Source organism: Carettochelys insculpta, chromosome 24, assembly GCF_033958435.1.
Source record: "Carettochelys insculpta isolate YL-2023 chromosome 24, ASM3395843v1, whole genome shotgun sequence".
NCBI classification, from domain to species: domain Eukaryota; kingdom Metazoa; phylum Chordata; order Testudines; family Carettochelyidae; genus Carettochelys; species Carettochelys insculpta.
The window spans coordinates 17233368-17304790 of NC_134160.1; the positions used below are offsets into that span (position 1 = coordinate 17233368).

At 50.2% G+C, this 71423-nt stretch overlaps 1 protein-coding gene across 1 annotated transcript; it reads left to right on the forward strand.

Annotated features, from left to right (window-relative positions):
* Window positions 1-22429: 22429 nt before the first annotated feature.
* EDN2 (endothelin 2) lies at window positions 22430-29158 on the forward strand. Its single transcript, XM_074976220.1, has 5 exons — window positions 22430-22776; window positions 23664-23808; window positions 25156-25275; window positions 26143-26247; window positions 27075-29158. The coding sequence occupies exons 1-4, from the start codon at window positions 22713-22715 to the stop codon at window positions 26183-26185; spliced, it is 372 nt and encodes a 123-aa protein (XP_074832321.1). The 5' UTR covers window positions 22430-22712; the 3' UTR covers window positions 26186-26247; window positions 27075-29158.
* The last annotated feature ends 42265 nt before the right edge of the window (window positions 29159-71423 follow it).

Sequence of the window (71423 nt, forward strand, 5' to 3'; positions counted from 1 at the left end):
TTTAACACCAGATTTTATTAAGTCAGTGGTAAATGTCTACACATATTTATCTCAAAGAACTTGAAGGGACCTCAAAAGGCCTTTGAGTCCTATCACCTGCACTCATAGTAGGACCTATCACCATCCGTGGCAGATTTTTTTTTTAAATCTACTTGCCTTAAACCCTTAAACGACCCCCCTCAAGGACTGAGTTCACAGCCCAGGATTTGGCAGGTTAATGCTCTACCCGCTGAGTTGCTTGCTCACGAAGTTGGTGCAGTGTCCCAATTAAATAAGCTAACTTTGACTGTGTCAGCAGTGCATTATGGGTACCTAGCCCACATTTCCTGCAGTCTGGTTGCATTCTGGGTTTCTGTGCCAGTGTTCTATGGGGAAAAATGCACTGCAAGTGGTTGTGGGTGGCTGATGTTATCATCCCAGGGTGCATTGCCTTCACTCCCCCTTCATGCTGAAAACAAACAGCCAAAGGAATTTTCACTTCACTTTTACACTGCCACATGGCATTATAAGTATAACTTGGATCCAGAGATGCTTCAAGCTGTTGTGGAGTGTTTTATGATCACTTCCCACATTGCACTGCTGTATATTCTGAACCCAAAGAGCCTGGAGGATGATTTCCATGAGGTGGGGGGCAGTTCCACATATCAAGAGTGGGAGAGGAGGAACACAAAGTTGCTCACAGCAATGGATACATTATACACCATGGAGCACAGGTTCTGGAGCCGCAAAACTAGCTCAGAGTGGTAGAACCCCATCATTTTGCAGGCATAGGACAATCAGCAGTGGCTGAAAAACTTCTGCATGCAAAAGGCCACTTTTCTGGAACTTTGTGAAGTGCTATCATCTGCCCTGAAGCACTGCAACACCAGAATGAGACCTGCTTTGATTGTTTTTAAATGTTTGGTAATTGCTCTGTGGATCTTTGCAATACCAGACAGCTACTGGTCAGTGGGAAATCAATTTGGAGTGGGGACTCTTGTCATCCAGTTAGCCTAGCAGTGGTTCCCAAACTTTTCAGCATCATACTCCCCACTTTTGAGTTTTGAGAAACCCTCATGCCCCCACACCTGTTCTTTAACATCATCCAACCACCCATTTAACAAAAAAATCAATTTGTGATTTAAAATAAACACCAAAACTTGATATAAAAATGTTGTTTAAAATTAAAACAAACACCAATATTTTTTCTTGGCCCCTCGCGGGTGTCTGGTGTAGCCCCAGCTGGCCAGCTGCCTGAGCCCCATGCCAGCCACCTGTGTCACATGCCCACGCTCCACGCTACCAGGGCCAGCCACCCACCCACCATCCCAAGCCACTCAAGCTCTATGCTACCAGGGCCAGCCACCCACCTACCATTTCAAGCCACCCAAGCCCCATGCTGCCAGGACCAGCCACCTGAGCCCCACATTGCTAGGGCCTGCTGTACACCTACCACCCCAAGCTGCCCAAGCCCCAAACTGTTGGGCCAGCTTCCCAAGCCCCACTCTACTGGGGCCAGCCGTGTGCCCACCAGCCCAAGCTCCATGCTGCCAGGGCCAGCTGCCCACCCTCTAGCCTGAGCCACCCAAGCCCTGTGCTGCTGGGGCCAGTCACCTGAGCCCTGTGCTGCAGGGGCCAGCCGCCCACACACCAGCCTGAGCTGCCTGAGCCACGCTCGGCTGCGGCCAGCCACCTGACCCTGAGCTGCGGGGGCCAGCCACCAGCCCAAGCTGTGAGAGCCCTGCAATGCTGGGGGCAGCCACCCAAGCCTCAGGAGTCCTGTAAGCCAGCCAGCTGCCCAAGCCCTGCAAGCCCCACAAGCCCTGCGAGCTGTCCGCCTGAGCTCCTCCCCTCCCAGAAAGCCAGGAACCACAAGCCCCCTGCTCTCTTCCTCATCCCCGAGCCAGGCACCTCCAGCCCCCCATCTAACCCTATCCTCTTCCTCCTCCCCCCACCAACCTACACTCACTCACCTTTGGAGAAGGCAGCCAGCTCCATGTGGGTTTTCACTGGCTGCCTGCTTTTCATAGCAATTGTGTGAAGTCTCCCAAGTAAAATGGCAGGGGCTGAGAGCCAGAAGCAAAGGCTGGCTCTTTGTTGGGGTGGGGGGGAATCATGGGGGGGGGCTGGGTCATCTGACACCCCCCCTCCCCCTGGAATTTCTTCATGCTCCCCCAGGGGGCATGACCTCCAGTTTGGGAAACCATTGCCCACGTGATCAATAACCAGCTCCTGCAAAAGTCAGTGACTCTGTGGACTGTGCAGGACACAGTGGATGGATTTAATGCCATAGGATTCCCTCACTGTGGTGGGGCCATAGGTGGAATGCACATTCCCATTCTGGCACCGGACCACCTGGCCTCAAAGTACATAAACCGTAAGGGTTATTTCTTTGTGGTGTTGCAGGCGTTGGTGGATCACAAAGGTCATTTCACCAACATCAACGTGCGATTGTTGGGAAAGATGCATGACGCACAAATCTTTAGGAATTCTGATCTGTTTAGAAAGCTCCAGAGTGGGACTTTCTTCCCAGACCAGAAAGTCACCATTGGGGATGTCAGAATACTCAAAGTGATTCTTGGTAACCATTGCTCCCTTGGCTCATGAAGCCACACAAAGCCACCCTGAACCGCAGTGAGGAGCTCTTCAACTACAGGTTGACGAAGTGCAGAATGGTGATAAAATGTGCCTTTGGCCATTTAAAAGCCAGGTTAAGGTGCCTTCTGACCCACTTAAACGTCAGTAAAGACAGCATTCCCCTTGTTGGGGCTTGTGGTATTCTTCATAACATTTGTGAGGCATAAGGGGAAAATTTCATGCCAGTGTGGAGGGCAGAGACAGATCTCCTGGCCAGAAATTATGAGTAATTGGACACAGGGGCAATCAGGAGTGCCTAGAGAGAAGCACTGCAAATCAGAGATGCCTTGAAAACCAGATTTATGAGTGAGCAGACAGCTACCAGAATTTGCTACTGTTAAGTAGTGCCCCGCAGTCATGTGTGCTTGCCCTTTATGAAACTGTCACCAAATGCACCCTACCCCAGCCAACCACAAATCCTGAACCCCAAAGCATGTTAACCAATCAACAAAACTTTGTTTTTGTGAGCTAAATCTTTTTTTATTCAGGGGACACTAATGGCAGAGGGGTGGGTAGTGGGAAAACAAGGAACTCTTGATGTCACATGTGGTGGAATGTGAGCCTTCTGCTCTGCCATGATTCCCTGGGAGTGGACCACATAGATGTCCATGACCTTCTCCCTCTTCTTCTGGGGCCCCAACAAGGGGAGGGGACTGAATATGGGGAGGGATGCCTGAACTGGTGCATAGCTAGATCTAGGGGGCATGTACAGTTATTGCCTTCAACTACGGACTGCAGGAGATCTGTCTGCTTGGTGATCAGGGACAGCACTTTGCGCTGTCTCTCCAGTGTGGCTTGCATATGTTCCTTATGTGCTTTTCTAAGTGCTCGGCCACGAGTCCTCTCTTGTCCTTTTCCTCTGCTGTGTCTGTGAAAGTCTCACTTCAGTTGGGGGTGGCCCAGCATTCCTGACACTCTTACTTCCAGAACAGTACGTATAAAACATTCAAGTACAAATATTACATACATTTTTATTAGCAACATTTTTTATCTTGAGTTGAAACAGTGAACATAGGGATAGAATGAAAGGATGTCTGTTTCACTGCAACAATGTATGTCCTCAACAAGGGCTCTCTTGGACTCTTAATACTGAGAATGAATCAATCTCACCAGAAGGATTCATGATCTTCTACAGCTGATGTTTAACTTGCAGACATGGTAAAGTGCCTGCAGGCAAGGTAGGTGGCAGGCACTGCATGCAATCCATTAATTGCTCTGCAATACTCTTCTGAGCAGGGGTAGGTGGGTATTGGAGTAGTGCGAGCTCCAAAGCCTGCCCATGATTTAAAAGGCACAGGCTTGGAAGATAAAACTTAGTGAGTACTGAGTATCAGGGAAAAAAACGTTGTAGAAGCACTCCAGCCCCATGTGGAGCATGCCCACTGATCACTGGGCAGGATCTAGATCACCTGCCAGCCCTGGGGGGGGGGTGGGGTACCATGTGAAATCCTTTAATCCTCACCGTGATTAAAAGCTACAGGCTTGCTGCAAGAATATTTTTCAGCACTGAGTTCATGGGAAAAAATGATAAGCACTATAGGCCCATGCGTGAGATCACATACTAGCCCAAAGGGGGCTGGGTGTGTGTGTGTGTGCCACAGGAAATCCTTTAACCCAAGTCATGATTTAAAAGCCACAGGCATTCTGCAGGAATATTTCTCAGTGCTAGCCTTGATTTTTCACAGGGATTTTACACACACTGCACTCAATCAGCATTAGAATTTTAAGGGGAAATGCACAGTGTCGCTTTGCTTCCCTCATCTCCCCAGCGCTGTATGGTGGAACAACTTGTGCTAACATATGAGGTGACTTATGATACTTCCCATGTTTGTTCTAGGTTGCCAAAGGAGGCATCAGCCTCCTCAGAATAAGAAAAAGGGATAAGGAATGAATGCTCTACCTGTGGGGGCACATGGAAAATTTGCAAGGCTGTTCTGTGTTGCCATGGTTCCAGATTACTTACTGGTGACTTGGCATGGTGAGGTGTCTTATTGTGGAAGCAGGAATCAGTCAGGTTTCCCCAAAAATCTCATCAGAAAAATCAAAGAGTGCCTGACACCTTTATGGAGGTGTTCAAACAGGATCAGTGCTCCATCTCCAGAAATATTAACAAGCTGTTCTAGGGGAAATGGGCATAGATACACCCCACCCTGCCTGAACCATACTGTTAGCAGTATTTAAAAAGCATACTCACCGCAAGTGCCCTTTACAGCATCACAGTTTGGCTCCAAAACCTCCAGGGTTGAGGGAACTGGCTCTACAGGTAAAAAAAAAAAAATCCTGGCCATTTCCATGATCAGCTTCTCCATTGGCCTGCAGACCACTATCATGTACCTCTTCCTCATCCACCATCTCATCTCTCATTTCATCCTCCTTGCTGCTGAGAGAGGTCTTCTGAACAGTATTTACAGAAGTGGTTTGGTAAATTTTTTGGGTGAAGTGGTTTGGTCTCTCCCCAGAATAACATCTCGCTGCTCATAAAAGTGGCATGTTTGGGGAAATAATCCAGACTGATCATTAGCTTCTTTGGCGTTTTGGTACACCTGCCTGATCTCCTTGATTTTAACACAGCACTGCTTAGCATCCCCAGTGTACCCTTTCCACAGCTTGCCCTGTGAAATCTTGGCATAAATGTCCGCACTTCTTTTGCTGGTTCTTAGGTGCAGCAAGACAGATTCGTCCATCCCCCCCGACCCCCCGCCCAACGGAGATGAGGTCCTGGATTCCTGATTGCTCCATGCTGGGGCTCTTTTGAGACCCTGTGAACTTATGGCCAGGCATGCTACTGAGGTGTGCTCCTGAGGTCTGCTAACCACACTGGCCAGAAAGGAAATGAATTCAAACTTCCCGGGCTGATGATCCCTGTTTCTTGTTATCTACTTCCTGCTCACCTGAGCTACGTCTACACGTGAATGCTACATCGAAATAGCTTATTTCGATGTAGCGACATCCAAATAATCTATTTCGATGAATAGCATCTACACATCCTCCAGGGCTGGTGCTGTCGACGTTCAACGTCAACGTTGGGCAGCACCACATCGAAGTAGGCACTGAAGGGGAGCGTCTACACGCCAAAGTGGCCCACATCGAAATAAGGGTGCCAGGAACAGCTGCAGACAGCGTCACAGGGTGGACTAGCACTTCCGGGGCAACAGCTAGCCGCTCCCTTAAAGGGCCCCTCTCAGACACACTCAGCCTGCACAGCACGTGGTCTGCAGAGCCATAGGCACGCACGCCTCAGTGAAGCAGTATGGACCCCCAGCAGCAGCAGCAGCAGCCAGAGGTCCACACAGCCGCCCTTGCAGGAGCAGTGCTCAATACCATGCAGGAGGCAGCTGATCACCTTCTAGTCACAGAAGAAGAGGAGCTACCCCCAGGGGAGGAGGAAGCAGCCCCAGACACTGCTGTCTTCCCTCCCACCCCCCGGCCGCACACGCCGCTGGCTGTGGAGCTACCCCACGAGCACTGACTGGTAGGAGCGGCTGGTGCTCGGTGAGTGGGACAACGACCGCTGGCTCCAGAACTTTCGTATGAGCCGGCAGACATTCCTGGAGCTCTGCCAGTGGCTCACCCCTGCACTGAGGCACCAGGACAACTTCATGCGGCGTGCCCTCAGCGTCGAGAAACGGGTCGGCATCGCTGTCTGGAAGCTGGCCACTCCAGACAGCTACCGATCCGTGGGACAGCAGTTTGGTGTGGGCAAGGCCATCGTCGGGGCTGTCCTCATGGAGGTAAGAGGACCCACGAGGAGGGGAGGGGAGCCCGGGGGGGGGAGGGGAGCCCTGGGTGGGGAGGGAGCCCTGGGGGTGGGAAGGGCCAGACACACCCTGCACACCCCTCACTGGTGCTCTCCCATGTCCTTCCCCTGCAGGTCGTCCGCACCATCAGTGCCCTGCTCCTCCACAGGCTCGTGCGGCTTGGGGACCCGGATGCCGCCATCGCGGGGTTTGCCAGCCTGGGCTTCCCAAATTGCTTCGGGGCTCTGGATGGGACCCATATCCCCATCCAAGCTCCAAAGCAAGGTGGAGGACGCTTCCTGAACAGGAAGGGCTACCATTCGGTGGTCCTCCAGGCCTTGGTGAACAGCTGGGGCCGCTTCTTGGACATTTATGTTGGCTGGCCTGGCAGCACTCACGACGCCCGGGTGTTCAGAAATTCAGGCCTGTGCCGCCGGCTGGAGGCGGGGACCTACATCCCCCAGCGGGAGATCCCTGTGGGGGACACCACCATGCCCCTCTGCGTTGTCGCAGACGCGGCGTACCCCCTCCGGCCCTGGCTCATGCACCCTTACATGGGCCATCTCTCAGCCAGCCAGGAGTGCTTCAACACGCGCCTGAACCACACGCGCCAGGTGGTTGAGTGCACTTTTGGCCGCCTCAAAGGGCGCTGGAGGTGTCTCCTCACCTGCCCGGATGCAGGCGCCACCAACATCTCCCAGATTGTGGGCGCATGCAGCGCACTCCACAACCTGGTCAAGAGCAAGGGGGAGGCATTCGTTCAGGGCTGGGCTGTGGAGGCTGGCAGGGCTGATGTGCAGCCACCCGCTGCCCCCAGTTGCCAGGTGGACCCTCGCCAGGTGGACCCTGAGGGGATCTGGGTCCGGGAGGCCCTGCCGGCCCATTTCGGCCAGGCTGCAGGGTGTACACTGGCAGGCCCCCCACTGCACCCCCCCATCCTCCTCAACACTCCCTGCCCCCACGCGCACACCACAGAGCACCCAAGAGCACCCCCTGTACTTTTCTTGCAAATAAAAATAGACCTGTTGTTTTTGAACCACAAAACAGTGAATTCTCTTAATATTAATACAAATATATATATATATATATATAAAATAAATAGTGGAACAAAAGGGGGGAACTATTTACATGGGGGGCAGGTATCATAAAAGAACAAGGGTCTAACACAAACTATATACAAAATAATGGGGATATGTACAATTGGGGGGGGCCACGTCCTGGGCCCCGCACCCCCTACGGTCCAGCGCCTGGGGTTGGCGGGTGCGACCCTCGCCTCGGCCTCAGCCCCAACCGAGGCTGGCTGGTGGGGCCGGGCGAACCGGCAGATATGGCCGGCGGGTGTCAGCAGGCCCCAGGTCCCCCTCGGCGGAAGGCCCTGGGGTGGCGGACGGCAGTGGGACAGCGGTGGGACGGCGGGTGGAGCAGTGGGTGGAGCAGGCAGGGCGGGCAGAGCGGTGGCCGGCGCAGCATGGGGGGCCAGGTAGTCCGCTATGCGCTCAAAAGTGCACATAAAGGCCCCCCATGCCTCCTGGCGCCAGGCCAGTGCCCACTCCTGCAATTGCAGGCACCACTTGTCCACCCGAAGCCGCCGGTCCGACACCTCCAGCTGCCGCCGGAGGGTTGCAAGCAGCTGGGGGTCCGTCGCCGTCCTCTGGTGGTGCTGGGTCTGCCGTCGGCCCCGCCCTGGGGCTGGTTGGTGCTCCACCGAGGGGCTGGCCTGCAGCGATGGCCCCGGTGGGCTGTCCGGGACCACTGACACCTCACCGGCGCTCTCCGGGCCCTCCGATGGCGCAGCTGCGGAACACTGGGTGGGGAAGAAGAGTGGAGACAGCTGTTAGTGTGGCTCCCGAGCCATGGCCCTTGTCCCCCCACCCCTCTGCTGCTGGTTCCCCTTCCCCGTCCCCGGGAGATGCTGCTGCTGCTGATGGGTGTCCCACCCCCCCGGGGGACCCTAGGTTCCACTCCCCCCATCCCCAGGGATGGGGCATGGCACTGTCCTGCTGGGGGGCTGGGGCTGATGCACTCTTCTGAGGGACATGCCACTGCTGTCCTTGGGGCCATGGTCATCTGGGCATGTGGAGGGCCCTGGACATGTCCGTTGTCCCCGCCCCTCAACCCCAGGGGTGTGCACCGGGAGGGTACATGCCTGATGGTCCGCTCCCACAGTCGGGGGACACCCTCTGGGCGGACGCCCTGCTGGAGCTCCGGGACAGCAGGATTATTTGGAGCCCCCTGTTGCTGGAGGAGGACTCCCCCTCCTCCTCCTCCAGCTTCCCAGGGGTGGGCTCCTGGGGGGGGGCCCAGGGGTGCGGGGCTTGCCTCTGGGGCGGACTCTGCCTCTGGGACCTGCTGGGGCTCGTTGGCCCATGTGTCAAGAGTGGCCAGAGGGGAGGAGGTGTGCCGGGGGCCCAGGATGGACCTGAGCTCCCTGTAAAAGGGGCAAGTGGCGGGGGCGGCCCCAGATCGGCTGGCCGCATCCCGGGCCCAGGCGTAACCCTGCCGCAGCTCCTTAACCTTACTCCTGACGTGGTCAGGAGTGCGGGCAGGGTGACCCCGGGTGGCCAGGCCCTCGGCCAGCCGAGCGAAAGCATCCGTGTTCTGCCTCTTGCTCCCCATTACCTGGAGCACCTCCTCCTCGCTCCAGAGCCCCAGCAGGTCCCGAAGCTCGGCCTCCATCCAGGAGGGGCCCTGCTGCCTCTTCCAGGGCTGGCTGCCAGGCTGGGAGCCCTGGCTCCCCTTGGGGGGGTGCCGTGGGGGCGCTTGGGGGGCTGGCGGGCGGCCATTGCAGCCGGGGGGTGTATTGGGGCTGCAGGGAGGCGTGCAGGCTGGCCACGTGTTACTGCTGCTGCCAGCACGCACTCTCAGCTTCCTGCACAGGAAGGCAGGGGGCGGGGAGCTTTAAGGGGCCACTGCACGCGGCGACCATAGAGCTCAGGGGCTGGAGAGAGCGTCTCTCAACCCTCAGCTGATGGCTGCCATGGTGGACCCCGCTCTTTCGATGTTGCAGGACGCGGATCATCTACACGTGCCCTACTTCGACATTCAACGTCGAAATAGGGCGCTATTCCCATCCCCTGATAGGGATAGCGACTTCGACGTCTCACCGCCTTACGTCAATGTCAACTTCGAAATAGCGCTCGCCACGTGTAGATGTGGCGGGCGCTATTTCGAAGTTGGCGCGGCTACTTCGAAGTAGCCAGCACATATAGATGCGGCTCTGGAGAGCAGCAGAGGTGAAAGCAATGACCAGAAAGGACACATTGGGATCATTGTGAGATACTTCTGGAGGCTAATAAAATTTATTTTAATAATGCTGCATCTGCACTAGCCCCAGGTTGCCATTGCAAATTCAATTTTGGTGTTACTCCTTATGAAATGGACATTTACAAATGTTGACCTTAGAGCCCCTTAAAATTGACTTAATGAGCCCTGTAGTGAAGACTGAGTCTTCGCAAAAATCAATCAAAGTCCCTTAAATGTGAGTTAATTCCCTAGTGTAGACCAAGCCTGAGCATAAGAGGAGGTGAGGAAAAGTTATTCTGATGAGGAGGCAATGTAGCTTCCCTAGGGGTACCATCTAGACTGGTCTGACCTGTTCTTTCCCCCAGGTTTCCCTCCTGTCTCTCCTTCTTTCTTATGTTAATTGTGGTGGAGCTGTTTTAATTCTTTGCTGCCTATTAACATTTTAAATCATTGGGAGCTGAAATCACATGAGACTAACAGGCAGACAAAACATAGAGGGCAGTGGATGATGATTGATGGGTAGCAGCAAAGATATGTGATGAGCAGCCAGCAGGGCGGCAGCATGTTGAGCAACCACCGCTGGCAGAGAGGCATGATGAACAGCCTGCAGGGTGGCAGCAGACAGCAGCGAGCAGGTGGATCGTGTGCAATCAGAGGAGTGAGTAAGATGACTCTTTACCTCCTCCTCCTAGGGTGAGAGGTGAGCTCTGCCTCTGAACTCTGAGTCTGCACTGACCAAAGGAAGCACCTGTGGGTGGGATGCAAAGCAAGGCTGGGCTTGTGAAGAGGACATTTGTTTTGATGGACTGGAGAATCTGAGAGGAAGAGGACACTGCCCAGCCTGCCTGGGGTGGGTTTTTCCTCATAGTTTATGGTTATGAACTTGTTTGTGGTGTTTTCCCAAATAAATGCCAAGTTCTTCCCTCCCTTTTAGTAAAAGTGTCTTTCCTACACATAGACTCTGTGCTAGCCAGTGGGGTAGCATTGCCTCTCCAAGCTGCCCCGGGATGGTGTGTGAATTTCCCAGGTTATTGGCTGAGGACTCAAGCCTATTCTGAGTTGAACTGATGGAAACTAACCCCTAAGTATTGGACCCAGCTCTGGCTGCTGATGGCTCCGCCTGGCAGAAGAGTTACACACTGCTTCTTTTTGTTTCTTTTGGCTTAGAGACCCTTTCTGAGGGGAACTTGGTGACTGACTGATTGTGGGACTGGAGATTGGGGTGGCAGGTTGTGGGAAGAAACCAAAACAGTTCCACAGTTTTTCACATGGGTGCTGGAGATGGGACAAGAAAGCTGTCTTCCCACATGATTTTGTAACCTGAGTTTGACAGTGATGTAACTGGTGGGAGATGCATCCTCACTCTCCTAGCACCTGGCTGGAGCTGTGTGCTTTAAGAGATGAGACCCTTCCCTACTGGTACGAGGGGACAGCAGGCCCTGGGAAGTGTCTCCATAGTCAATAATAGAGAAAAGACAAGACAAGACTAGACAAGAAAAGCAGTGTGTAACCCTTCTGCTAGGCAGACACTCAGCAGTTGGTTAGATATCCCAGCAAGTGGGCAGACCTATTGTGGCTGTGCGCTGAATGTTGCTAGGTCTATGGCTTGAGCCAGAATGTTTTACCATCAGCAGAAAGCAGCTGTCTCAGGGGAGCACAAAGAGATTCCTTGCCTGACAGGGAAGACAGCAGCTCTCTAAGCTTGTCTTTGCTGCAAGTTGCACTTCTGTATACCTTACACCAATGTTCTCATGCACTTGCTGCAAAGCTTTCGTATCATAAAGCAGCTAGAGACAGAAGCCAGCCCAGCAGTGGTGATTAATTGCATTGTACCTTACTGTAATTACAAATTCCAGGTCACTCATCAGCTTTGATGGCTGAGGACAGGTCTGCAATAACGGTGGAGTGACTCAGGCATCCACATGAAACTGTTCAAATGAACGCCCAGCTTACAAGGAATGTCTCCAATGGGCTGTCTAAACACACACTCCGTGTTTCTTTTCTTGCCCTTTGGGCAAAAAGCGTATGTAATCAGACAGACACCCGGGACCCATTTGTAACTGACATTCAATTTAACTCCATTAAGCACTTTACTTCTTACCTACAAATATTTCCCTACGGCTCAATTTTTCCATGCATGGAAAAAGGGTGAGCATTCATTTGCCTGTCACACACCCAAAAAGACAAGCACAGAGTCTGTGCTGTGTGGTACTTTTTTTGTTTGAGTGATTTGTTTTGAGAAGTGGAGCTGTTTACACTGAAAAGTTTGGCAAATTCTTCACGCTGGGAGGCTGCCAGTGTTTTACCTGCTCTGATCTCCTCCTCCAGCAGTTCTGAACTGCAGAAGCATATTCGTGCCTGGTTCTGTGTCTGGGACTTCATTCACAGGTGCCTCATTTCAGGACAAGTGGCTACCGCTGGCTTCCATGGATCCCGCTGGGTCTTCCTACTGGGGAAGAGCAACATCGGAAGACCCTTTATTCCTGGGGTTAAAATGTGGGGATATTATGGGATGGACTCTCCATGGCAGTATTTGACTGTATTTGACAGATCACTAATATGGGCTGCGCAAGCAGGCAGAATGCCGAGTTTGTTGGTAGCCACATCCCAGACTGGATCAGATCCAACGTCCAGCTAGCCCAAATGTCAGGCTCTGACAGTGGCCAGAGCCATGTGCTTCCAAGGAACAGGCAAGACCCCAGCAATAGGTGGGAGTAGGCTGGCCTGTCCCCGCCTCTTCCACCCCAGTCTCACCCCCATCTCTAACAGTCAGACACTGCCTTGTGCCCTGATGCACATGGTTTAATACCCCTTTCCAAATTAAGGGCAGATTTTTCACACAAGGTATCAAATGGCCAGTTTTGGCTCATGGCTGGATTTGAACTTGTGGCCTAGAGGCAAAACGTGTTAGTTTCCCTTTTATTAAACAACTAAATAACTAAATAAATATCACTATTATAACAGGCTGATAAACCTGTTAGAAGTACCCCAGATAAATAATCTAATAGATTTCTTAGTCCTTACAGCCATCCATCATGCCTGTTCCACCCACTTCTAATTTACATCTTTTCCCGGACTTGGGTTTTCATTAACAGTTCCTTAAATTCCAGCCCTTCAGCTCGGCCCTTTGACTGCTAAAGCACAGAGTGTACCAGGCCTGTTCGGGAAATGCAATTCTCCAGTGCTGCCTCATTGCACCATGTGTGCCCCATTCTTTCCAACAGACATCCAGAGCCACATCTGGCTTTGGTGTAACTCTGGTTACGCAGGGGAAAATGTGTTCCTTGTTCAAATCACCACCAAGATCTTGGACGCAGAATCTTAGAAACGTAGGGCTGGAAAGGACACTGAGAGGTCATCTAATACAGCTGCAGTGCTGGTGCCAGGCCACCCCTGACAGGTAAGTGTAGGGGTTAGAACAGAGAGATGCTGAACAATGGGACCACATTCTCTTGGGGTGCGTCTACACTAGCCAGCTACTTTGAAGTAGCTGGCACAACGTCGAAATAGCACACATCGCATCTACACACGCCATGTGCTATTTCGACGTTGAAATCGACATTAGACGGTGATATTCAACGTTGAAGTAGGGCATGTGTAGACAATCCACTTCCTGCTACTTCGAAATAGAGGGGTCCTCCATGGCAGCCATCAGCTGAGGGGTTGAGAGATGCTCTGTCCAGCCCCTGCAGGGCTCTATGGTCACCGCGTGCAGCAGCCCTTAGCCCAGGGCTTCTGGCTGCTGCTGCTGCAGCTGGAGGTCCATGCTGCATGCACAGGGTCTGCAAATGGTTGTCGGCTCTGTGGATCTTGTGCTGTGCAGGGCAAGTGTGTCTGGGAGGGGCCCTTTAAGGGAGCGGCTTGGGACTTTGCTGGCCCCTTATTTTGACAGGGAGCATTTGTGTGTGTGGACGCTCCACATTTCCTTCCAGGGCGGCTCCTTTCAACGTTCCCCGTTGCTACTTCAACATGGAACATCGACGGCACCAACCCTGGAGGACGTGTAGATGATACGCATGGAAGTAGCCTATTTCGATGTGTGCTAGTGTAGACATAGCCTTGGTGTTGTTTTCTGTATTAGCCATCAGGCATTCACTGCCAAATGAAATTCTCCATCAGAAAAGTGCTCAATCATCCCACAAACCACACTCATCACTTCACCACCTCAGAGTACTGTATGCCACTGAGAAAATAAATCCTGTCAACATCTGCGGTAAATATGACCCCATCACACGTGATGGAGAAAACCCTGCATAGAGAGGCTAAGTGTCTGGTCCAAGGCCACTGGGCCAGTCAGTGGCAGAGCCTGGTCTAGAACTCAAGGGGAGCAAGTTCCCCAAGGCCAGGCCTAAACAATGCTGCCTAAAGGCACAGGGATTCCTCTCCCAAAACTCCCAGACGGGGGAACCAGACAAAGGGCTCCACGCTACAGATGTGTGTAGATGTTGCCTCCTGCTGTGCTTAACAACTGGTATTACAAACCCCAAGAAAACAAACAGCACAGAAGACCATTAAGTTCTTTGCCTAGGAGACTAATGAGCATGTAGGTCCTGACACTCATAGGGCTTGTCTACACTACCACCTTCCTTTGAAGGAAGGATGGTAATTAGGGTGTTGGGAGTTTACTAATGAAGTTCTGTGGTGCACATGCAGCACTTCATTAAGCAAATCCCCCCCCACCCCCACCACGGCAACTTCGAAGTACTGGCACGTGTCTAGCCGCAGCTCACCTGCCGGTACTGCAAAGTGCTGGGGCAACTTCCAAGTCCCTTTATTCCTCAAAATTTGCACCGCAGCCACTTCATCAGCAAACTCCCAACACCCTAATTACCATCTTTTCTTCGAAGGAAGGTGGCAGTGTAGACAAGCCCATAGCATGTGGCAGGGAGCTCCAAGTTACTGCGCACCAAGGTTAAGCAAGTTGGCATGGCCCTCTGCGTGGGGGGGTTGTGCAAGGTGAAGCCATTGGGACGTCCCTCTGCATGGAGCATGAGCAGGCTCAAAGTTCCTTTCAAGCCCATTACAAACCTATTGGTAAGAGGCAGTAGGTAAAAGTGGAGAACAGGTGGATGTGAGGAGTCAAAGGGCTAAGCACACTTCGGTCTAGCTAGTTCCATTGCATACCTCTGCCAACCATTTCATGCCCTGTGCAATGTAGTTAGGTCAACCAAACCCACCTTGGTGGCACAGCTGGGTCAATGGGTGAATTTTTCCATCAACCTGGCTACTGTCTCTTGAAGAGGTGGATTAAGTACATCGACAGTACCCCCTCATGCCCACCTTCTGTTCACACAGGCAGTGTACACACTATGACACTACAGTAACCCAGCTGTGGCTCTGTAACTGTGCTGATTTAGCCATGGTAGCATAGACTTACCCAGAGTTACACACTCCCCTGCCAGACTTCAGTCCTAACAGTAGGCAGCTACCCACCTGCTGTCTTGTTCATGTCTGGTTGGGATCTTCCCTGCCATGCTCAGACCTTTCAACATACACATGCCAAGACGTGCATCTCCTCAGGGTGGGACAGTGTGGGACATAAGGTCCAGATCCTCAGCTGCTGTAAGTGGTGTAGCACCACACGAGTCAGCAAAGCAGTAACGATTTACAACTGGTGATGATGTAGCTCTGGGGCTTCTCCAGAAGGAACTGTGATTTCATGTCCCTTTCCTGTGCTGCCTCTGAACAGAACTTCAGGGGGGAAGTCAACTGTGGAAAAGTTTTGCTATTGTCCAGAAAGGCAGGCCCTTTGGCTGTGTGTTTCCATCCGTCCTGGAGAATTCTGCGAAGGTACATCACCTCCTTGCTCCTGCACTGAGTTCCAAGCACAAGCTAGCATCCCTTCCTCTCAATGGTTAATCTGCTTTCCTGTTTGTTCCCTCTTGCTTCCAGAGACCACATTTCATGAGAGGGGAACGGGGTGTCCCTTTTCTTAAAACAGTTTGTCCCTTTCCTCGTGCCTGCCTGAAACTCCTTGCAGTGAGGTAGGACAATTCGGTCCTGTGGCCAGAAGGGAAATGAAAAATCAGAGCAGAGACAGGAGCCAACTTCTGGCATAAGCCTGCCATGAACTTAGGACCCAGGTGCAGGTCTGTGGGAGGCTTTGTGTCATTAATTTGGAAGCTGGATTTGTGTAAGACAGACACATTCCCCAACCTCTTTCCATCATTTGAGTGCTGGGGGGATTGGCAGTGACATCTACTCATCATCCATGGAACAGAGACTACACAGGAAGCAGCAACGGATAGAGAGGCCAAAGAAAGCCATTGGTTCTCAGTCCTAAGCATTTAAAAACCTTAGTGACTAGCCTGCAGTGACACAAGCCCTCTGCTGTAAGGCAGGGCACTGTCTTTTAGCCCCCACGCCCGAATCCAACAGTAACATTATAACCACTAGGCTATCCTGCCCCCTAAGGCACAGCCTGGCTCTTGGCATAAAGGAGTCCTCTGCTGATTCCATTAGTCACTGAATCTTTGTGAGGCCCCATTCCTGGCACTGTGCAGTATTTCACATGCATGCCTCATAACATCTCCCGTTCTTTTGTGAGCGCTCCATAGCCCAGTGCTGTTCTTTACCATGCTGCAGACTTTTTTTTTTTGTGCGGCTAACATCCTTAGATCCCTCTTGCATGCTGGCATCCCTGCTTTACCTTCTCCAGTTTGAGAATATCTCCTTTCATGGCACAGGGAGCAGAAGCAGAGGATCAGCTTCTATGGCAGGGTTACAGGCTCTGTGGACATGGGGAAGTCAGTAGATGTGATATACCTGGACTTCAGCAAGGCTTTTGATACCGTTTCCCACAATATTCTTGTCCATAAGTTAAGGAAATATGGATTGGATCCTTGGACTATAAGATGGATAGAAAGCTGGCTTGATGGTCGGGCCCAACGGGTAGTGGTCAATGGCTCAATATCTGGATGGCGGTCTGTTTCAAGCAGAGTGCCGCAAGGCTCGGTTCTGGGGCCGGCGTTCTTCAACATCTTTATTAATGACCTGGATGAGGTACTGGATTGCACCCTCAGCAAATCTGCGGATGACACAAAACCAAGGGTAGAGGTAGGTACGTTGGAGGGTAGAGACAGAATCCAGAGGGACCTGGATAAATTGGAGGACTGGGCCAAAAGAAATCTGATGCAGTTCAATAAGGAGAAGTGCAGAGTCCTGCACCTGGGGCAGAAGAATCCCAAACATTGTTCCAGGCTGGGGACCGACTGGCTCAGCAGCAGTATGATGGAAAGGGACCTAGGGGTTATGGTGGATGAAAGGCTGGATATGAGTAAACAGTGTGCCCTTGTAGCCAAGAAGGCTAATGGCATACTGGGGTGCATTAGGAGGAGCATTTTGAGCAGATCTAGATAAGTAATTATTCCTTTTTATTCGGCACTGGTGAGGCCACATCTGGAATATTGTGTCCAGTTTTGGGCCCCCCAGTATAAAAAGGATGTGGATTTGCTGGAGCAGGTTCAGCAAAGGGCAACAAAAATGATTAAGGACCTAACAGGTATTTATGTTCTCAATCTTCTGTCATCATATGACACACACCCCACTCAAAGGAGTCTTGGGAGTTAAAAATGATTAAGGGTCTGGAGCACAAGACCTATCAGGATAGGCTGAGGGATTTGGGCTTGTTTAGTTTACAGAAAAGAAGACTTAGAGGTGATTTAATACCAACCTTCAGCTTCCTGAAGGGGAGCTGTAAAAAGGAGGGTGAGAAACTGTTCTCAGTGGTGTCAGATGGCAGAACAAGGAGTAACGGTCAGAAGTTGAAGGGGGAAAAGTGTAGGTTAAATATTAGGAAAAACTTCACCAGGCGGGTGGTGAAGCATTGGAATGTGTTGCCTAGAGAGGTGGTGGATTCTCCATCCCTTGAGGTTTTTAAGTCCCGGCTGGACAAGGTCCTGGCTGGGATGACTTAGTGGGGGTTGATCCTGGTTGAAGCAGGGGGCTGGGCTAGATGACCTCCTGAGGTCTCTTGCAGCCCTGTGATTATGTGAGTCTGTGATCATGGGAATTAGAGCCAAGGAAGATTTGGTTCATGGCCTGAATATCTCATAGGCTCCCAGCCATGGCATCACTGCTATTATGCAATATTGGAGTTACCACCCAGGGAGTAACAATAGCAGCATTAAATATGTTTCCCTGTTGTCTTTGGAATCGTTATTGCATTTGTGTACAGATTATATCTCTTAGAAACATCCCTCCTTGATCTCGGTAGGACTTCCTGCTTGTTTGCCTTCCATTGTGGAGTTTTTAGTTACCACTCACCTTTGTTTTTTCATTATTTTTTCTCTGTGTTTTAACTAACATTGCTGTCATCTGCTAAGCAGTCTCCCCTCACTGTCCATGTGGTTACCTTCCCACACACTTTGTCCTTTCCTCTGCTGCTGACTGTACAATCTTCTTCTGACCTCCACCCTCATCTGCTGTCTCCTTTCATCTCCAGCCCAGTAACTTAAACCAGTCTTAAGGATCCATGTCCTATCATGCATCATTTAGAGGTTGAACCTCTCTATTATGGAACTCTCTCATCTGGGAACTCTCTAATCCAGCAAGATTTTAGTTAGACCACTTATCATTGGGGGTTGACATATTTTCCATGGTTCCATAAAGGTTGTTTCCAAACACCAGTCCTGGCTCTCAGTGTTTAGTGCTGTTATTTAGCTGTAATTTACTCATAAATGTCTTCTAAGAGTCCACTAAGAAGTAGAAGTGTTGGGAATACTGCTAGGCAATACTGACCTCCTGTGGTCTGGCAAATTCTCTCATCCAGCACTGGTCAGGTCCTGAGGGTACCATATTAGAGAGGTTCAACCTGTATTAGACCCTGTTCCTAGGTGAATAATATGATGTTTTCCCAGGACTATTCATTTGAATTTACATCTAACTTTGCTCCCACCATGTTCGTATCTCCTTTGTGTTAATTTCTCATGAAAAGTTTTCTTCTCACTGATTTTCAGCAAGAGTACATCTTAAGCTTGCTGTTAAGTTCAATGCCTTAAACCACTTCTCCCTCCTGGAAACAGACTCATAGAATCATAGGGCTGGAAGGGACCTCAAGAGGTCATCGAGTCCAGCCCCCTGCTGAAAACAGGACTAAACTAACTAAATCATCCCAGCGAGGACTTTGTCAAGCCAGGACTTAAAATCCTCTGGGGATAGAGATTCTACCACCTCTCTGGGTAACGCATTCCAGTGCTTCTCCACTGTTGTGGTGAAATAGTTTTTCCTAATATCCAACCTCCCCCTCCCCCTCTGTAACTTGAGGTCATTGCCCCTTGTTCTGCCATCTGTCACTACCGAGAAAAGCCTCTCTCTGTCCTCTTTAGAGCCCCTTTCAGGAAGTTGAAGGCTGATATCAAATCACCCCTTACTCTTCTCTTTTGCAAACTAAATAAGCTCAAATTCCTCAGCTGCTCATTGGAGGTCATGTGCTCCAGCCCCCAAATCATTTTTGTTGCCCTCTTCTGAACCCTCTCCAATGCATCCACATCCGTTCTGTACTGGGGGGCCAGAACTAGATGTAGTACTCCAGATGTGGCCTCACCAATGCCAAATGGGGGGAATAATAACGTCTCTATATCTGCTGGAAATGCTTCTTCTAATGCACCACAATGTGCCATTGGCCTTCTTGGCTACAAGGGCACACTGTTGATGTATACCCAGCCTCTCATCCACTGTAATCCCCAGGTCCTTTTCTGCTGCACTGCTGATTAGCCAGTCGTTCCCCAGTCAGTAACGATGCTTGGACTTCTTCTGTCCCAAGTACAGGACTCTGCACTTACCCTTGCTGACCCTCATCAGATTTCCTTTCACCCAATCCTGCAATTTGTCTAGGTCTCCCTGGACCCTATCCCTACCCTCCAACGTATCTACCTTAGTGTCATCTGCAAATCTGCTGAGGGTGAAATCCAGTCCCTCGTCCAGGTCATTAACAAAGATGTTGAACAATACCCATCCTAAAACTGATCCTGGGGGCACTCCACTTGAAACCAATTGCCACCAGACCTTGAGCCATTGATCACTACCCGTTGGGCCCAACCATTTAGCCAGCTTTCTATCCACCTCACAGTCCATTTTATTCATACTTCCTTAACTTGCAGGCAAAAATATTGTGGGAGACTTACTTTGCTGAAGTCAAGGTATATCACATCCATTGACTTCCCCATGTCCACAGAGCCAGTTACCTCAACATAGCAGCTAATCAGATTGGTCAGGGATGACTTGCCCTTGGTGAATCCATCTTGACTACTGATGATCACTTTCCCCTCTTCCAAGTGCTTCAAAATGGATTACTTGAGGATCCCCTCCCTGATTTTTCCAGGAACTGAGGTAAGGCGTGCTGGGCACCATACTTGCCTTTTTCCAGTCATCTGGAACCCATGGGCCTTGTCTACACTAGCCAAAAACTTCAAAATGGCCATGCAAATGGCCATTTTGAAGTTTACTAATGAAGCGCTGAAATACATATTCAGCGCCTCATTAGCATGTGCGTGGCCGCAGCACTTTCAAATTGATGCGGCTCACTGCTGTGCAGCTCGTCCAGATGGGGTTCCTTTTTGAAAGGACCCTGGCTACTTCGAAGTCCCCTTATCCCCTGTTCTCTTGGGACACTTCACAATGATTTTTAGGTCTTGTTATATTTTATACTGTCGTAGTTTATCACACAGCAGCTTGTGTTAATTCATGACAGCAACAGAATCAAAATCTAAATGTTTCTGAGTGAACCGGTAAAAGGTGCTCTCTTTCAGGGAAGCTTTACAAAATTCTTTCCCGGAGAATTCTCTAGACTTGCAGGAGAGCCATGTAACCTCTTCCAAATGCCCAGAGGGACTGTAGCTCTTATTTCGAGGCTTAACCCTGCTCCCAGGAAGCTGCTACACTGATTCAGACTATTGACATAACAGGCACCGTGGTCGTTGAAATACATTATGTAATTCCTCATTGCAGTGATATAAAACCCATTAGTTCCCATTTCATGGGCCTTGCCCTCTTTCTAGCCTTCTGCCACAATGAAAGAACCTGTAATTCCAGGAAGCTTGAGGTCCACCACCTCATTATCAGCTTCTGCCTAGCAGGCTGCTCATCTCTCAGCTGCAGACTGCTGACAAGGACATTGCTTGCTCCTCCTGCCTTGTTTTCAGATGGATTTTATGAGAGAATCCAAAACTCCTTTAACCAACAAGAAGTTTTGTAGCGGGCCATCGTGTGCTTACTGGGCCAGGTCTCTACAAGACAGATGAATCAGTGGGCTGGACCAATATTTTTAAACATGGTGTGGGCTAATGTTTATTTACCAGGCTGTGCTTGGCTACGGGATGTGAGGATAAATCTCCATTTAAAAATATGAACTTTGCTCAACTGGTACCCGAGGGAGGAAAGAGAAAGTGTGTGAGACCAAGGGATATTGGGCAGGAGAGTGTGACAGAGAATCCTGATCGTGCAAAGAAATCCCACCACTAGCGAGCAACCGTAACCGGTGGAGGAAATGGCGGATGTGTCTGAGGCACAGGAGGGGAATCCCACTCTGAACTCCCCTGGACTCCCTAGTGGTTGATGAGTGGTATGCAATGTTGCCAAGTTAGTTGTAAACTCAAACAGCCCTGGAACTGCAAACACGGCACTGCCGTCTGGCTAGAGTCAGAATGGCTCAGCAGCATCACACAACACAATACAGGCTGAACCTCTTCCATCCGGTACCCTGGGGCCTTGACTGGGGCTGGAAGAGAGAATTTACTGGATCACAGAAGCTCAATATTGTCTAGCACATTACCAACACTCCCATTCCTTACTGGGCTCTTAGATGACATTTAAGGGCAAATTCCAGCTAAAGAGCAGCACAGAACACTGAGAGCCAGGACTGGGGGCTGGAAACAACCTTTATAGGATTGCAGGAAACTTGACCACGCTCACGATAAATGGTCATCTGGCTAATTAAAATCATACCAGATTACGGATGATGCTGGATGAGGGAGATTCATCCTGTCCTGCTAACACAACTAGCTCTGTCACAGGCTCCTTCCGCAACTTCTCTGCCTCACTTTCCTGACTGTAACTGGGGCTAACAGTGAGCTGTCTTGGAGGCTGCAGACGTGACCGCGCAAGGGTGCTGGGATACTGCAGGAAGCAGAGCACTAGCAAAGCTGCAGGGTAGGTAAGTGCTGCCCTTCCAGAGTCCATCCTGAGGGCTCGGAGCTGTGGCCAGGGTGTGTTCTGCTCAGCTCTGGGGCTGGCTCCCTGCGAGTGCCCCAATCTGGCTCCACCTGCCGGCCACCTCCGCGGTCTGCCTCCCTCCTTCCCCTCCCCACACCGTGGGGCTCTGCCACAGGCGCCTCTGCGTCCATTTCAAAGGCTCGAAGGTGGAGTGATGCCAAACCCAGAGCCAGGGCCTTCCTTGGAGCTAGGCTGGGGGAGGGAGGACCAGCTCCAGGCTCTGAGCAGGTACCGCCAGCGGGACACTCCCCCCATCCATTCTTGCAGGCTCATTGGCGTGGTTCCTCCAGAGGCGCTGCTCCTCAGAGCCTGCAGCTGCCTCCTGTACCCCTCATGGGCAATTTGGGGTATCACAGCCAAGTCCCTACGCCACCCATGGGAACAAAACACGGTGATCCGCTCCCTGGGGACCTGACTGAACAGGCCTGTGGCTCCCCTGGGCGCACCTGTCACTGTCCCCCCCCCCCGCCTGTGGCTCCCCTGGGCGCTCCGGCCCCCCGGCCCCGCCCACTTGGCCGCAGCCCTGGGGATCACACGCCCCCGCCCGCCCCGGCTCCTGCCGGCGGAGCTGCCCGCATCGCGCCCCGGAGGTGCGGCCGCCGCCCGGGGGCAGAGCGCCGGGGGTCCGGCCTGGAGAACAGGCCGAGGCGGGCGCGGCGCGGCGCTCCGGCTGCGCCGCACGTGGGCTGGGGTCCCTGCGCCTCGGGGGCCGCCTGGGGCGCGCCGGGGCCCGCGGAGCTGCTGCCCCCAGCGCAGGGCCCGGGGGAGGCGCCGCTTCGGTCTCCCTCTGCCCCGGCCCATGCTGGGGGGCGGCGCCGCGCCGTGAGGCGGCGCCAGCGGGGCTATAAAGCACCTGCCCGGCGCGGCGCGGCGGCAGCTCCCGCAGAGCGCCCGGCAGCCGGCAGCATGGTGCACCGCCCCGCCGGCGTCTTCTCGCTCGCCCTCACCCTCTGCATCCTGCTGGGAGAAGGTGAGGCCCCTCCGCGGCGCGGCCTCCCGGGCAAGCCGCTGGATTGCAGGGGTGCGCTGCGGCTGCAGGCAGCCCAGGCCGGGCAGATGCGCTGGCGGCTCCGGGGCCGAGTCCCCCGGCTAGACACGCCGCCTTCCCCCTGCGCGTGAAGCTGCAGCCCCCGGAGCCGATCCTCTTGCAGCCCGGGTAGAGACTCCTGCTCAGTCCGCGTCTTCCTGCTCGCCGCGGCGCTGTCCCTTGCGGTACCTTGGGAGACCGGGAGGCTCTTGCTTTTCTACCCCCTCCCCCCCGCCGTTGTCCACCCAGGATGTTGCTTCTTAGGGGACCAGCCTGCACCTCGCACCCTTCCCTGGCTTGGAGTGCAGTGTTGCTTGTGTGCACTAGCGACTCTGCAGGGCACCCACTTGAGTGCTTGGCACTGAGACCATGCACATGCAGCTGGCAGGCAGATCTTGATAAGTAGCCAAGATAGATTAAATAAACAAATACGCAGCTCTGCAGCCATGTGGGCAAGGCGTGTGCAGGAAGATAGCCACCTCACTGTGTTTTTAGCTGTGGGCAAATAAATAAGCCATACACTTTGCCACTAAGTTACAGACGGGCAAGGACTGCAAGAGGAAACAAAAGGCGCCCTAGCTGTGCGACTTCGCCTTACAACCCTGCCTTGCTCCAGGTTTTCTATTGAACTCCCCTGCTGAGTTATGCAAGTGTTTTTACAATTGTACTGTCTAATCAGCAAGGCTGCACCTACTGTAAAACTGCCCTGGAAACTGAAATCAATTTAATGGCTGAAAGAGATGTTAATTGCAGCACTTACATACTGTTGGGCATTCTGTGGCTCTTAAACCTGTAGCCAGACTGATGCTCATCTCTTCCCTCTGCCGCAGGTATGGCCCGTCCTCCCCTGGAGTCCCACCTAGCTGCAGCCAGCAGCAGGCACCCCAGGACAAAGAGATGTTCTTGCAACAGTTGGCTGGACAAGGAGTGCATTTATTTCTGTCACCTGGATATTATCTGGGTCAACACCCCAGGGTGAGCATGTGCACAGCTATTCTGCAGAATTTTGCTCACAGTTTATAAGTAAATGAATGATCAAAAAGCAGGGGTTCCTCTGGCTGGTGGTGGTTGTTGGCCCAGGTTAGGTGGTGAGTTTGGCAGAGAGTGCAGACCAGTTTCTGTGTGCCACTTGTTGTAGAAAACAGGGCAAATGAAAACATCAGAAAAAGACAACTCCTTATATCCCTAGGGATTACAGGTACTTGCTTCATGTTGTCACCCAACAGAAGGGGAGAAAGCTCAGGAGGTTCACGCTATGTGACTGTAATTTTTCCTCATAGTATTTAACCTAAAAAAACCCAAACTCTTCAGTTTGCCACCAGAAAAGGAATAAACTGTGGCAATTCCTACTTGCCACAAACTTTTTTCACTTTTGCATCTGTTACTCTGGACACTCATTTTAAGAGGCCAGTATTTCTAATGGGTGGCTGGGAAGCAGAGCTCTCTGCACTTTTCAGACCTGTGGCTGTCTCCTTTAGATCCAGTCCAAACAGGTGTTCTAAGTCTGGCGGGGTGAAAGTAATTTAGCTTCTTCCAGGTGCTCTCCTATTGCAGACCAGGTCACGGCCAGCTCTTTCCATAACTCCTCGCTGGCATTTGCCACAGTTCAGCCAGTGCTTGCTGGAGCTGGGCACGTGCTTACATTCACCTCTGAGTTCAGGTGTGGTTATAATGGTGCCGACTAATGTGCAATCGTTAGTAACAACGTGCTCTGAAGGTAGTTGTAGTTTGTGCCATTTCCAGACTCTGGGAGGTGATGGGCAGATTGTGATCAAAGATGGAAAGGGAATGTGGGCCCATGAAAAGACCTATAAAAATATGCTGGGGTCAGGAGAACCTGATAGTGCCCGAAGACGTGTTAACTGATAACATGCCCTGTGCATAAAATATTGTTTCATGTGTTCCAGGTTGGGGGGGGGAAGGGGAGGGTCTGCTTTGAGCCTTGTGCTGCAAACTGAGCTGTGGAAACTCAGGCTAGAGACCAATGTGTGGAAGGAAGCTGAGCTGCCTCTGCTGTTAAATAATCACAGCTGCATGTGACTGATCCCCTGTGTTTCTGAGCTGTTGCAAAGAGGATAAACTCCACTTGCAGTCCAGGGCTCACTGGCTCATGCTGGTCTAGGCTCCTGGTAAGGGTGGTGAGAAGAAAAGTGGTGGGTGGGAGATAAGAGCTGAATTTTATAGGCTTTAGAAAGTCACTGGTCTCTCTACCTTGTGTCTGCAAATGGATTTTTTTATCATGGCTTGGCCCCCTCCCAAGCCTGCCTTCTAAATCTGTCGGCTAATACAGTAGTTGCTCATGTGATTTCTCTGGTTTTACAGACAAACTGCTCCCTATGGCTTGGGAAGCCCGCCCAGGCGTCGGAAGAGATCGCTGAACAGGTGTGAGTGCTCGCACTCAAAGGACAGTGTCTGTGCTGCCTTCTGCCTGGCAAAGCCTTGGTGAGCTCAGTGGGTTCCTGGGAAGGGCTGGAAAAGGGGGTGCTTTGGAAAGGAGTCCTTGGTGGCTGCCCTGTTCTCAGGCTGCAGCTGGAAGTTGTCTCGTGGCTTTCACATCCTCCCAGAGAAGTCATGGCACATACATGCTTCTGTTCGGGCAATAGGCTCCTTACTGCTTGGTAGGAAACAATGTTATTTCAGTCGCTGTAGTGGAAGTGCTGGTTCATGCAGCGGTGGGCTGAGGGTGATTGCATGGAGAAAGGAGCCTCCCCCTCTTGGGGCCAGCAGCTTCCTTCTGCTGTAATTGCTGGGGAAGAGAATGAAAACCACTGCTGAAGGGGCAAAATTGCCTTACCTCTCGGTAGAGCCACATCTAGGTTTAAAAAGCAGCATGTTTTTCTGCTAGTTTCTCCTGGGGAAAGGCTAGATACCAGCATTCACTCACTCTCCCCTCAACTCTTCCTGCCCTGGTCTGAGCTGGCTTGGAAACTCCTGCTGTGTAAACACACAGGTCCTAGCAGCCAGTGTTCAGAACCCTAGAGCCTGCTGCAGGATGTGTGTGCTGTACTATAAGCCATCATGGGGGGCATAACTTGGGAACAGTGTAAGGATGAGTTTAAATTGCAGAGTGCTGGATCAGGCCACTATCCTTAATTTGCTATTTAACAAATGCTCAGAAATAAAACTGTGTAAAAGCTTTCAGGGAGCTTAAGTGCAATCTGAAGGGAAAAGGAGTCTAATTTGACACAAAGATGCTGCTAGGAAAGCCTTCAACCTTCTCAGAGAGCAATGTGTGTAATATTCCACTCCATGTGTTATCCCCTGGCTGACAGCGAGGGCATGACAGGCTTGTGTTGTCTTGACTTTCAGGTACCCTGGGAACCTGAAGCTCCCACCGAGCCGTGGCGAATAGATGAAGTATCCCCACAGCAGTGACGTGAAGCAGCCACAGACTGCTCTTCTGAGATTTCAAGAGTAAGAATTCCATTTAAACTGGCTCTATATCTAAATCCACCAGGCCTACGTTGCCACCCTGTTTCCCACCAAGTAGTTGCCATTGTAAGCATGTGAAATCCCTCAGCTTAGAACCATAGGACTGGAAGAGTCCTCAGGGTCATCTAGTCCAACACCCTGCTCAAAGTGTGACCAATCCCAACTAAATCATCCCAGCCAGGGCCTTCTCAAACCTAAACTCTCCAATGCATCCTCATGCTTTTTTTTATAATGGGGAGCCCAGAACTGGATACAATATTCCAGGTATGACATCACCAGCGTTGAATAAAGGGGAATAGTCACTTCCCTCGATGTGCTGGCAGTGCTCCTACTAACGCACCCCAATATGCCTGTGGTTGCCTTGGTTACAAAGGCACACTGTTGACTGTTGTCCAGCTTCTCATCCACTGTAATCCCCAGGTCCTTTCCTGCCGAACTGCTGCTTAGTCAGTCAGTCCCCAGCTGGTAGCAGTGCTGGGGATTCTTCTGTCCCAAGTGCAGGACTCTGCATATCTCCTTGTTGAACCTCATCAGATTTCAAGAGTGTAGCTTTTACTCAGATTTGTCTTCCCCATCAGGGAGCCTGAAGACTTCTAGTAATTCAGTGCTTGTAGAATTGGAGAGTAGAGCGGTGAAGCCCATGCTTCTGCTCACTGACGTAGTAGTGCGTGATTCTCAAAACTGTCCCGTCTTCTGCCATGCAAAATAACTTGGCAGACATCACGTAAATATCAAAGGGCGTTGGCTGTCACTAGATGTGAGAGAGGTCATCTATGCAACACTGAATGTTTTGGCTCTTCTGTTGGCAGGGACCTTGCTGTCTCTAACTCCTAGCTCCCTGGATGGAAGCACAGCTCTCAGAGGAAAGCTCAACCAGTGCCCTTACCTTGGAAGCAGAAGATATGAAACGGGTGAAAGTCCTGTGTCCTGGATTTTGGTGGATGCCACTGGCTTTTTGCCATGGAGGGCTAGAAGAGCAGAAGCCAAGGCCATGAAGGAAAAGCAGGAGCCGAAGGAAAAGCAGGAGAGGTGGAAGAAACTGAGGAGACAGCAGCCCTGCTGAGTGACCCAGCACTGCTTAGCCCTCCAGAGCCTGCAGTGAAAGGAAAACAGGATCGCCTCTTACGTCAGGGACACGTTGTGAGGTGTGATCTGGCTTGTTGGATACAGGTGGGGTTTTATCAGTTGGATCCCGGCTAGATTCCACACTGGATTCTGACAAGTGGCCAGGACTGTTTCTGCAATCAGTGCACTTAGGTGTATCAAAAGCCATGTTCAATTCTGCACTTGGCAGCAGCTGGAAAAAAAAATCCTGTATCAGAATCCTGGTTTGCTGGGTCTTGAACTATTTGCAGTTCCCTGCAAACATGGTTTGGCTGACCATCATAGACTGACTGGAGCTGTTGCCTTTGTGGGCCTGTCTTAGCACTTTTTCCTCTTTACTGTCCTGTCAAAGACAATCTGGTGCACGTTACACTGGGATTCCCGTGGAACAAAGACCTGTGGGCCATGGTATAGCCAGTCTCTGGCTTCCTCTGACTTGCTTGAGGTCCATTCTGCATGCATGGCTCAAGTTTAGAGGGAGAATAGCGAGTTTAAATCAGAACCTGTTTTAAATCCAAGACCTACACATCTGGCTCTGCAGGAAGAGAATGGGGAAACTTGGGTAGAGCTGCATTTCCTTTACTGTCCCATCTGTTGCAGTTGGGAGTGTTGCAGGTCATGTGAGTGACATGGGGAGGGAGCCACTGAGAGCCCATTGGCTAGTCCCAACAAGTGAAATAGTGCAACTTACAAAGAGCAGGTTAGGACATTGTAATGAGGTTATTCGGAACTTAGCCCCCAGCTTGCTGAAAGCCGAACACTCCATGGAAGGAGATGCTGGGGGCAGTGGAGAGAGGTAGTAGGGGCAGTAGCAAGCAAAGAGCTGCTTGCTGTGTGTCACTGAGTGACAGACTGAAAGGGACAAATGATACTGATACGGTCTGTGTGGGTCATGGGAAAGTAGATCTCCTGAACTTGGATACAGGGGATGTTAGCCAGGGGAGCAGCTGTGCTGGAATGAGGGGAAGTGAAAGCTCTTTGAGATGAGAGCACAGTCTCTGGCTGCATTTGGAACAGCTGTCATTGCCAGCTGGGCTGCTTTCAAGAGGTGTGGGCTTAGACAAATACAGGATCGTGCTCACTTCTCGTCCTGGAGCATCCTAAGTCCACTGACCAGTGCTGGGTTCCTACTCCAGAAGATCCTCTTGCCAGACTGATGAAATGTCAAGGGCAGGTGGGGATGGACTCTGATTTCCCAGCATACAATTTCTGCTACCGAGCCTGGTCGGAAAAAGTCATGTAACTAGTGCAGATACACCAACCCTCTCAATCATTGCTGGAATAGCCATCCTGGCTGTGAATTTACTATTCCACACAGGCACTTATAAAGGCGGCTGGTGGACTGAACCATGTCCCTGTAAAAGTCTGGTTCCACTGGGCATGGAAAACACCACCTCAGTTTTAAGAACTAAAACAATGAGACCAGCTAATCCATGTATCACCTGGAGAACATTAGAGACAAAAGTCATCTGGTGTCTAGAGCTGGAGAGGACTTGGGGTGAGGGGATTTTTTTTTTTTCTTTTTAATTCTGAAGGTTGAAATAATCCTGAAAGGATTTGATAAATTCCTGCTTATGAAAGGAAGACTTTGCACACTGTTTAATATTCTGAGTTATGTAATTTAAAATCAAACTATTAGTCTAAATTGCTCTGTGCTTCTATGTGTAGTGCCCCTTCTTGGAATCAAGTAATTTAAAGCTTCCCTAACTTTCAGTATATTTATTTTAATCTATTTTTAGACCATAATTTGCAAACATGTAAACTTTCATTTGTAATAAATGATGGCAAAAGGTGACATTTCTGATTTCTTCCTGCCTCCCCTTGATAGCTGGAGAAGTGTGGGAAGAGACATGGGGGTGTGTTGTGGGGAGGGGTGTGTGCATGCGTGTGAGGTGAGAACGCTGCTGAACTAATTTTTCCCAACATCTTGGAACAGAGAAGGATGAGACTGGACGTGGGCAGGGGCTAGTGGGTGAGCTTTACACTCACAAGAGGACAGGGACAGAGGTGGCCGTGTAGTCTGTATTCTAGCAAAACAAAGCAGGAGACGTAGCACTTTTTGTTGGTCTTTCAAGTGCTACGTGCCTGCTGGCTTGTTTGTTAAGAGGACTGAGAACAGATTTAATTTCAGGGTAGGCTGCATTTTAGCTGAGACATTAAAAGCTTGGGATGGTTCCAGTAGAACTGGCTTCTCCTCTGGCCTCTGTCAGGAGTGTAGTTGTGGATGAGATTTTACCAGTCCCACAACCATCAAAGTCTTTGCAGTGGGCTGTGTGCAACAGCCAGGATTGCTGGAGACAAGGCTCCAGACGCTGCTCTTACCGTGAACAGAACCTGGTGCCATAAATCGTCTTGAACAATGCTTTGAATGCAGAGGGGGTGTTAGCAAGACCAAAATAACAAACACTCTATCCTGTCACCTGTACACTTGCTTTCATTTGCTCAGAAATGAATCTTCGTCTGAAACTCAGGGCAGAGGGACGGCGGGTCACAAGTAAGAAAACATACTAAGGAGCATGTGAGAGTGCAAAACCCACCCCGAGTGGGCTTCTCCAGTCATTCATTCAGCCTTCTGCCCAATGACCTTTAAGGAAACCAAGGCTGCCTTTCATGCTGTGCTGTGGCTGCCCCGTGTGTCGCTGGTGCCAGGGCTACTGAATGAGAAAGTTGATGTTTCCATGATTCCTACCCTTACTCCCTCAGGAATGATTTCCACATCCCTCTGAATGCGTTGGCAGTGTCAGCCGGCCCCTGCCTTCGGTTGTCCTTTTATTGTAGAAGATGTGTGATCATCAGCAGGCTGAGAATGGGAATGAAGCTGGCACTGCGCCGAGGAACCCAAAGTCCTGGTCAGTGTTGCTGGTAATAAAGGGAAGGGAGAGCAGCTCCACTCCTGGGAGTCTAGGTAGAAATATGCTCTAAGTCTGGGGAAGTTCTGATGCTGAACACATCCAATATTTCCAGCTGGACACCCAATGCCCTCAGCCACCATTACAAACCTTCAGCCAGCAGCACAACTGGGGCTGGATCTAATTACCATGAACATCTCCCAGTGATGTCAAAGGGCACTGGAGAAGACAAGGCTTTTGGTGGAATCCAGCTTCCTTCCTTTGGCTTCAGTGGGGCTACACCAATGTGCACTGGCTTAGAAACTGACCCTTTGTTTGTAGTTTGTACTAACGAGAGCTAAGGCAGAGCACCCAAAGAAGCGAGAGCTTAATATTTTAGGTAGGGGCAAAACCGAATACTAATTCCACTTAAACGTATGACATGTCAAAACAGATGAGGGCAGGTGGATCAAACAAAGAATATTTAAAAGTTCCATGCCCAAAAGAAATAGAACAAAATAACAAACTGTCAATAAGCAGAAAATCCCAGAAGAGCAGATGTCTTCCCCAGCCTTAGACTAATAAGTGTTTTTCATAATTAATGTCTTCTGTGCCTTAGGAATGCTCCTGCTCAGCTTGGGACTCCCCCGCCCCCTCAAGTGGGCGAGTCTGTAGAAGACTCATTCCTGATTAGCCTGCAGGAGTTGAGTAACCTTGTGCACTCAGACAGATTCTGACACCCTTGTACATGTTGAATAAAACTTTATTTCACATTCCCTTTGGTGGGTTATTTATGGAATGAGGAACTTACCAAGCATGAGTAAGGAGGGGAGACTGTAGCCCTCAGGGAACGAAACCAGATCATTTTATCTGGAAGCCATTCGCCACATCAGATCTACATCGGTTCAAAGGCTGCAAGAGACCACAATGATGATCTAGTCTGACCTGTGTGATACAGGCTGTAGAACATGTGCCCCATAAGGCCTGTTTGAAGTACAACAGATCTTCTAGGAAAAGATCTCATCTCTAAATAAAAGTTGCCAGTGGTAAGCAAACCCACCTCAATCTGTGGCAAATTGTTCCAGGACCTGCAGTTATGTCCCTTCTGGGCCACACAGGAATTTTTTGGTGGTGTTTTTTTTTAAATGTGGAACTCCTTCCCCCACAGTGGGCCCTGCCCTTCTTCCCCTGTCCCTGGCTGTCCAGCAGTCCCTCTGCCACCCCTCCAACTATCCCTGTCACCCTACTTGCCCTCCAGACAGCCTGGTCCAGCCCCTCTCCCCCAGCATCCTCGCTGTCGTTGGCCATGCCTGTGCATACCCTGCTGCCATCCCCCACCCGCTGTCCTGTGCACGGGGGTCCTGGCTGCCTCACACCTGGGGCTCTCCTAGCTGCCCTCAGCCCCACACATGCACTGGGGCTCTCCTAAGGGCAGGCAGTGCAGGGGATCAGTGTTCCTTCCAAGATTTTCCATCCTTGGATGGGATGAATTTTCTTTTGGGTGGGTTAAAATTTCTTATGTGAAACACCAATACTGAGATAGTGTGTGGATGTGCACCACCAGTCTGAAAAAAATGATATATTGCAAACAGTCCATAGGTGTGGAAAAAAACAATATTAAAACAAGGGACAAATCACAAGGAGTGATGCTGCTTACAATATTTATTTAACATGACATCAATTAAAAAAATGAATGCTACTCTTAGCAACTTTTCTAGCAACTCAAGTAGCAAACAAACCAAAATGCACATTAGCCACACGCAGCTCAGCTTTAAGATGCTAAACAAATCTACAGGTCAATTAAAAATACTCCAGAAATTGTGGGCTGGCATGTGGGAGGCTCAGGGCAGTGGGCTGGGGATGTGAGGGTGCAGAAGAGAGGATTGGGGTATATGAGGTACACAGGGGATGGGATTGGCATGTGTAGGGGGTGCAGAAGTGAGGGTGGGGTGGTGGGGCTGTGGAGGTGCAGGAGTCAGGTTTGAGGTGCACCAGAGGTTCAGGGCAGGGGGGTCGCAATGTGTGGAGGTGCTGGAGATGTTGGGGGTTGAGGAATAAGGGTTGGAACATGTGAGGAGCCAAGAGCAAGGCATCAGGGTTCATAAGGTGCTTAGGACAGGGTGTTGGGGTGCGGGGGTACAAGGGGTAGGGTAGGGTACAGTGTGCTGGGAGGGCACTCTGGGGCTGGGTTATCTTACCTGGCCACTGGGGTCCAGACCTCTAGGGCCGGTCTTGCATTGGAGGTTGCTCCAGTGTGCTGGGCATCCCCTGTTCACCTCCCACCGCATTGCCTGAACAGTTTTTCCATCCCACCCATCGTTAGGCCTGAAGATCCCCCCAGCCCACCCCGCTCAGCCCGAACACCCCCACCAGCCCAAGGATTTCCCCACCCCACCCCCACTCAAGCTGAGTCACCCCCACAAGGCCCCAGCATTTCCCCCCTCAGCCCAAACATCCGCTATGCTTGGCACAAACATCCCACTCCCCCTCAGCCCAAAGATTCCCTCACACACCCTTGGCCCAAGGACTCCACCCCACCCCTGCTCAGCCTGAAGAGCCTCTCTCCACTCAGCCCTACCCCTCGTACCCCCCCCACCCCAACACCTTGCTCCTGGCCCCTCACATGTCCCAAACCTTACTCCTGAACCCCCAGCATCCTCAGCACCCAGCCCTAACTTCTGCACCCCCACACATTGCGAACCCCCTCCCCTGAACCTCTGGTGCACCTCAACCCTGATTCCTGCACCTCCACAGCCCCACCACCCCACCCTAACTTCTGCACCCCTACACGTGCCAGTCCCATCCCCTGTCTACCTCATATAGCCCAACCCTGACTCCTGCACCCCACATCCCCAGCCCACTGCCCTGAGCCTCCCACACGCCAGCCCATAATTTCTGGAGTATTTTTAGTTGACCCATAGATTTGTTCAGCATCTTAAAGCAGAGCTGCATGTGGCTAATGTGCATTTTGGTTTGTTCACTACTTGAGTTGCTAAGAGTAGGGTTCATTTTCTTTTTAATTACCTGGGATGGGACGGCAGTTGGCAGCAGAAGCCACAGAGATCACCTCTCCCCTCTCTAGCACTCACCATGAGGTGTTCCACCTCAGGCCTCTCAGCCTGCCGCCCCTGACTTCTGCGGAGCTGGCAAGGAGGCCTCCAGTTGCCTGCAAAGAAGCAGGGCTCCGAGGACCCAGAGGATATGGTGAAGAGCTGTGTGGTGAGTATGGGGTGGGGGCAAGGGAGGCCATGGACAGGCAATCCCCTGTGGCTGCTGCTGCCGTCTGCGGCCCCCGTGCCCCAGGTAATCCCTGGCCAGGCTGGGTGGGGAGAGGGCCAGGGGTCAGAGTGAGGGTGGAGCAGGAAGAGGCAGGGTGGTGGCAGCCCACTGACGGGAGTGAACCCACCTGTTGCACACTCCCTGTGTGTGCGCTTTCCTTCTATGGTAACGATTATCATCTTATTGCCAGTGTGAATTTGTTCTGCTTCAGCTGCCGAGCAGTTGAAGGGCAGGTGTGAATCCCAAAAGACAGAAAATTAGTTTCTGCAATTTGTACTTTTCTAGAACACTATAAAAAGTAATTTCCCCTCATTGGGACTCACACCTTCTCATCAGCGGCCATAGGATCACCTGTACCCACGCTTGAAAAACTTTCAAGGTTCAAAAAAAAAATCTGTTGGTTTTGCCTGTGTTTGCCATAGTGGTGGCTGCTCCCACAGAGTACATACAATTAAATAGAACAAGAAAGGCACCAAAGTGCACTTCCAGACAATGATATTCCCAGGTTTAAGGTAGCTAAATATTATCCCCATTTTACAGAGCTCATATGTTCAGGCACAGGGGAGTTAGGTATCTACATATCTTAAAAAGTGTACCCCAGAGATATTAAGTGACTTGAGCAGATACCTGCAACATTTGAGAGTCAGAAGAATTAAAAGACAAGCTCCAGAGGCAACTCAGCAAGGAATATAAGTTAACACAACTTATATCTTCTTTGCCCCTGCCACATGCACCAGGAAAACCAGAAAAGTACCTGGGGATTACGGTGGATGAGAGGCTGGATATGAATCAACAGTGTGCCCTTGTAGCCAAGAAGGTTAATAGCATATTGGGGTGCATTAGGAGGAGCACTTCCTGCGGATCTAGAGAAGTTATTATTTACCTCTACTCAGCACTGGTGAGGCCACATCTGGAGTATTGCATCCACTTCTGGGCCCCCAGTATAGAAAGGATGCGGATGCACTGGAGAGGGTTCAGCAGAGGGCAACAAAAATAGTTAGGCGGCTGGAGCACATGACCTATGAAGAGAGACTGTGGGATTTGGGCTAAGTTAGCTTGCAGAAAAGAAGACTGAGGGGCTATGTGATAGCACCCTTCAATATCCTGAATGGGGGATCTAAAGAGGATGGAGAAAGGCTGTTCTCAGTGGTGACAGACGGCAGAACAAGGAGCAGTGGTCTCAGGTTACAGGGGGAGAGGTGTAGGTTGGATATTAGGAAAAACTACTTCACCAGGCGGGTGATGAAGCACTGGAATGTGCTGCCTAGAGAGGTTGTGGAATCTCCATCGCTAGAGGTTTTTAAGTCCCAGCTTGATGAAGTCCTGGCTGGGATGACTCAGTTGGGGTTGATCCTGCTTTAGACAGGGGGCTGGACTAGATGCCCTCCTGAGGTCCCTTCCAGCCCCAGGATTCTATGATTCTATGAATTTAGATTCTTTTTAGACTCACTTCTTTAGGCTCCGACTCCCTTACCAATGAACAATCTCCAGCCTCTCCTCATCTGGGCTTTAATTACCCTCCAACTGCTCCCCCATTAGGTGCTTCAGAAAGTATTTACAGTGTTGTATCCACCTTGGACCCAAAATATTAATGAAAAAAGTAGGTGAGGCAACAGCTTTTATTGAACCAACTTCTGCTGGTGAGAGAGACAAGCATTCAAGTGTACACAGGGCCTGAAGATGAGCCCTGTGTAAATGCAAACGCCTGTTTTGTTCCCCTACAGCAATAGGTCAGATAAAAGTTATTACATTCCCACCTTGTCTGTCTGTCACATATACGATAATTGTGACCAGGTGAAGAACTGCAACAAACTCCTTTCTTCCAAAAAGAGAGAGATCATTTATAATCAGAAACTAACCAACATCACTAACAGGACTTGAGAGAATGACCTGGACATGACCTCCCATGCAGGCTCTGTGCAATGTATGTAACTTGGCCAGGTTGTTCAAACATGGCAAAGTGACAGCAGTGACAAAGGAGACACAGAAGGTTCAGAGGTGAAGTTCAGATGAACATCTAATCATTCTGCTCAGGTTAAAAAGTTCATGAGCTTGCCAGTACCAGGCTCTTAGCAGGAGTGTACCATGAAGACAACTTTTAAGTACTTCATTGTTACATCCTAAACGACACAGAGGATAAACTTTAAAAATTAAAATGAAAAGGGTCTAGCCAGGCTAATAGTCATATTCTTTAAAACTGTAATCCTTACTTGTATGCTGTTAGTAATCATACTTAGGGTCCAATCCTGCAATGAGTTTCATGCAGGTGGAGACCGAACTGGAGCCTGAGATTGTTAAATCAGAGAGAAATGGTTTGAAATGTTATTAGTTGGTATGGGCTGAGCACTTTCCCATATGCAGAAAACACCCAAGAATTTACAATCTAAATTTACTCTTGAGCTTTTTTTAAATTTTTATTTTGAAAATCTCTGCCTTAAAGACGAAAGCCGGCGAGTCCATTTCATGTTAGTTTACTGTCAGTTTCCTATCAGGGCCCTGTTTGGGTTGCAGAGGTGTCGGACGCGGGACAGATAAAACTAAACCCAAAAGGTTTCCTCTGATATTAAAACAAAAGTAATAAAAACAAAACTGAGATTTGGAGCTTCCACTCTGGACAGTATCCCTTTAACCAGCTATTTTTGATCATTGGCTTGGGCATGATGAGTAGTAGTATGTTCAGGCCAGGGATTGATTTATAACAAAAGTTACACTGGGGCTCAAGCAATTAGATGCTGAGGATCAAGCCATTTTTTAAACTGATGTGGCAAGCCCAGAGGTGCTGGGGCTATGAAGTATCAAGCTTAGAAAATACTGGGACTCAGTCCTGGCAAGTCTAGGAACAATTTAAGCACTGGCACAGGCAGCATGAGTCAGGACAGCCAGAGAGGAGCTGGTTGGGAATCTTTTGACAAAGCAAGTTTATTGTAGGAAAAAAACCAATTTGCCAGAACTGAAACCGTGCGCAGACATGGACGGGGTTAGATGAAAACTTCGTTGGGAAAAGCTTTCAGGGCCAAGGTGGAATTTCTGGTTGAAAGCAGAGAGACCCCATTCCTGCTGAACACAGTGGTCACTAGGGCTGTGTCTACATGTGCACACTACTTCGAAGTAGCGGCACTAACTTCGAAATAGCGCCCGTCGCGGCTACACGCGTCGGGCGCTATTTCGAAGTTAACTTCGACGTTAGGCGGCGAGACGTCGAAGTCGCTAACCTCATGAGGGGATCGGAATAGCGCCCTACTTCGACGTTCAACGTCGAAGTAGGGACCGTGTAGATGATCCGCGTCCCGCAACGTCGAAATTGTGGGGTCCTCCATGGCAGCCACCAGCTGGGGGGTTGAGAGACGCTGTCTCTCCAGCCCGTGCGGGGCTCTATGGTCACCGTGTGCAGCAGCCTTTAGCCTAGGGCTTCTGGCTGCTGCTGCTGCAGCGGGGGATTCATGCTGCATGCACAGGGTCTGCAACTCGTTGTCAGCTCTGTGGATCTTGTGCTGTTTAGTGCAAGTGTGTCTGGGAGGGGCCCTTTAAGGGAGCGGCTGGCTGTTGAGTCCGCCCTGTGACCCCGTCTGCAGCTGTGCCTGGCACCCTTATTTCGATGTGTGCTACTGTGGCGTGTAGATGTTCCCTCACAGCGCCTATTTCGATGTGGTGCTGCGCAACGTCGATGTTGAACGTCGACGTTGCCAGCCCTGGAGGACGTGTAGACGTTATTCATCGAAATAGCCTATTTCAATGTCGCCACATCGAAATAGGCTACTTCGATGTAGGCTTCACGTGCAGACGTAGCCTAGGACACTCATCTGAGACATGACAGACCCTTGTTTAAACAAAGGTGTCTCCACACTCAAGCGAGTGCTTTAACTACAGGGCTCCCAAGGCGGTTTCTCCGACTCCATGCACATGAAAAGTGGGACAGCCCTAACCACATATATGGAAATGCAGAGACTGACAGTCTGGATAAGGGTGTGTGCTTGGAGGATGGGAGCTCACTGTTTGAGTCCAGGCCGTGAATCAGGCAGAGTAGCATGAAGGGGACCATCGTATACGATGGATCCACATCTGAACCCTTTGAGATTCTCAGCAGAGTGAAGCAGGGGTGCGTGCTGGCTCCAACAGTGTTAGGCATCTTCTTTGCAGTTTTGCTCAAATATGCCTTTGGAACTGCTACAGAGGGCATCTCTCTCCGCACAAGAACGGACAGCAACCTCTTCAAACTGTTGAGGCTTAGAGCGAAGACCAGGGTGCTTACGAAGCATCTAAGGGAGTTCCTTTTTGCTGACGATGCTGACTATTGCTGCTCACACTCAGCAGGAACTGCAGTCACTCATAACTCGCTTTGCAGATGCATACATGGAATTTGGCCTCACAATCAGCTTAAAGCAGACCCAGGTGATGGGCCAAAGTGTGGGTAATGAGCTATCTATCAGCGTGCTAGACTACGAACTGGAAGTCGTCCATGAGTTCGTGTGCCTAGGCTCAACAATCTCGGACAACTTGTCACTTGATAGCGAGATTAACAAGTGCATTGGAAAAGCCGCCAGGCTGACGAAGAGCGTATGGGCTAACAATAAGCTCACTGTACACACCAAGGTGCAGGTCTACACAGCCTGTGTTTTGAGCACACTGCTGTACGCCAGTGAAACATGGACTTCGCGCTCAAAACAAGAGCAGCGGCTCAACACATTCCACATGCGCTGCCTTAGGCGCATACTCGGTATCTCGTGGCAGGACAAGGTCCCCAGTAGTGCAGTGCTTGAGAGGGCAGGCACCGCCTCCGTATTCACCCTTCTCAAACAGAGGCGTATGCGCTGGCTGGGCCATGTCTCGCGCATGACGGATGGCCGAATACCGCAGGACCTCCTCTTCGGCGAACTGGCGTCTGGAAAGAGGCCGAAAGGGCGACCGAAATTGCGCTACAAGGACACATGCAAGCGTGACCTCAGCGCTCTCTCTATCAGGGTGAACACCTGGCACTCGCTCGCCTCAGACAGGCACACCTGGAAACAGGGAGTGAAGGAAGCTCTTGCAATGTATGAAACTATCTTGGTGAAGGAAGCAGAAGACAGGAGAGCCCTCAGGAAGATCCGTGCCCGTGATACCAGTCGGCCTACTGCTGCTCACAGTGCAGAAAGGACTATCACTCCCGGATTGGATTGCACAGCCACAGAAGACACTGCTCGAATCAGTCCAACTGGGGCGCAAGCCCATGATCCCTCGGGATCGAAGGATGCCTACTACACATCCAGACTGAGTGCCCTAGATTCCTGACTCTTCATGGGTGCAGGCTTTTTGTTTCAGCATCACAAAAATGTTGGAAGTTCACAGTTTAACCCCATGGTGGACTGGTACAAAGGTCCACGCTCTGAAAGATAGTCATGGGGAAGGGAAGGTCCCATCTTCCCTGTTCTAATCCTAAGTGCTAATCCTGTCTCTGCCACTCACTCACTCTATGGCCCTGGCCAAGTCACCTTTCTGTCTCAGCATCTCCATCAGGACTCTTCACAGGGGCGTTGTATGCTTTAATTAGCTCATGTCTGCACAGGCCTTTGAAGATTGAGAGGGCCAAGTACTCTGTGGAAGTAAATTAGTATCATCCTGTTGAAATCAGTTGAGTTATTCTGATTTACATCCGCTGACCATTGGTCTCTTCAGTACCAGCATAAAGCCTAGGAGTACCACCAATGGATCATTTGAGAAATAAGATTGAATCTCTTGCCTTGCCACAGAGAATGGTGTTCCAGAAAATGTCCCATTGCAGCACTGTACCACCCGCTGGGCTGTTCTGCACAGCTTTGCTGCTTTGCCAGACAAATGGATTCTCAGGCAATGACTTGCTTGCCAGTGCCTCAGCAAGGGGCTCCCTGCAAAGTGCTCCTCCTTAGCTTGCAATAGGGGAGTGGGGGTGCAGTCCTGGACCAGGGAATTAATTCATCTAAATGAAAATGAACCCAGCTGAAGAGGGGAGAGGGCATTCTCAGGGTAAACAAATTTATGGTACAGTTCCCAAAGGGAGTGTTCAGGCTTTGATCCTACAAGCTGCTCTGAGTATCCTGAGAACACATTTAGCTTGTGTGATTGGCAATAGGGAATATCAAAACCCTGAAGTGGGATGTACTCCAGGAAATAAATACCTGATGGTGCATTTCATGCAGTGGTAGGGGACTGTTCAGAAGTAATTTTATGAACTGCCTTTGGCTAGAATGATTTAGCAGTAGCCAGAGAGAGGGAGCGACTCCCTCACAAACAAGAAGATCATCCAGTCTTCCCCTCAGACCACGGTGGGATTTTAGAAAGAGCTCCCTTGGCCTGTCTACATTCTGTTTATGATGACCCTGATAGCACATTGTTTGCAGTATGTGATAACCAACTCAGTAAGTCAACCTGATGGTCTTTTTTCTTTCTAGTTTGCAATGCGTGCCATGAAAACTGCACAGAATTCATTTCAGCAGAGAGCAGAAAACAGCAGCTTAGACAACCCCTTAAAACTAGAATAACCCTGCCTGCACAAATGTGATGGTAAATATGAGGTACAGCCGTGTGCCCTTATTTTTAAAGCAGAATTATCTCCCTCCCCCTAGCTCAGTCTTACAGGGAGTGGCATGTGCAGAGCAATTTAGAGAACTTTCCTTGACCTTCAGCAATTTAATCATCTGCCAGTGTGTTTTCTAATAGTGTGTTAATAGTTAAGTTCTTCTGAATGTCATAAAACCCAGGATAACTGGAGGCTGCAAGGAAGTGCTGATCAATAGATCAAGCGAGTCAATCCAGAAGTAATACATCTACATAACAGAATCATAAAACCCAGGAGCTGACCTGAATAAGACTGTTGCTTACTGACTGTGGGAATGCCTTCTGCATTTCTCACACCCTGCAACCCGCCTTTATAACACAAAAACACAACTTTGCCACCACAGGGCTTCGCAGACCAAGGGGCTCAGTCCAGCAGGGCTCTCTCAGAGACACACCCACATGTCAGTGGGAGCTCTAATTGAGATGGCACAGTGGGCAGCAAGTTCTATGGGCCCGGGGGGGCTGGGCAGAAGGAATATTCTCGGCCAGGAGCCCAGCTCCACTGAAGTTCATGGCTGGCTCTTTTCCTTGGCCCTACTTGCCACCCCTGTGCGCTCCCCAACCTCTCCTGCCACCCCTGGTTGATTTAAAATGGCCTGGGCTCCCCACCATCATCAGCAGAACAGTGGAATGGGAGTGATGGTGCCTCTGCATGATGCTCCTGCCCAAAACTCCCCTTTGGCCACCCCCAGCCTCCCTGCCTAGAAGCTGCTGTCAGAGTGGGGTGCCCCAAGTAAGCTCCACACCCCCACCTCTTCCCCTGGATCCCGATGCTCTTCCCAGGTTCTGTGCCCTAACCCCTTCCACACCCACATTCCCTACATGAACCCAACCCCTCACCTCCTCCTGCACCCAAACTCCCTCCCAGAGCCTGCAGCTCTCTCCCACGCAAACCGAGCCTCGGGCAGGTGGGAGGGGGAGGAGTGCAGGCTCTGGGCATTCTGGGCACCACCACCATTTCTGCCAGCCTGCTGCCCCGGAAGGAGCTGCTGAATTTGGCCTGGTGCTGTGACTTTCTCTCCCTACTGAGCTGCTGCTCCGTGCAAACAGAAAGCAAAATGAAGCGGTGACCACCATTCTCTTTCAATACCTGCCAGCCCAAACTACGACAGGAGCCCAAAGTGAGACAGGCTCATGGGGACTTTTCCCCAGTGCTGAGGATGGTTGTACAAATCACGGTACTGTAAGGAGGCTGGGCTGGATAGCTCACAGCACACTCCTTGGGGTGAGGGGACCTGAGCCACAGGCATAGACCGAATGGTTCAGCAGCGCTCCCAGCCAGGATGGAGGGGGAAGGACTAGATGAATCACTTAGGCTATGTCTACACGTGCACTCTACATCGAAATAGCTTATTTCGATGTAGCGACAGCAAAATAGGCTATTTCGATGAATAACGTCTACACGTCCTCCAGGGCTGGTGCCGCCGACGTTCAACGTCGACGTTGGGCAGCACCACATCGAAATAGGCGCAGCGAGGGAACGTCTACACGCCAAAGTAGCACACATCGAAATAAGGGTGCCAGGCACAGCTGCAGACAGGGTCACAGGGCAGACTAGCGCTTCCGGGGCAACAGCTAGCCGCTCCCTTAAAGGGCCCCTCCCAGACACACTCAGCCTGCACAGCACGCGGTCTGCAGAGCCATAGGCACGCACACCTCGAGCGACGCAGTCATGGACCCCCAGCAGCAGCAGCAGCAGCAGCAGCAGCCAGAGGTCCACACAGCCGCCCCTGTAGGAGCATTGCTCGCCCTGCTCCATGCCATGCAGGAGGCAGCTGAGCACCTCCTTGCCACAGAGGAGGAGCTGCCCGCAGGGGAGGAAGACGCAACCCCAACCCTGCAGCACCCCACCCCCGCCCCCCGCCTCATACGCGCCGGTTGTGGAGCTACCCCACGAGCACCGACTGGTGGGAGCGGCTGGTGCTCGGAGAGTGGGATGATGACCGCTGGCTCCAGAACTTTCGCATGAGCCGGCAGACATTCCTGGAGCTCTGCCACTGGCTCACCCCCGCACTGAGGCACCAGGACACCGCCATGCGGCGTGCCCTCAGCGTGGAGAAACCGGTCGGCATTGCTGTCTGGAAGCTGGCCACTCCAGACAGCTACCGATCCGTGGGCCAGCAGTTTGGTGTTGGCAAGGCCACCGTCGGGGCTGTCCTCATGGAGGTAAGAGGACCCACGGGGGGAGGGGGAGGCAGCCCTGGCAGGGGAGGGCCACACACACCCTGCACACCCCTCATTGGTGCTCTCCCATGTGCTTCCCCTGCAGGTCGTCCACGCCATCATCACCCTGCTCCTCCACAGGCTCGTGAGGCTGGGGGACCCAGATGCCGCCATCGCGGGCTTTGCCACCCTGGGCTTCCCCAGTTGCTTCAGGGCTCTGGATGGGACTCACATCCGCATCCACACCCCGGAGCACAGTGGAGGACGCTACCTAAACAGGAAGGGCTACCACTCAGTGGTCCTCCAGGCCTTGGTGGACAGCCGGGGCCATTTCCTGGACATTTATGTGGGCTGGCCTGGCAGCACCCACGACGCCTGGGTTTTCCGGAACTCAGGCCTGTGCCACCGGCTGGAGGCGGGGACCTACATCCCCCAGCGGGAGATCCCTGTGGGGGACACCACCATGCCCCTCTGCGTCATCGCAGATGTGGCATACCCCCTCTGGCCCTGGCTCATGCACCAGTACACGGGCCACCTGTCAGCCAGCCAGGAGCGCTTCATCATGCGCCTGAACCACGCGCACCAGGTGGTGGAGCGCACATTTGGCTGCCTCAAGGGGCGCTGGGGGTGTCTCCTCACCCACTTTGATGCGGGCTCCACCAACATCCCCCATATCGTGGGCACATGCAGCGCCCTCCATAACCTGGTGGAGAGCAGTGGGGAGGCCTTCTTTCAGGGCTGGGCTGTGGAGGTTGGCAGGGCCGATGTGCAGCCACCCGCTGCCCCCAGTCGCCAGGTGGACTGTGAAGGGACCCGGGTCTGGGAGGCCCTCTGGGCCCAGTTCGATGAGGCCGCGGGGTGAACGCTGGCAGACCCCCTACTGCACCCCCCCATCCTCCACAACACTCCCTGCCTCTACGCCAACACCACAGAGCGCCCAAGAGCACACCCCCCCCACACTTTTCTTGTAAATAAAAGCAGACATTTGTTCGTCAAATCAAATATCTGTTGAAGTCTTATTATTATTATCATGACTAACTATTTACAGGCAAAATCAAAATTATATATATATGTATTATAAATAAGATAAGATGAAAGGGGAAGACAATGAAGGGGAGAACTATGTACATGGGGGGGCAGGGATCGCCATAACAACAGGGGTCTAATAGAAACTATTTACAAAAGAAGATTAAACAGAAGGGGATATATACAAAGGGGGGGGGCACGTCCTGGGCCCCACACCCCCTAATGTCCAGCGCTGGGGGTGGGCGGCCGCGACCCACGCCTTGGCCTCAGCCCTGGCCGGGGCTGGCTGGGGGCCGGGCGGACCGGGACATAAGGCCAGCGGGTGTCAGCTGGCCCCAGGTCCCCCTCGGCGGAAGGGCCCTCGGTGGCAGGTGGCGGTGCGACGGCGGATGGTGCAGCGGATGGCGCAGCAGGTGGAGCAGGCAGGGCGGGCACAGCGGCGGCTGACGCAGCATGGGGGGGCCAGGTAGTCCGCGATACGGTCGAATGTCTGCATAAAGGCCCCGCATGCCTCCTGGCGCCAGGCCAGCGCCCGCTCCTGGAGTTGGAGGCGCCACTCCTCCACCCGCAGCCGCTGCTTGGCGACCTCCAGCTGTCGACGATGGATGGCCAGCAGCTGGGGGTCTGTCACCGTCCGGTGGTGGTGCTGGCTCCGCCGTCGTCCCCGCCGTGGGGCTGGTCGGTCCTCCGCCGAGGGGCTGGCCTGGAGTGATGGCCCCGGTGGGCTGTCCGGGACCACTGACACCTCGCTGGCACTCTCCGGTCCTTCCGATGGTGCAGATGCAGAACACAGGAGGGTGGGGAGGAAGAGTGGAGACAGCCATTAGTGTGGGCTGCGAGCCGTGGCCCTTGTCCCCTAACTCCTCTGCTGCTGGTTCCCCATCCGCGTCCCCGGGAGATGCTGCTGCTGCTGATGATGGGTGTCCCACCTCCTACCCCCGGGGGACCCTAGAGGTTCCACTCCCCCCCATCCCCAGGGGTGGGGCATGGCACTGTCGTGCTGGGGGGCAGGGGCTGACGCACTCTTCTGAGGGACATGCCACTGCTGTCCTTGGGGCCATGGTCTTCTGGGCATGTGCAGGGCCCTGGTCATATCTATTATCCCTGCCCCTCAACCCCGGGGGTGTGCACCGGGGGGGTACATACCTGATGGTCCACTCCCACGGTCGGGGGACACCCGGTGGGCGGACGCCCGGCTGGAGCTCCTCGAAGCCATGATGATGTGCAGACCCGCATCACTCGAGGAGGACTCCCCCTCCTCCTCCTCCAGTGCCCCGGGGGTGGGCTCCTGGGGGGGCCCCCGGGGTGCGGGGCTTACCTCCGGGGCGGACTCCGCCTCCGGGGCCTGCTGGGGCTCGTCGGCCAAGGTATCAAGAGTGGCCGGAGGGGAGGAGGTGTGCCGGGGGCCCAAGAGGGCCCTGAGCTCCCTGTAAAAGGGGCAAGTGACGGGAACGGCCGCAGATCGGCCGGCTGCATCCCGGGCCTGGGCGTAACCCTGCTGCAGCTCCTTCACTTTACTGCGTACATGATCCGGAGTGCGGGCAGGGTGACCCCGGGAAGCCAGGCCCTCGGCTAGCTGAGCAAACGCATCCACGTTCCTCCTCTTGCTCCCCATTACCTGGAGCACCACCTCCTCACTCCAGAGCCCCAGCTGGTCCCGAAGCTCGGCCTCCATCCAGGAGGGGCCCCGCTGCCGCTTCCCTGCCTGGCTGCCAGCCTGGGAGCCCTGGCTTCCCTTGGGGGGGTGCCCTGGGGGCACTTAGGGGGCTGGGGGGCAGCCATCGCAGCGCTGGGGGTTTTTTCTGGCTGCAGAAGAGCGTGCAGGCTGGCCCCCTGCACGCTTTCTCAGCTTCCTGCACAGGAAGGCAGGGGGCGGGGAGCTTTAAGGGGCCGCTGCACGCGGTGACCATCGAGCTCAGGGGCTGGGCAGAGCGTCTCTCAACCCCTCAGCTGATGGCCGCCATGGCGGACCCCGCTATTTCGATGTTGCGGGACGCGCAACGACTACACGTTCCCTACTTCGACGTTCAACGTTGAAATAGGGCGCTATTCCCATCTCCTCATGGGGATAGCGACTTCGATGTCTTGCCGCCTTACATCTATGTCAACTTCGAAATAGCGCCCAACACGTGTAGCCGTGACGGGCGCTATTTCGAAGTTGGCGCCGCTACTTCCAAGTAGCCGGCACGTGTAGATGTGGCCTAAGAGTCCCACTGTGAGGAGAGATATGGACCAGATGAATAGCTGGACAGCTGCCCAGGATCCTCAGGGAGAAGCAGGAGAGGGTCCCCACAGGTGAAAGTGGACTCTGCGGCTGAAGATGCAGGAGGACGACGGGTGCAGGGGTGGGCTCCCCCTGGAAAGCACTCAGCACCTTCAACTTCTACGGGCTCCTCCGGGAACCGAGGCCCCTCAGCACGAGAGCTGGGCTGGCAACCGGGTCCTTGCTGCAGTGACCAAAACAAAACACCGAAAAAAATATGGTTTGTGGGAACTGAAACAATTGTTTCTGGGTTTTCATTCTGTTCTGGGGTAGCTTTTACCACACTCTTTTCTGTGGTTGTTTCAAACCAAACTAACCAAACATTACTGTTCCTCAGTTCAAAACTAAAAGTCATTTCAACTTTGTTGGACCTTGTAAGAGTGTGAAAGGGAGACCAGGCAGGGCAGGGGTTAAACAAGGCCTGTTGGCCCAATCAGCCCCACCCCCTTTCACCTGCAGCTAGTGTCAGGCCTGGAGGAGTATACAGGGCTGGAAGCCAGCGCCGTCTGCCACTGACCAGCTAAGAGGTTAGAGCTGGCTCTGAGGCAGCAGGGCCTGAGCCAGAGCTGGCACATGGTTGGCTGCTAGAGGGCAGAGCTGGGCACAAAGGGGTAGAAGCCTCTTCCAGAGACCCCCTCTCCTGCTGTAGAGGAAGCTAGATTCTCAGGGCCATGTCCTAAACTTAACCATTGGTCTCTCGGGGGGTGGGTGGGGCGGCTGAAGACCCAGTCCCTGGCAAGTGTGCCTAGCTACCAGGCCACCCTGCCATCGGTGGGAACTGCTCACAGACCTTTTTTTTTATTTTCATTTTTTTGATGAAACTAAATTTAACTCAAACTTGCCAGTAGTTTCAGTTGACTCCAAACTTCATTTTCCAGTGAACATAACTGCAATGGTCCACAGATGTCCCTTCTTGTCTGTTTTGAGGGACCCCCAATCTCTACAAAACTAATTAACAGAAAAATTGGCCCTGCTTAGCTCTACTGAGCAGCTCTCAGCACCATCAGGTCCAGTGGGATTCCCAAATGAACCCCATCTAGCTATAAAAAATACAAGCAGCTCTGTAGTTCCTTGAAAACTAGCAAGTTTATATATTAGGTAATGAACTTTCAGGGGAAAGACTCACTTCTTCAGATTTGAAGCAGAGAAACCCATCTACCCATGTGACTCTTTGAGCCTCATCCTCATGTCCTTTAGTAACTTTCAGAGCAGTTTTACAGAGAACCAGACGGATAATGTGATATTATTTATTGGATCAGCCTATAGGGAGGGGACCAGAGTATAGGGAGCACACCAGCTTCTGGAACACAATTTTCCTGGCTTTGGGGATCACCCAGTTTTCCTTCAGTATCAGCCCAGGCACAGAGGGCAATGAGACAAGGGCAACTTTGGGTACCAAGTATCTGTGACTCTCTTGCTGCCCCTGGAGTGAAGGTTTTCTTTCTATACAAAGCAGAGCTAGCATGTCATGACCCCTCAAGGCTAGTGCTGCTGTCCAGGAAGGTCGGAAACCGAAACACAATTCACAAGCCCAGCATGGTGTGTTTTCCAAATGTTCCAGGGCTTTTCAAGGAGTCCTGGAGTGCGCATCCCCCACCCCACCAGTAAAGAAAACAGGATGCAGGCTGCATTCCAGCTTGCATTCGAGGGCACTCCATCCCGGCACAAACACATTTGCACAATTCCAATTAAACTCTGTCATTTCTAGCACCCTGCTGCTGATAAGGGCGTGATTAATGGAAGAATTGTCTTAAAAAAAAAACTCTCGGTGCTAATTGTTTTTTCCTTCTCCCATTCCTTGTTCTCAAGGCACTTTGGAGGAGACCTGCTGATTGCACTGGAAGTTGCATGGGAACACTTAGTCTTTTCCTGGTTTTGTTTTTTGGGTTGCCACTGAGACCAGCATGTCCAATCCACATCTCGCCAGTGCGGACAACTGGCAATATACCACCCTTGCGCCTCAAGATAAACAAGACCCGCTTCATGTTTACTCATGACACAGTATGTAATCAGGACAATGATTTGGTGACTTTTTGCTGATGTTTCCTGTACAGTCCCGGCTTCTTCTGTTGAGATTTTGGGCGCATAGCAACAAAACAGCACAACAAAGCCAACCACTAAAGGCATTAAAAGTATTATTCCAGGCAGAAGGGTGGGTCCCCTCATTCCTTCTGCACCCATGGCACTGGTATCGGCCTCAACGTGGAACATTCCAGTGGTGCAGGCAGTTTGCATGCCACGCTAATTAGCTAACCGTACTTGTCCCAGATAAAGCTGTCTGAGGCCTTCGAGGAGGTGGTTTTCACTCCAAGCCCTGAAGGCAAAAGTGAGATGATGCACATACGTGTCAGAGTTTTGCTTTCGCACTTGAACTTGGCAGATTCATTTTATCTGTAGCTCTCAAGGTGCTCTGTCCCTGCTGTGTGGCATGGGGCAATGGCTCCCCCAAGTTCGCACGGAAGGGTGGCTTTAGCCTAGTTGTGTTTACTGGCTTTTTAAGTGAACTCGATACCAGGGTCAGCAACGCCCCCGCATGCACGCCAAGAGTGGCACGCAAGCCGATTTTCACCTGCACCCAAGGTGGGAATTCAGTCCTGCACCTCCTCCCTGCATGCAGTGGGGGTGACGAGATCAGCTGGTGCCACTCTGTCCCTGCGAGCCGAGCACACCACCATGGCATGGCAGGGATGTGCCAGCCCCACCTGTGAGATGGACGGCAGAGAGGCAGGTGGGTGAGCTGACAGCAGGTGCAGGGCGGAGCAGAGCTGTTAGGAGCATGGGGCTGGGCCCTTCAGGTGAAAGCTGGGGGGTGATAGAGCTGCTTCCTCTGCTGCATGTGCCATCCCCTCTCTCCACCATCTGCCCTCCTTTCCTCTGGGGAAGGGGGCTGACCCCTCTGTCGCCACCACCTCTGCTATCTGTCCCCTTCCCCTGGGGACAGGGACTGCTACCCGGGTTTCTCCACCTCGGCTCGCTTGCTCCCAGCACACGCCAGCCCCACTTCTGCACGCCAGGGCTCTGCCTCCTGCCACCAGCCCCAGCTAAACGTTCAAGCTCTGCATCTTAATTCATTTATTAATGAAGCTGTTGTAAGGAGGACTATTGGTGACTTTAAAAAGTATCACCGGCACTCGGACTGTACACGGAGGTCAAAAGGTCAAATTTTGGCACTCCGCCAGGCCACACTCTCCACGCAGCTCAGCCCAGTGCAGCAGAGGTCTACAGGGACTCAGTCACCCTCACTGTTTGCTAATGCTCCGGCCCAAGCTGGAGCAGACTGAGGGCTGTTCTAATTCGTACCAGTTGCATCAATGAGCACCATCCACCAGTAGAGCATGTTGTACTTACTGTCTAATCCTCTATCCCTTCCCCGTGCTGACGTAAGAGGGAGGGTGGCGTATAACCCCACTACACAAACTGATTCCCATGGGGAGCTCCTCCTCCATGCCACGGGACAGAGCTGGATTCTGTTACCTTAGGGATGCAGGAGCAGTGCACAGGGGATGGAGAGAACCAGAAAACCTGTCCTCCAACATATTGTAACTTAGTTATTAAAAAGAAGCAGGTAAACAAACCTAAGACCTCAACTGGAATCCTGTGTCCTGTTCTGGGCACCACATTTTAGGAAAGATGTGGAGAAACTGTAGAAGGTCCAGAGAAGAGCAACTGGAATGATTAAAGGTCTAGAAAATATGACCTATGTGAGAAGATTAAAGGAACTGGGTTTGTTTAGTTTGGAAAAGAGAAGGCTGAGAGAAGAGGTGATAGCAGCTTTCAGGTACCTAAAAGGGTGTTACAAAGAAGAGGGAGAAAAGTTATTCTCCTTAGGCTCTGAGGGTAGGACAAGGAGCAATGGGCTCAAATTGCAGCAAGGGAGGTTTAGACTGGTCTTTAGGAAAAATGTCCTAGCTCTCAGGGTGGTTAAGCATGGGAATAAATTGCCTAGGGGGGTTGTAGAATCTCCCCCACTGGAGATATTTAAGAACAGGTGAGGTGAGTATCTAACAGGGATGATATAGATGGTGCTTGGTCCTGCCATGAGGGCAGGGGACTGGACTTTCAGTTCTAGTTTCTAGGATCTTATAAATGAAATGCTGGATTCTCAAAATGAGGAAGGGGCCAGCTACATTTACCCTTGACAACCCGTCCTCCCCATCCACACCCAGGCTGTTGTCGGTGGTTAGTCACACCCCAGAGTCTAGGCCTGTGCTCAGGCAGGCCCACAGCATCAACTCTGTGCCATGCCCGGCGCAGGTGCTGCCACCAAACACAGCTGCTGTGACAGTGGCTAGCAGTCATTGGCTTTTACCAAACTGCTGCCTCTTTCTCGCTCTGCGCCCACCCCTTAACTCAGCAATGGGGGCATAAGTTCGTCTTCTGGCAGGGAGTTCCTTCCCAGCGTTCACTCGGTGCACACTGCCTGAGAGCTCCACAACACACAGGACACCTAGGCAGGGTCCTCGCCAGAAGGGAGTCCCTCTTTCCAACAAAATTGGAGGCAAGTTCCTCTCCCTTTTTGCCTGGCTTGGGACCACACTCCACCACTGAGCTTTCCAGTCTGCTCTTGTTACCTCTGCAACATGCAGCAAGGATAATAATGTTTCCTTTCCCCAACGCCCCAAACGTGCGTGCATTTCGAATAAACCAGCCTCCATATTCACACTGTGGTGATAGTTGACCAAGATGAGGGGCAGTCAGGGCAAAAGACTTGATGGGCTTCTCTGAGGCAAGCTGGGAGCCCGACTGAGATGGGTCCCAGCAAGCAGAAGCCTGCTAGAATCCCCACTGAAGGGGAGGATAGAGGATTGATTAAACCAGGGAGCAGCAGCAGCTGCGGACGTGTGCTTGTGCTGAGCTGCTGCCTGCTGAGCCCATCTGGGCTGAAGGTTTGGGTTTTATACATTTTTGTGCAACTTTGATGACTCTTCAGCCATCTCACGTGGGCTGGCTGGAGGGCCAGGACACTTCTATGGCCACAACCGGTCTAAAGAAGGTGGGGAAATGGAAGAAAAAGTTGCCGTTGTGTGCCACATGGCTCTAGAGGTCGTGTGTTCAGATAGTGACTTTGCCATTCTGTTTCTCCCACCAGTTCATCAGTAAATGGTGGGAGAGATCTCTCCACCCTTGAACTACCCCCTGAAGGTGGGCACCTTCACAGAACAAGGTCCAGGGGCTGCAATTTGGAAGTGAACTTAATCATGAGCTTGGCTGTCCAAGGCACGTGCTGAGGTCTCCATCCTGAAACAAAGCCTGGGTGTCTCTCTGGAGTGGATGGGCTGGATGCAGGGGCACTGGATGGACTCCTCCGGGCTCTGCAGCAGTCGGGCCAGAAGGTCATAAGAGTCCCTTCTGGACTGAAAATGTATGGGCTGTCACCTCTGGGCCAAGTAGGAATGGAGCAGTGAGCCCTGAGACTTGAAGTGAGGGGACTGACCGAGCTCTGTGCTAACAGAACAAAGGGAGTCAGCTGAGGGAGGTGGTACAGTATGTGGTGGGGGGATAGTTACAGAAGACCCCTTGGATGTTCCCCAGTGTGCTGATCAGGCCACTGACAAGCACCTTCTTGCTCTCCGGGGCTCCTCCACCACCCTGTCCTGCTGAAACGGATCCTCTGGTCTCCCCCATCCAAGACACTGAGTTGGGGTTACCACCTCCCTGCAGAGCAATGCAGATGCTGTTTAACCACCGCTCTGGCTGGAAGCAGCTCTAGGCCAAGCACCCAGGAAATCAATCACAAATAAACCTGTTTCTCTGTGCAAAAGATTTGCACAGGGAGGGCTCATTTAGTTAAGCTGCCTTTACCAATGAAAGGGAGATAGTCACAGTGGTAGCCTTCACCAGATAATAATTTACACTGGTCTTGGTTATAACAAAAGAATTTTTATTAATCAAAATGGTAAGATTTAAGTGATTTGAAGAAAACAAACAGGTCAAAATGAGTTACAAATCCAACAAGAGAGAAATTGCAACAGCTGATTCTATTCTTGTGAGTTCTTATCTTAAACAGTTGACTTTATATCAGGTGAAATCTTCAGGTTAGAAATGATCTTATCCTGACATGGGTCTCCAGTAAAGTTCTCTGTCTTTTTTAGGGTGTCAGGAAATTTGCAAGAAAGGCTGAAAGCACAAGATGGAGGGACCCCAGGGCCCTCTCTATACCTCTCCCAGGGACAGAAATCCATTGTTCTTTCCAAAACAAAAAAGCCATCCAGTAGCACTTTAAAGACTAACAAAATAGTTTATTAGGTTATGAGCTTCGTGGGACAGACCCACTTCTTCAGACCATAGCCATACCAGAACAGACTCAATATATAAGGCACAGAGAACCAAAAATAGTAATCAAGGTTCACAAATCAGAAAAATATTATCAAGGTGAACAAATCACAGAGCAGAGGGGCAGAAGTGGGGTGGTGGTCAAGAATTAGATAAAGCCAAGTATGTAAAAGAGCCCCTATAATGAGCTAGAAAATTACCATTCTAGTTCAAACCACTTGTTAATGTGTCGAATTTGAATATGAAAGAGAGTTCAGCAGCCTCTCTTTCCAAACTGCTGGGAAAATTCCCCCTCAGTAAACGCAGACTTTCAGGTCATTAACAGAATGGCCCACTCCATTAAAGGGCTGGCTGACAGGTTTTTGAATCAGGAGTGTTTTTATGTCTGTTTTATGCCCATTAATTCTTTGTCTAAGAAAGTTTGAAGTCTGTCCAATATACAAAGTGTCTGGGCATTGTTGGCACATGATGGTATATATGATGGTAGTTTAGGAACATGAGAATGGGCCCGTGATTCTGTGAATAACCTGGCTAGGTCCAGTGATGGTATCCCCAGAAAAGATATGGGCCGTGTCTACACGTGCCCCAAACTTCGAAATGGCCATGCAAATGGCCATTTCGAAGTTTACTAATGAAGCGCTGAAATGCATATTCAGCGCTTCATTAGCATGCGGGCGGCAGCCGCGCTTCGAAATTGATGCTCCTTGCCGCCGCGCGGCGCGTCCAGACGGGGCTCCTTTTCGAAAGGACGCCACCTTCTTCGAAGTCCCCTTATTCCCATGAGCTCATGGGAATAAGGGGACTTCGAAGTAGGCGGGGCCCTTTCGAAAAGGAGCCCTGTGTGGACGCGCCGCGCGGCGGCAAGGAGCGTCAATTTCGAAGCGCGGCTGCCGCCCGCATGCTAATGAAGCGCTGAATATGCATTTCAGCGCTTCATTAGTAAACTTCGAAATGGCCATTTGCATGGCCATTTCGAAGTTTGGGGCACGTGTAGACGTAGCCATGGGGACAAAGCTGGCAATGGGCTTTGTTGCAAGGAAAAGTTCCAGGACTGGTGTTCCTGCCACAGAGACTGTGGTTGTTGGTGAGAATCCTCAAAAGGTTGGGAGGTTGTCTGTAGGAGAGAACAGGCCTGTCACCTAGGGCCTTCTGAAGTGTTGCATCCTGATTAAGGATAGGTTGTAGGTCTTTAATAATGCGTTGCAGTGGTTTGAGTTGAGGGCTGTAGGTGATGACCAGTGGTGTTCTGTTCTTGGCTTTTTTGTGCTTATCTTGGAGCAGCTGCTCTCTGGTATTTGTCTGGTCCTGTCGATTTGTTTGTTTATTTCTCCTGGTGGGTAATTCAGGTTTATGAATATTTGGTAGAGATCTTGTAGATTTTGGTCTCTGTCAGTAGGATCAGAGCAAATGTGATTGTACCTAAGGGCTTGATTGTAAACAATGGATCTATTTGTGTGTGAAGGATGGAAGCTAGAAGCATGTAGGTAATTCTAGAGGTCAGTGGGTTTCCGGTACAGTGTGGTACTGATCAGGCCATCTTTGATTTGTACTGTAGTGTCCAGGAAATGTATCTCTCGCGTGGAGTAGTCGAGGCATTTCATCTTCTCTTCATTGTCCTTCTCCAAGGTGGAGACTGTCACATGAGTGAAATCACCTGTCCCTGTCCTTTTAAGGCAACCAGCCATTGCCTGCTTGTTAGTCTGAATGCAGACAGCAAAGTTCTTCAGTTGTGGATTGGCCTGCATTAAAGGCCCATTGTCAGCTAAGTACAGCTGTGCCCGCACAAGCCAGACTCTCATAATAAGGTAGCCACACCTTCTGTGGAGGTGTTCACAGGCACAAATATTAGTAATACAAATTTGTAGACAATACTTAATAACTTCAAGTACTAAAATGGTACAGGATTACAGATGCAGTAGGTTATAACATTACAAATGATAGGTCACAAGGCACATTTTGTCCAAAGCATTTCTGAGTTATGCATATTTATATTCAGAACCCATTTTTCCATAAAGTGCGGTGGGGATGGGATTATATAATATTTTCATAAGCTACAGGCAATCTGTAAACATTGGGGTGCAGCTGAGTTTTGTATTTGGGGTCCATATCTCTGGGATTATCCTGTTGGAACCCCCCTGGGCTAAAGCAGGATAGCGAGTGGGTACTGGGTCACCTGATGAAAACTGACATTTGCCACGCTGAGTGAGAGGCCCCGGACGGGCAGAAGATGGGAGTAGTGTGTGTTCCTGATTGGCAGAGGTAAGGGCTGCAACTGCCTCGTAAGAGCAGAAGTCACTTAGAGGTTCCGATCGTGTAGCTAGTAACAAGCAGAGGTCGGGGCATGACAGGTCATCAGAGCAGTCAGGCTGAGCAAGGCAGCAGTTAGGCCAAGCTGCAGCTGTCAGAGTGAAGTGGTGAGGTGGTGTTTGGATTCGACCCACAGCTTCCAGCTGGAGAGCTGCAGACTGAGCAGCAGTGCGAAAGCAGTTGTGCGTATTACTGCAAGGAGAAGCGGAATTCATAGCCACCAGCCAGTCAGCTGAGTGGTTGTGGTGAGGCCTGCTTGTCCTAGATGCTGCAGTCACTATAGCAAGGCCAGGGTCATAGGTCCCAAGTTTGACACAGAATGGGAATCCTGGTTCTTCTGGGCTCTTGGAAGTGCAAATTGTGAGTAAGTTGAGAACCTGTGAACTGAGGGTAGGAGGCAGAACATACTGTATCAGCTATGAAGGGTCCAATTACCTGAGGCAGAGACTTATGCACCATGAGGTAAACAGTGGGGGGGAGGTGTTCAGTTGTAACTATTTGCCCCAGTTCAACCTGGTCTTTTCCCTTTCCATCACCTCCTTTATCATGGACGAAGTTGGCTGATTTGAACCTTTGTGCTCACAAGTCAACGCAGATTTGCCTGGTAAAGGTGTCCAGAGTGGTTATAAGTTTCCAGATTCCTGGGTGTGGGCTTGAGGCAAAAACAAATTAGAAATTCTAACGAATCCCCTCAAAACAGGCCCCAGCTCTGGTTTTCACCAGTGCAGGTGGCAGAAGGGTTCAGAGCAAAGAAAGATTTTGGGGTGAAATAAGTGGGCAGGAAGCGTGGGAATGAACCAGCCAAGATCCACAGTTCAGGCCCTCTTCAGGGCAAGCTGCCAGGGATCAGGCAGACTGAGATGGCTGAGGGATGTGCAGGCAGGGCCCAGGACACCTGTGCAGGCTGCGGTGGCTGGGTCAGATGTGCTCAGCCAGAAACTCTGTGCATGACAGACTTAAAGCCACAAGGTGGCCATAGAGTTAATCCTCTCCCCTCCCAGGCTGTGCACCTGCCTTACAGTGTCGGGGTGAGAGAGATGCAGGATAAGAAACTGACACATTTACCTCCATGAGGACACATTCGACAGGAGGCTGCTGTCTTATCAGGTGAGAAGCTGGCACTTCATGAGTGATTTATTTCAATAGATCTTCACGTTTCTTAGAAGCTACAACATGGCAAAACTCTTGTGTCAGGTCTCAAAAGATCATGAGATTAGTTTACAAATCTGGGCACTTAGAACTAGAGTGCATTTTGGGGCCTTTTTATTCCGCTTTCTGGTCTGAGACTTCAGGGGTGTGTCTACACTAGCCGATCACTTCAAAATAGCCGGCACAACGTCGAAATAGTACACGTTGTGTCTACACGCACCGTGTGCTATTTCGACGTTGAAATCGACATTAGGTGGTGAGACGTTGAAATTGCTATTCCCATCTGAAGATGGGAATAGCGTCCTACTTCGATGTTCAGCGTCGAAGTAGGGCTTGTGTAGATGATCCACGCCCTGCTCCTTTGAAATAGCGGGGTCCTCCATGGCAGCCATCAGCTGAGGGGTTGAGAGACGCTCTGTCCAGCCCCTGAGGGGCTCTACGGTCACTGCGTGCAGCAGCCCTTAGCCCAGGGCTTCTGGCTGCTGCTGCTGCTGCAGCTGGGGGTCCATACTGCATGCACAGGGTCTTCAACTGGTTGTCAGCTCTGTGGATCTTGTGCTGTGTAGGGCAAGTGTGTCTGGGAGGAGCCCTTTAAGGGAGCGGCTTGGGGCTTTGCTGGCCCCTTATTTCGACGGGGAGTGCTTGTGTGTGTGGACGCTCCACATTTCCTTCCGGGGCAGCTCCTTTCGATTTTCCCCGTCGCTACTTCGATGTTGAACACCGATGGCACCAGCCCTGGAGGACTTGTAGACGACACGCGTCGAAGCAGCCTATTCTGATGTCCTTATTTCGATATAGACTACTTTGACGTAGTGTGCTAGTGTAGATGTAGCCCAGCAGTCTGATGAAGTGGGTCTTTGCCCACGAAAGCTTATGCTCCAATGAATCTGTTAGTCTATAAGGTGCCACAGGACTTGTTGTTTTTGTGGATACGACTAACCTGGCCACCTCTCTGATACTTACAAGCTTTTGTATTGAACAACTAGGATGAACAATGTTTCCTGTTTTAAATGAGCTGAGATACCCCCATAAAGTGACTCCAGGAGACAGGACATCAGTGAAAACATCAAACATCCTTCAGGACACTGTAAGTGTAGAAAATTCCTACCATGGGATTTAAAGAGTGGGATTCCGTGCTGTAGTTGGCAGTCGAGTGCCTTCACCCTGCGGCAAGTGATTTGTGTGTTTCTTGGTCATGGCAGAACATGTTTTTCCCTTATATGGGCCCACAGCCTATATTGTGGGATGTGCCTGTTTTGATGAGTTGGAAGCTGACACCTTATATCTAAAGCGTGACCGATCTGCCATCCCAGGATTAGGGGCAGCAAAGAATGGGAGAGACCAGGCAAGTCAGAACAGCAGCTCTGGGTCTGAAGCCTTTTGCAAAGGCTGTTTTCCCTTTATGTCACCTTTGAAATTTTGCCAATTAGTCTCAAGAGTGCAATTGGAACATTGCTGACGTCATTGGTGCTTGCTCTGTGAGATTTGCTGTTCCTCTGCAGTCTGCAGGTTAGGAGATGACAGCTGTCATTTCACTCTGGGGGTGAGTGTCAAAGCCTGCAGTCCTGCCACATAGGATAGGTCTTTGCCATTTAACAACTACGACTATGTTGCAAGTTCTCTTCTGTTATATTTAGGGCTTTAATGCCAGGGAAGGGCTGGATTGGCAGCCCCCGAGTCTCCACCTCTCCAGAACACCTCAAGTGTGGGTGGAAGCTTCCCCCACATTATGTCCCTCGAACCTGCCCTGGAGGGGACCCTCCCCAGAGCTAAGTGAGAAAATTCTACCCCCACAGCCCATTTAGTCCTTGGATTCTCCCCTGACCCTGCCTGAAAGGGCCTCATAGTGCTACCATTGAGGGTGTTTTTTTGTGGGATTCTCTGCTCCACAGTGTATCCCCCAGCAGTCCATGAATTTCAATGTCATCGCACAGAATAGCTTCAAACAAACTGGGGTAAACTGATGCCTGGAGCAAAACCATTCAGTCAATAGTGTTATGCTCAGGATGAACAACATCCAGTACATCTGTGGCTTTTATGCTTTTCTGTACCTCTTGGGAATTTGTTTCCTTTCTTTATGCAGGAAAAAAAATCCTATTAAAAGACTAACTGGATGTATATCCAAACCACAACCACCGGGCTCTGAGTGCCCCTAAACCTTGCCAAAGTTCTGACCCAGGTCAGGAAATGGCAAGTTCTCCCTCCCAAGAGTGGGCTGGAAGAAAACTCCAGTGCAAGGCTCTGGCCCTGTGAGTATGTAAGTGAGTGAAGTCAGATGGGGTGCTCACTGTTGTTATGGGACTTGCTGTTGGAGAGGTAGAAAGAACTTGTTTAAGGCAGGTAGGAGAGGGCTGTGTTTTTGGAATAAAGGAACAAAGTTTCAGGTCTCACTCCCCACATGATTCTAATCAATATGGCGAATATTAAAAGGTGCACCAGGCAACCATTGTAACCCCAGTTATAACCTTCTGTCTGTCCACCCAACTATTGTTTTGGCTTAAAAATCTGACTTGGTCTGAAAGGCTATGTCTACACAAGAGGGTTTTTCCAGCAAAACTGGCCTTATGTCAGAAAAACCTGCAGCGCGTCTACGCACAAAATGTGCTTTGTCAACAGACTGTTGACAAAACCAGGCACATCTGCCAGCAGCATTGTGCCTGTCTGCATTCAGGTATAACGCCTTTGTCAGTAGTTTTCTGTTGACAAAGAAGCTGTGTTGACACTCTGGGGGCCTTTTTATTGAAAGGCATAGCTTCCAGGTCCAGGGCAGCCCTCTTTGCTGAGCTTCTGGTTGGCTCTTCTGTTGAGGGAGCGGCCAGGACAGTCTGGCCACTCTGTCAACAGATCAGATTGCTCTTTTGATCCACTTTTGTGTGTGGATGTGATCTGTCAACAGAAGTTTTGCTGGATGATCTCTTCTAACAGTAACTTCTGTCAACAGATTGCTATAGTGTAGACATAGCCAAAATGTCCAGATTCATTCCGAAGGCAAATGAACGTTTCAAGAAAATTCATCAGAGTTCCTCTGTGTCCCCACTGTTTGAAGTTTACTTTGATGTGACACACTCTCTTTTTAACCTCGACATCCTCCAGAACCGTTGCAATTTGTAGCTAATTCTCCTTGAAAAGTCATGGATCTGCTACATTAGGACATAAGCACCCACTGCCGCTAGTACCTGAGATGCACGGTCAGCTCAAGTGGAAGAAGCCTGAGGTTGAATGTAACAGGTCCCAGGACTAATTCCTCTTGCAGACCCTGTAGGGATCACTACCAAGGAAAGGTGGGAAGTCCGAATGGATAAACGTATAACCCTTCTTCCTGAAGGAGCTGGTAGCAACCAGGGCCAGGTTCAACATCTAGGGGTTCCTTTTCATCCATCTCACACAGAACCGGCTCCAGCCCCCACCCAGTAGCCTGGGAACTTCACACACCCTGGGCACCTCGGCGAGGCAATGCTTCCCCACTCGCCAGCACAGAGTCTGAGTGTAGAAAAGGACTTTTAATAAAAGAGGCAGGAAGGTCGATTAGCATAAGCTTGGGAAAACACCACACCCAGAGTTCATAACCAATCCTCAAGTAACTGTCCCAGCTCAAATGCATTGAGCAATGTCCTTGGCCTCTTAGGCTCACCAGTCCAATACTACAAACAGCCAATCCACACTCCCAACTTTCTCCACACCCCAAATTCAAATGCCCCACTTACAGCTTGGTCCAGTCCGTGTGGGCACTGACACCTCTCGCTGATGCATTCCCTCATGGAACCTGAGACAATGCCACCTTTGTGCTGGCCCAGCGTTCTGCTTGCTCCTACCAGCCAGCTGCCAGCTGCCCTGTCCATCCACCCACCACTGGGGGTTTGGCCTGAGGCCAAACCCTGGGATTTCAGCTCTTAGTGGCCTTAGCTGCTACCCTGTGATTTCAGCTGGCGGCATCTGCCAAAGTAGAGCCTCATACAAGATACAAACGCTAGTATGCAGCTCTATCTTTTAACAGGTGGGAAGGGCTAGTCAAACCAGGCTTACAGCTATATAGCCAACACTTAGGGAGGGCCAAGGCACTCAACTAGCTGGTTCAACCTACATCCCTCCCCTTTTGCTTTACAATGTTTTAAACCAAGAGAGCCCTGTGTAATCCATGTCTTATGCAGTTATGATGACTGCCCTGTCCCCCACAACGACTTGGAGCATTGGTGAGATCTCACAATTCTTATACTGAGTGTTAGCATAAATTGTGATTTTACAACAATGTGTTTACAATCGACGAAATCTCATTGCTTCCTTGCTATCCATCAGGCTTTGTTTGCAAGGTATGCAATGAGATTACAAACCCAGGCCAAACCCGCGGTGGTGGGTGGATGGAAAGGGCAGCTGGCAGCTGGCTGGTAGGAGGAGCAGCATATGCACACCTTTGTATTCTCATGCAAATGATCTCTGGGAGATATGTTCCTCCCAGCCTTCAGCAACATTAAGTTCCTGCTGGCACATTCCTTACAAAAGTTATACAGTAGAGTTAAGATGGCACATTTGCTGAAGCTGAGCTAGTGCTCTTTTAAAAATGACTTTTGAAAAGAGTCTAATGTTTCCCTGTGTCACTCCATTAAAACACAGAAAACAATGAGGGCTCCTCTGCTGAACCATCAGCCATGATCATACCTAACGGAGACAATGAAACAACAGCAGGCTTTTCAAAACACTTTTCTTTTAACCTAGAACAAACACTCCCCAAATCCGTCACACTGGGTGTGTTCTCTGGGCTCCTTTCTCCTTGTACAGATGTGCACATAAAATACATGCGCCTCAGCTGTATGGCTCATCCTGATGCCAGTAAAACCTTATTCCATCCCAAACAATTGTGCGTTTTATTTTGTGCCCACGTACTTTACAGACAAGGTGTTTGAAACATTTTTAGAATATTTCAGACCAACCCAGCTGCATTATTTTTCACAGCCTTTTGCATGCAGCATCCCATCACCTGAGCAGAATGAACCCAACTGTGGAGGAGGTAAAAGAGGAAAAACTGGTGAAAAGTGGTAAAGCCTCTCAAAAATGACAAGACAAACAAACAAAACACCCAAAATGCTTTTCAGTGTCATCTCTTTAACCTTCCACACCTGGCACTGCAGAACTCTGAGGTCTGAAAATAACCTCTATGGTCAGATGGGGACTTGTGAAAGTGGTCAGTAGTCCTTAAACCCAAGTAACTGCCCTGAGCTGTGAGCTGACACCATCCGTTCTTGAGTAGCAGTGTAGACAGGCATCTGTCCTCCTGCTTTCCAACCCCAAGAATGGTGTAATATCCTAGCTGATAGCAGTATGCCATTGGTTCTTCACCTTTTCCAGACCATTTTTTTGAAAGACTTCTCCCACCTACCCACAAAGAAAGGGTGGCAGGTTGTGATTGAGAGTTTTACAACATTTCAAGGTTATGCATATGAGAAACGGTCTGAGGCGTATAAGCTGAAGTACAATAAGAACAAATGCAAAGAACTGCACTTAGGGAGGAGAAATCAGTTTCACGCATATAAAATGGAAAGGGACTCCCTTGGAAGCAGTACTGCAGAAAAGGGACCTAGGGGTCAGAGTGCACCACAAGTATGTCAATAGTGTGACACTGGCAAAAAAAAGCAAACACGATTCTCAACAAGACATGACAAAAAATTCTTCCACTCTACTCTGTGCTGAATAGGTCGCAACTGGAGTCCTGTGTCCTGTTCTGGGCACCACATTTTAAGAAAGATGTGAAGAAACTTGATGGTCCGGAGAAGAGCAACTGGAATGATTAAAGGTCTAGAAAATATGACCTATGAGAGAAGATGAAAGGAACTGGGTTTGTTTAGTTTGGAAAAGAGAAGGCTGAGAGGGGACACGATAGCAGCTTTCGGGTACCTGAAAGGGTGTTACAAGGAAGAGGGGGAAAAGTTATTTTCCTTAGGCTCTGAAAATAGGACAAGAAACAATAGGCTTAAATTGCAGCAAGGAAGGTTTGACTGGTCTTTAGGAAAAATTTCCCAACTATCAGGGTGGCTGATTACTGGAATAAATTGCCTAAGGCAGTGGTAGAAGCTCTATCGCTGGAGATATTTAAGAACAGGTTAGATAAACGGCTAAGAGGAATAATATAGATGGTGCTTGGTCCTGCCATGAGGACTGGGGACTGGACTTGGTGACCTCTTGAGGTCCCTTCCACTACTAGTGTTCTGTGGTTCCCCCAAGACCTCTTTGTGCTCTCTATGGGTAGTCATGACCCCTGTTTATGTATTACTGATTTATACCCCCAGGAGATGTGGTGTTTCAAGCAGCATAAAGAAAGATTTTCTAACACTCACTGCTCCAGGACTGAAGTGCGTCTGTCCTGATCTTGGGGTGGCTTGCTGGGATTCTGGGCACAGGGATTCCACTTCTGGGGAGCAAAGCGGGAAATGAGGAAGGCTGTTCTGTGAGAGCAGCTGTCAGACACCTGCCTGAGGTAAGGCTCATAGCTGTTGTTCCTCTGGAGACGGCTTTGTAGGCCAGGTCGGTGAAGCTCATTAGCAGTGAATGCCATCATTTTGGAACTTAGCACTTGGCTGTTATGACCATATATGTAGGAGTGATATCCAGGCCCTTTTATTTCATAAAGTCTCACTCAGCTCAGAGCTATTAGAATTACTCACTACAGGCTCCTTTGAAGTAGTTACCAGGCCTCTGGGATGTACCTGCCAGGTGTGGTGTAGGTAGCTCTGTAACTGGAGAGATTACGTCATTCTTTTTTCCAGGTGCTGCACCTTTAAATGGAGAGATGTCTCCCTGTTTGCTGCAGAGGGCAGGTGTGAGGCAGCTGCTGCTTTGTGCACCCAGTTGCAATGCAGAATGTTAGTGTGTGTCACTGGGTGCTCTCTACCAGAGGCAAAGGGCAGCCACATTGCACCTCTCCTTCAGCACAAAGCTGGCTTAACTGGCCAGAGGCCTTGCCAGCTGATTCAGTATGCAGGGCCAGGGATCCACTGTGCTCTGGCAAACTTGAGCTGCTGTACTGACCCCATGGGGGCTGCTGGAAGCTGGTAAAAGTTAGATCAGACCACAGATACTTTCACATGTATAAGGGACCAGTCCAGCAGGAAGAGGCCCTGGGCCCGTTGGACTGCAGCAGCATCTCTCTTCTTGTGGTACACTGGATGCTGCTTAGCCAGGGCCAAGGACAGTGGCTTTATATTTGGTATTCCCATGGTGCTTTCCTTAGCGTGAAGTAAGTCCCCGTGAGATATAGAAAGTGGGGTTGCAAGACCTGCTTCAGTCTGATTGTGTGTGTATGTTATAAAGAGAAAAAAGAATCGAAAATGCAGAAACACCTCCACCCCCTGCTTCTTTTGGATTCTGCTTTGGTCATCGGTAACTCAGGAGGCAGAAAGGGAGCTGTGTTAGCAGAGATGTCCTAAAGATTTATGACAGCAACGAAGGGTCCTGTGGCACCTTAAGCCGTGTCTACACGTGCACGCTACTTCGAAGTAGCGGCACTAACTTCGAAATAGCGCCCGTCACGGCTACACGTGTTGGGCGCTATTTCGATATTAACATCGACGTTAGGCGGCGAGACGTCGAAGCCGCTAACCCCATGAGGGGATGGGAATAGCGCCCTACTTCGACGTTCAATGTCGAAGTAGGGACCGTGTAGTCGTTGTAGGCTTCACGTGTAGACGTAGCCTTATAGACTAGCAGAAAAGTTTTGAGCATGAGCTTTCGTGAGCACAGACTCACTTTTATGGAGCCCTATGAAGTACTATTATTACTGTGCCCAAAGGCAGATGGCTGTAGGGGGAAATGCTGAGTTTTAGAGAGGATTTTATAAGCTTCAGCAACACACTAATGAAATGTTTTTAAAGCAGATTTTAAATTAAGGTCCTGCCGACTAACATGGTAAATTCAGAAACTGGCAGTATGTACCTGGGCTGGCAAATACCCATGAAATGGCTTCATTACCATTTGAATGGCTCTTTCACAGGTTCAGTGTGCTGCTAGTGGGTCTGAAAGGCTTTTTTTTACTTTTAAGTTAACTAGGTCTTCTCCCAACAAACCAGAGCCACAGGACAGGATGGGAAGAGGCAGGTGGGTAGACATTAAGACTCACAAGTGCCCCTAATTTTCAAAGGGTCCTGTGGCACCTTATAAACTCACAGAAAAGTTTTGAGCATGAGCTTTCGTGAGCACAGACTCACTTCATCAGATGCTGGTAATCCTCCCTCATCTGATGAAGTGAGTCTGTGCTCACGAAAGCTCATGCTCAAAACTTTTCTGTTAGTCTATAAGGTGCCACAGGACCCTTCATTGCTGTTACAGATCCAGACTAACACGGCTACCCCTCCAATACCTAATTTTCGAGTGCCCTATGCAACTGTGTATTCTGTGTATTAGTCTGTGGCTTCGTCTGTTTCAGCAGAAACAACAAGGAGTATGTCTACACAGCAGCATTGTTTCAAAATAAGCTATTCGGGAAGAGATTTTCTGAAATAGCTTATTTCAAAATAACACCACACACACAGGCTACGTCTACACGTGAAGCCAACATCGAAATAGGCTATTTCGATGAGTAACGTCTACACGTCCTCCAGGGCTGGCAACGTTGATGTTCAACTTCGATGTTGCGCAGCACCACATCGAAATAGGCGCTGCGAGGGAACGTCTACACGCCAAAGTAGCACACATCGAAATAAGGGTGCCAGGCACAGCTGCAGACAGGGTCACAGGGCGGACTCAACAGCAAGCCGCTCCCTTAAAGGGCCCCTCCCAGACACAGTTGCACTAAACAACACAAGATACACAGAGCCTACAACTGGTTGCAGACCCTGTGCCTGCAGCATGGATCCCCAGCTGCCGCAGCAGCAGCCAGAAGCCCTGGGCTAAGGGCTGCTGCCCACGGTGACCATAGAGCCCTGCAGGGGCTGGAGAGAGAGCATCTCTCAACCCCTCAGCTGATGGCCGCCATGGCGGACCCCGCTATTTCGAAGTTGCAGGACGCGCAACGACTACACAGTCCCTACTTCGACATTGAACATCGAAGTAGGGCGCTATTCCTATCCCCTCATGGGGTTAGCGACTTCGACGTCTAGCCACCTAACGTCAAAGTTAACTTCGAAATAGCGCCCGGCGCGTGTAGCCGTGACGGGCGCTATTTCGAAGTTAGTGCCGCTACTTCGAAGTAGTGTGCACGTGTAGACACGGCTACACAGTGCATTTTGAAATAGCGGTCAGCTATTTCAAAATAGAGCGTCTACACACAACAGACCCCATTTCAAAACTGAACCATTGGATGTACAATGGCTGATTTTGAAGTAGGCTCTATTATCTGTCCACACAGCCTGTATTTTGAAATAGCTGTTTCTTCACTATTCTTCCTGGAATGAGGTTCACTATTTTGAAATAAGCCAACTTCTATTTTGAAATTATTTCAAAATAACAGTTCCATTGTGTAGATGTTAGCAAAGTTATTTAGAAATAACAGCTGTTATTTTGAAATAACCCTTGTTGTGTAGACATTCCAAGGAGTCCAATGGTACCTTAAAAACTAAAAGTGTTAGTCTTTCAGGTACCAGCAGACTCCTTATTGTTTTGGTAATTCAGGAGGTAAAAGCATGGTGAAGCAATCAGAGCAGGGGATTCTGGGTTGTATTCTCCACTGTGAGTTGCTTGAGCAAGTGACATTTCCTTAGCTCAGCTTACCCAGCTGTACACTGCATGTCCCAGTACTCACTGAGCAGCTGGCAGGCTGTGAGCATCCCATGACTAACACTGGTTAGGTGCATCGCAGCCTGTGGGTGAACGATTCTGCTGAAAGGTATGTCAGTGCATCATTGTGGATGTGTGAACAGCTTCCTGGATCAGAACTGCCAGTGGGAACAGGGAGGTACTCGGGGTTTGCTTTTCACTCTTGCCTTGCCCTTGGCATATTCAGCATAGCAGCTGCAGCCAGAGGCAGAGTGTGGATGCATTCCTGCCCCGAGAAGTCCTGCTGTGGATGCCTAGGAGATGCACTGCCATGTCAGCTTGCTTAGCTTCTTGAGTGAAAGGCTCATTCCTGGGCATTGGGTTGGCATAGCCAGGACGTACCACCTTGCCTCCTGGCACTGGTTATGTAAGTGTTTCCACGTGTTGAGCTGACTCATCTCGCTGTCGGAACAGAGCTGTTGGAACAAGCATGGCTTGGCGAGTTTCCCTGGTGCTGATTGCAAGGACTCATAGGAACGATTTCTGCCTGTGATACCCAGACTGTGGCTGCACTATGGAAGAACTCCTCTGAACTTGGACACTCATTTGCATTGACCAACATCCGTGTTTTCTGACCCATTCCCCTTCTCCTCTTTTCCAAATGGTGAGAAGGGGAGGCTGCAACAATGAGAAAATGTAAGTGGGGGCAGCATTTGCATCATGATGTGCAAAGCTGGGCGGGGTTTGTGTCACAAAATGCTGGTGAGCACACTTTAAACACAGGGGCTGGGGAAGAAAGTAGCCCACAAGACGAGTGGAAAAACCTGTGGGCTTCACCTGCCTAAAAGTTCCAACCCCCAACTGCCCAAAAACAAGCATAAAGTTGCTTGTTCTAGGTGGTCTTAGCAATTGCCTTTGGAAGCAATGCCCCTATGATCAGGAAGTTCCCACCTTTCATAAACTCCCCATTGCAACACCTCCTGATTCTCGCTGGTAACTGTGGAGGACCAGGAACTCAATAACTACTCCATGTCTCTCTTTCCTTATAAGGAACAATTAAAATTTAATTCTAAACCAATGTCTCTATACACAAAATATCCAAATATACTTCAGATTCCATAAACTATTGACAACACTACACCCCCTTGTCATCGCATTGAAATAGGCATGACCACTATTCTAAAGAACGAAGTCTTCGGAGAGTCTAATCTATATTCCAGACTGTGCTCGCATTCCCCGCTTTCTGAGAGAGTACCTGTAAGTCTCAGCTCCTCTTTGTTATGTTGGGAAATATTGAACATAAGAACAGCCGCACTGCATCAGACCAAAGGCCCATCCAGCCCAGGATTCTATCTTCCCACAGTGGCCAATTCCAAATGCCCCAAAGGGAGTGAATAGAACAGGGAGTCATTGAATGATCCCTCTCCTGTCATCCATTTCCAGTCTCTGACAAACAGAAGCCAGGGACACTATTCCTACCCATCCTGGATCATATACACTGATGGACCTCACCTCTGCGAACTTATCTAGCTCTTTTGAACCCTGTTAAAGTCCTGGTCTTCAGAGCATCTTCTGGCAAGGAGTCCCACAGGCCAACCGTGCGCTGTGTGCAGAAAAACTTCTTTTTGTTAGTTTTAAACCTGCTACCCATTAATTTTATTTGGTGATCCTCCTGAGTTCTTATGTTATGGGAACACACAGCTAATTTTCCTTATTCACGCTTTCCATACCTCTTATGATTTTATAGACTTCTATCGTTTCCCCCCTTAGTCTCTTTTCTAAGATGAAAAGTCCCTGTCTTCCTAGTCTTTATTCATATGGGACCCTTTCCAAGCCCCTAATCATCTTAGTCGCCCTTTTCTGAACCTTTTCCAACGCCAATATATCTTTTTTGAGATGAGGTGACCACATCTGCATGCAGTATTCAAGATGTGGACATGCCATGTATTGATACAGAGGCAACAAGACAGTCTCTGTCTTTTTCTCTATCCCTTTTAAAATGATTCCTAGCATTCCGTTTGCTTGTTTGACTGCTGCTGCACATTGAGCAGGTATTTTCAGAGAACTACCTACAATGACTCCAAGATCTCTCTCAATCCCATTTCTTCCAGAGAAACCCTTTTGGAGTCTTCACTGAGTAATATCTAGGAGTTTCTTCCAAATTTTGATCAGTTCCAAATGTCTGCGGCTTTTTGTGCTAAACTTACTTCCCTGGTTTCAATTCAGGTATTGCTTTTGTTATGTGCTGAACATCAAAGTTTTGGTGTTCCCCAATTTTTATTTCAGCATCCTGTTTTCAAAATTCCTCCAGGTCAGGCTACATGAACTGTATTGTTGCTGGGGTAAAGACATCCTTAGTTATCTTCCTGTTGGAAACTATGCAGAAGATAATCCAGATGCAAGTATGGTTGACCTATATACCCCGAGTGATTCAGATGAAGCCACTGGTTTTTGCACAAATCTTTTTAAAGTCTGCACGGGTCTCTCCACCTCCCTCTTGCTTTGTGGGGTAATATGGACTACTACACTAGTACAATGTTCAAAATCAAAGTCCAATGCAAATGCTAGAAATGTTTTGGAGTATAGCGAGGCCTGCTATCAGATAGGAGAACCTGAGGAATTCCCTGTCTTGCAAACATTAGTTTCTGGGTGGCCTGTGCTGATTAAGTCGGTGTAAATGTAAACAAGTCAATACAGAAGCAATCAACTACAATAATATTATGACAGAGAGATAGCCCTGTTAGTCTGTATGCTATCAAAACAAAAAAAGCAGTCAAGTAGCACTTTAAAGACTAACAAAATAATTTATTAGGTGATGAGCTTTCGTGGGACAGACCCTCTGTGTGTGTCTTTTCCAGACAAAACATGTTAGTACATGCTGACAACGTCTGTCAGAATAATGATTTTGGTAATTTATCGTTTTATTATTTTATTCCGTATCCTCCTCGCTGCCACCCTTTTGCATACCTCACAGACTTCAGCTAAGGCCTACATTTGATTACAGAGACAAGGTTATCATACGGATTGTTGTGTTTATGCCCTACACGTGTTCATACCTTGGTGTCCTTTGTAGATTTTGGAGAGTACCTTTTTCTGAAGTATGACAGGGATAAAAACATGGCATCCTTTCAGAAGCAGCCTTCAGCCATGACAAGGTCCACTGGTTCTGCCAATATGGGATTTCATGTGCTGGGAGCTGATTCCTTCAACAGCTTCTTCTTAATGGAAACTCCTTTGGAAATGTTTTCTTTCACAACCCAAAATGTACTATTGAAGAAGTCACAAAGGCCCAGATCCTCAGAGATAGGTAGGCATTTAACTCCATGGAGACCAATAGAAGTTAAGCACCTAAATACCTTTGGGGATTTGGGCCAGAAGTCCTCCCATATTACAGGGGGATGGTTAATATCTGATTTTTCTGTGAAAAATATACACCATCACTCAAAGCACACAGTTTCCATTAAGAGCAGCTCTCTGTACATCTGGGCCAGACCCTCAACCAGTGTAACCTGACACAGCTCTGAAAGCTGCAACATTAATGAACACTGGTTGAAGATCCACCACAGACCTGTCTTTTTCTCTGATCCTAATACGTTGTTTCCATTTTCGAGCTCTCCTAGGTGGTATTTTGGCCCCCATCACTGTTGTCCCCGGGCATCTCATCGTTTTCAGTGTATCTGCCTAACAACACACCTGCCAGGTAGGGCTGTGCTCTGCTCCCCATTGTACACTGAGGCCATGCAGAGAAGCTAAACGAATTCCTTGTATTGATTTTCACACCTGAGGATGTGAGGGAGATTCCTATACCGGAGCCATTCTTTTTAGGTGACAAGTCTGAGGAGCTGTCCCAGACTGATGTATCATTAGAGGAGGTATTGGAACAAACTGATAAACTAAACAGGAATAAGTCACTGGGAGATTAAGGCATTTACCCAAGAGTTCTGCAGGTACTCAAATGTAAACATATTATCAATTTTAAAATGGACTGCAGAGGTGATCCTGGCAATTACAGGCTTAGGTACTGTAATAAAGAGCAGAACTTCTAGACACATAAATGAACAAAAATTGCTGGGAAGGAGTCAACATGGTTTTCATAAAGAGAAATCGTGCCTCATCAGTCTACTTGAATTCTTTGAGGGAGTTAACAAACATGTGGACAAGGGGGGCATTTAGTACTTACATTTTCAAAAGTCCACAGGGTCCTTCACCACAGGCTCTCAAGAAAAGTAATCTGTCATGGGATAAGAGGGAAGGTCTTTTGTTTCGGTAATTAGTTAAGAGAGAGGAAACAAAGAATAGGAGTAAATGGTCAGTTTTGAGACAGGAGAGAGGTAGATAGTGCTGTTCCCCAGGCATCTGTACTGGGACCAGTCCTATTCAACATATTCATAAATGAGCTGGGAAAAGGGGTAAACAGTGAGGTGGCAAAAAACGGAAACAAAAACAAAAAAATACCAAAAACCACACACCTACTTAGCATTGAAAAGTCAAAAGCAGACCGCGAAGAGCTACAAAAGGATCTCGTGAAAAAGATCTCACAAAAGCCGGGTAACAAACTGGCAGATTAAATTCATTGTTGATAAATGCAAAGTAATGTATATTGGAAAATGGGGTTATCTAGAGAGGTGATGAACATAAGAATGGCCAGACTGGGTCAGACCAAAGATCCATCTAGACCCCTGTTCTGTCTTCTGATAGTTGCCAATGCCAAATGCCCCAGAGGGAGTGAACAGAACAGATGATTATGATCAAGGGATCACTCTCCTGTCATCCATTTCCAGCCTCTGACAAACAGAGACTAGCGACACCATTCCTACCCATCCTGGCTAATAGCCATCGATGGATCTAACCTCCAGGAATTTATCTGCCTCTTTTTTGAACCCCATTCAAGTCCTGGCCTTCACAACATCAAAAGCAGCACTATTTCTGCCTGGTTTTGAACCAGGGATCTTTGGCATGTCATACCAACATGAAAACAACCGTACTACAGAAGCCACACCCTAGAAGCATGCACCATGGTGGATTGTCTATCCCTAGAAGTTTTTAAGTCCCAGTTTGATAAAGTCCTGGGTGGGATGATTTAGTTGGGGTTGATCCTGCTTTGGGCAGGGAGTTGTACTTTATGTCCTCCTGAGGTCCCTTCCAGACCTAGGATTCTATGATTTGTCAGAAGCTGGGAATGGGTGGCAGGGGATGGATCACTCAATGATTCCCTGTTATGTTAATTTGCTCTTTGGCACCTAGCATTGGCCACTGTTGGAGGGCAGGCTCTTGGTCTAGATGGACTTTTGGTCTGACCCAATATGGCCGGCCTTATGTTCTTGTGTACTGGTGGGGAACTTGAGCACAGAGAGGGCCAGATTTTCAAATGGTCTTTGATGCTCAGTGATGCAGATAGGCATCTAGGATCTTTTGAAAATACCACTAGGTGCCTAATTCCTATGAAACCAATGGGAATTAGGCACCTATATATTTTGTTACCTAAATAATTTTGAAAATCTGCCCTTCTGGTCTTTCAATGCTGAATTGACCAATGCCAAATTACCTGGGATTAATTTTACTTGAGGGCTGGAGGTGGAGATGGCAGCATTTGTATGTTGTTTAAGACTGGTACTATTAGGATTACTATGGATTGTTGTTTTTAGGGAAAAGAAAGAAAACAGCTAACCATCTAACAGAAGGGCTGGTTAGAGAATGATTAGAAATGGCAGGGAGCTGTGTGGAAAGGGCATGCGTTGGGAAGAGAATGTCCCAGAAGAAAGCTTAGAAACTTTCCTGGGGATGAAGACATATGAGTTACTTCAGCCCCAAAGCTGTTAATTCAGCTTTTAAGCCAAGTGTGCAGAGCACTTTTCAGTTTTGAAGGGGTTAAATGGAACTTTATAGACAAAAATGAAAACTGGATTGTTGCCGAGAAGGCCGGTGCCTGCACTGCAAAGGGGGTTTGACAGTCTGGAAAGGGTTCAGAGGAGAGCTTCAAGAACAATTTGAGGTCTGTAAAACAGGCTTTATAGCAAAAGATTTATGGTTTCTCAGTCCATTTAGTTTATTCCAGACAAGGTCAGGAGCGTCTCCCTAGTATTCTGTAAACACCGATTTGAGGGGCAGATTTCAGAAAGAGGGGTCTTTGTCTACTGGACAAAGATATAGCTAGAACCAATGGCTGGAGGGGAAGCTAGACAAATTCCAACTAGAAATAAAATGCAAAGTCTTAACACAGAGGGTAATTAGCCCCTGGAGCAACTCTTTTAGGAGAAAAATGGATTCTCCATTACTCGGGCTAAGGCTACGCTATGGTTTCCATTTCAGGATACGTTTGTATCATAGAATGCTTCCACTGGTGTGCACTGGCAGAAATTGTGGAAAAGCAGCATCACTTACCCCATAACCTCAGCTGTGCAGAAGGCAACACCATCAACAGCCTCAGAAACAACTCTGACATTGTCATCCAAGAGGCCGACAAAGGAGGTGCTGTTGTCATCATGAATAGGACATACTACCAAAAGGAGGCTGCCAGG

What these genes read in the sequence shown, in the direction of transcription:
- EDN2 (XM_074976220.1), top strand. Translation starts at nt 22,713, where the DNA reads ATGGTGCACCGCCCCGCCGGCGTCTTCTCGCTCGCCCTCACCCTCTGC. An exon ending in ATCTGGGTCAACACCCCAGG is followed by an intron (nt 23,809 to 25,155) that starts GTGAGCATGTGC and finishes CTGGTTTTACAG; the next exon opens with ACAAACTGCTCCCTATGGCT. An exon ending in TTCTGCCTGGCAAAGCCTTG is followed by an intron (nt 25,276 to 26,142) that starts GTGAGCTCAGTG and finishes CTTGACTTTCAG; the next exon opens with GTACCCTGGGAACCTGAAGC.